The sequence below is a fragment of the Berghia stephanieae genome, chromosome 3 (genome assembly GCF_034508935.2).
Source record: "Berghia stephanieae isolate SIO BIC M18660-M18661 chromosome 3, UCSD_Bste_1.3, whole genome shotgun sequence".
NCBI lineage: Eukaryota > Metazoa > Mollusca > Gastropoda > Nudibranchia > Aeolidiidae > Berghia > Berghia stephanieae.
In genome coordinates this window covers 13,253,775-13,319,586 of record NC_088362.1, presented here as the reverse complement: position 1 = coordinate 13,319,586, position 65,812 = coordinate 13,253,775, and the positions used below count along the sequence as shown (strand labels likewise).

Below are 65,812 nucleotides of genomic sequence, written 5' to 3'. Positions count from 1 at the left end.
CTGACAACCCTGTCCACCCAGCAGTGATTGGGTAGCTGGGTCTGTTTGATCTGGCGGTTATGTGGTCTTGTGTTATGACACTCGCTTTCGGATCGGAAAAGGCTCTTTACTCACATTCTCTCACCGTACTCGGGTGTAAAATGAGTACCTGGTCATCAACAGCGTTGTCTCTCTCCGAAAAAATTATAATATCGCCTTACAGGCGTCATGTCTTGTCCTAAATTTTAAATGTTGCTGTTGGCCAGGGACCCCTTGTAAAGCGCTTTGATATTGGATATTGCGCTATATAAAAAAGCTCAATTTAAGAAAAGCTCAATTTAAAGTACTTTTTCGATAGACTAGCGTCCTATCCAAAGGGTAGCAATCAATTGCAATTGTCTATTTCACGCTATAGAAACCGGGATAAACATCAGCCCCATGGGTCTACTGGCTCTGAAGGACTAAAAACAATAAAAAAAAAAAAAAAAAGATCCAGCCCCAAACTACTAAAGAACCACATCCCTCGTTTTTCATTTGAATGGTATTTTCTTGCTGAAACCTTCCATTGTTTTCCTGTGCTTTTATATTAATACGATTCAATAGTATGATGTCACGCCGCCCGGCAACGGCGGCCATCTTGGTTCTAAACAAAGAAAGTCATTACTTTTTATTTTTCATATTGGCTAGAACTTTTCATATGCCTTGTGATCAGAATGTGTAAAAGTCAAAACATGATCAAATTTATGTTTATTTCCTCTAGATACCCTTTATGCTCGCCGGAGAACTATTTCATACGGGCGTCCGCCATTAGTTTAGAACCAGTGTTACTAAGTTACCATGCGTCATTAGGAAGGAAGTGACGTTACGACTGTTGAAGAGTATTTGTAAATAGCCTTTCGGATATACCAAAACTGTGTGAACATTCTGCAACAGACAGTCCAGCCAGCATAATATGCCCAATCAAACGGGCTCTGTTTTTAACAAGTCTAGGTATGATTTTTCTTTGCGACAGTATACTTACAGTTAAAGAGAGAACAAAAAACTGATATTGTTGGTAATTTGTTCATCAAATCGTGTGATTAGTAGGGGGAATAAGGCTAAAATCGTGTAAATTCAGGTTGAAAGTTGAAAGCATGACAATTTGCATATAAATTACCAAGACCCATAAAAAAACCATCTGATACAGAACCACCCTGGCAATCAATCATAACGTTTCGGTAAAGGCCGTAGATTTCCCCTGTTACAGCTATATTAAACAAGGGAATTAACTGCATAAATACAGACATTTTCTTCATATTCATTGTAGTAGGGGGGGAATTTGGCTAAAACCGAGCACATTGGGATTGAAAGCATGAAAATTGGCATATGTTAAGCTTAGACCCATTTAAATGACACCTGCTATAGAACCACTCTCGCATTTTATCAAAACAGTGCGTTTTTAGCACTTTTACTTTTCCCTATAATATAGTAATACTTATCCATGGAAATAACCACGAGAATACAATATGCGTTCAATAATTAAATGCATTGTTGACCATTTACAGTGGCTAACAAATGGCTTCGGGTGGGAACAGTACAGACAATGAACGTTTCGGGTACAAACCTTCGTCAGCAAAAGGAACGTTGAAAGCATAAAACAAAATGTAGTAAGCATTGCAGCGTGTGTAGCCTATTCCTGGGTGGCTGAAGCAAGGTGGTTGAAGCAAGAAAGAAACGTTAGCGAGAAGTTTGTTTTGTTTTTTTTTGTTGTTTGTTTTTTGTTGTTGGTTATTAAATTGAATCTGAAAACATGCAAACGCAATCCTTTTTTAGTCATATGTAATATTCTTTCACCTCTCTCTCTCTCTCTCTCTCTCTCTCTCTCTCTCTCTCTCTCTCTCTCTCACACACACACACACATACACACACACACTCTATCTCTCTCTACTTTCTCTCTTTTAGAGACCCATTAACGTTCAAAATTATGAATTATGATACTTTCATATGGAATACCCAAGTAATGCTACAGTTTCATAACGCCACGTAATGGTTCACCAGAAAGACACGCAAGACCTCTTTCATACAAAACAAGCCATCATTACAGAATAATATTTGGGCAATTAACAGGTAGAACAGTCGCGGATGCTTTTATCCGAGCACTCAATTATATATGAACGCGCAGGCAATTTGTTTGCAGTGTCTTACACAAGGACACAATAGGACAGATAGAACATGCTCCCATTGTCACCATGCGGTCAATAACGTAACGTAAATAGCGTAACACAATACTGCATCATAACGATTGAGGATGATGATGATGATGATGATGATGATGATGATGATGATGATGAATGATGATGATGAGATGATGATGATGACGATGATGATGATGATGATGAAGATGAGTATGATGATGATGATGATGATGATGATGATGTGATGATGATGATGATGATGATGATGATGATGATGATGATGATGATGATGATGATGATGATGACGACGACGATGATGATGATGATGATGATGATGATGATGATGATGATGATGATGACGATGATGATGATGACGATGATGATGATGATGATGATGATGACGATGATGATGACGATAATCATAGCGTTCTAATACAATTTTATAAGTATGCCGATTCTATTCTGTCATCAAAAAGTAGTAGTCCTTCAGAGCCATTCGGTCCATGGAGCCGGAGTTTATCTCGTTTTCTTCAGCGTGAAACGGACGATAGCATTTACATGATACCATTTTCACAGGACGCTAGTCTATCTCACTTTCCGCCAGATATAATAGACCCAGCCACCCAACCACTGCTGGGTGGACTGGGGGGTCAGGAAAAAAAAATCGACTGCACCCGGGATCGAACCTTTGCGTGTGAAGCGAGTGCTCTACCAACTGAGCCATCTTAACCCCCGGCTATCATCAAGTCTGACCAAAATAGGCTATAAAACACGTAAAATGATTATCGCAGTATTTAAGGAAAGAACAAATAAATAGGGAGAGATGGAAAAGAGCACTGTTTGTGTCAACACCGGTTGCCGACATTTATTGATCCTGCTGCGTTCTGCGAGTCTCTCCGTCTGTCCGTCTGTCCGTCTTTATTAGTGTAGTTTTTTTTAAAAGTATAAAAAATTGAGTTTTTATATAGCGCAATATCCACTAAATGTGCTCAAAGCGCTTTATACAAGGGGTCAATGACCAACAGCCACAAGTAACATATAGAACGAAACATGACGCCTGATAGGCGATATTACATTTTTTTTTCGGACAGGGACAACGCTGTTAACGGTCAGGTACTCATTTTACACATGAGTACGGTGAGAGAATGTGAGTAAAGAGTCTTTTCCAAGGACTCAACTATGCGCCGAGCGATGCTCGAACCCAGGACCTTCCAATCCGAAAGCGAGTGTCATACCACAAGACCACATAGCCGCATATACTTGATTATACTAACTAAATCAGATACATAAATATCTCTTATTAAAGAATTGTGCATGATAGAAATCCCTCAAAACTAGCAACATTGAATAGGATTGACAATTAAACGATTTGGATAGTTCGAGAATCGAATTATAGTGAAATGAAAACAGTCAACAAACGGACAAACCAAATCCTTTTATTAGCTTGGGCGACCGAAGAGTTTCTGGAATGACAGAAATTATGAAGGACAACAGACGGTAAGACATGGAATGAGATAAAAAAAAAAGTTAGCTCGGGATAGAGAAGGATGGAAACTGTTTGTCTGTGGCCTATACCCTGACCCAGGGTGAAAAAGGCAATGATGATGATGATGAAAACATTCGGTTCGACGCTAAAAATAATCACCAATGGGAATCCAGGATGACGTAAATTAAAAAGTCGCCTTGTTTTGAATGTTTACACAATAGGAAACAAACATTTGTGATCCATTGCCTCAATCGGTGTTATGTCTATGTAAACAAAATGATGAAATGTGAATTTTAAAGTTAAAATCATCAAAGATATGTAGATCTAGTTGCTCCATATGAATTTAGTTTCGTTCTTAATTAAAGATAAATCATAAAACAAAATAACCGTGTCGACATAATACCATTAGGTGATGGATCATTACGTGTATTATTTATATCATATACCTTTTTCTAACATGCGAAATATACTTCTGTAAAATGTAATCAACACTGGTGGGAAATCAATTGATACAAACAATTATGTTTCGTTTACATCAGTCATCAAAAATACATTTCACTTATTATTCAATATTTTTTTGTATACTTAATACATATTTTTTCTTTCGTTATCATTTTTTGTTTGCTGCTGGGTTTCCGGCGACTACAGGCCTGGTTATTGTCTCCATACCAATTCTTTATAAAATTATAAAATAAAATTTTATTTTTAGACTTATATTCGATTTTTATCATTATGTTTTGTGTAGGAACTTAAAATACAATTCTCTTGTTGTCTTTTGGACTATTTCTTATCCCTGTGGTTCAACAAGTGAGTAACCCTCGTCAAAAAATGTGCCATCAGTCGGACAATCGAAAACAACCCCGTGACCAACGCCATTATTATTATTCACTTACCACCCTCCGTGCAAGAATTGATGAAGCCACAGATAACACCCTTCAACAACAAAGCTCAAATCGAGAAGACCTTTCCACTTAACAAAAAATGGTAGACTTCAGGGTGGAAGAGAACTGGAGAGACAAGTGGAACAGGAAAACACCAAAAGGAGGAAACATCATAAAAGATCCCACCAAAGGAATGCCTGCATTCCACAATGCCAGGAAATACTGGGTTTCCTCAAATCGCCTCTTAACAGGACACGGCAGAACTAAATCAAATATGTGCAGACGGAAACTTGGGAGCCGTGATGCCTCCAAGAAATGCCAGGCAGCTCCAGAGACCAGCGATCACCTCGTCCTCCACTGTCCAGTAACTATGCTTGAAGGTGGCTATGAAACAGTTCTTAAGGCGGAGGAAGACTTTCGAAGCTGGGTTGACGAAATGAATTAGGAGGTGTAGCCATACGCTACTACTACTACTGCTACTACTACTACTACAACTACTACTACTACTACTACTACTACTACTACTACTACTACTACTACTACTACTACTACTACTACTACTACTACTACTACTACTACTACTTACTACTACTACTATACAAACTACTACTACTACTACTACTATACTACAACAACTACTACTAATACTACACTACTACGACTACTACTACTACTACTACTACTACTACTACTACTACTACTACTACTACTACTATACTATACTACACTACTACTATCTACTACTACACTACATACCACTACTACTTACTACTACTACTACTACTACTACTACTACTACTACTACTACTACTACTACTACTACTACCACCCTCCGTGCCCTTCGACCACAGACTAGGGAGAGCCTGCAGTGAATATTTTAGAATGTGATACTTAATATACTCTTAAATCGATAATCAAATTTATTTACTCAATAAAGCCTATATTATATTATCTATAGCTATACATCTATATAATTTTCACAATATTGCATGTAATAGATACATTCTTATGCCTTTAATTTATTTCTAGATTATTTAATGCTGATTTCTTTGTATTTTTAATAACAATACTTTAATCTATTTCTTTTCTTTACCACATCTGTTGTACACTTTCCGAAAAGAATGAATGAATAATAATAATAAAAATAATAATAATAATAATAATAATAATAATAATAATAATAATAATAATAATATTAATAATAATAATAATAATAATAATAATAATAATATTATTAATTATTATTATTATTATTATTATTATTATTATTATTATTATTATTATTATTATTATTATTATTATTATTATTATTATTATTATTATTGTTGTTTTATTTATTATTATATATTATTATTATTATTATTATTATTATTATTATTATTATTATTATTATTATTATTATTATTGTTAACATCTCCTTGTATAAATCCATTGTTTTACCTTTAAGATCGCCGTGTACTTATTTATTGTTTTCCTAGATTGTGCCAAAATTGAGGTCTTGGTGTCCTTCAGGGTTGGACCTCTGACCTGTTCTATTTATAATTCATCTGCTACCATTATAATGCCATCCCAAAATTTTCTTTTATTAACTTCCATAGTCTCAAAATTGCAATTTTTGTGAGAAATGCATTAGAAAATTGCTCAAGGGACGTAATGAAAGTAATTCAACCACCTTGTCATTTTCTTGTATTATTTCCCTTCCTTAAGTCAAGGTGATGATATGTGGCTTGAGAATGTCACATTTAGAAAAGACATACTGATGATGATGATAATAATAATAATAATGGTATAGATTTATAGTGCGCCAAACATCCCTTCATCAGGAGGGCTCTGGGCGCATAACATAGATTAACTTAATCATTAAGCCCTAACACAGTACACGAACAACGCTAATTATACACATAATCAAAAGAAAGCCTGTCGGAATAAGAATGTCTTCAATCGACGCTTGAATTCCTCTAGTGAAGACGAAGAACGTATCTCTAGTGGTAGTAAATTCCACAACCTTGGACCAGAATGCTGAAAGGCGCGTTCACCAGCCTTCACTCGACAGCGGGGTGTTTTCAATTTGAGGTATCCATTCACACCTGAGTCGAGTGGGGTAATGGATAAAGTGCCATAGCGAAGGATACAACGTTGGGACCAGAAGTTTCTGCGATCACCTGTCACACACATCCGGCCACTAACCACGCTTTAACATCGCATGACTTTTGTGACAAGACGAGACATCGTGCTGCTGAGCCACCAGCAACAGGAACAAGTTAACGAACGCACGAAGTGCACACATTATTTTCGCACTGTGCACTAAAGCGCAAATATGGGTAAAAAAAACAACACACAAACAAAAACGAAGTGCACATATTATTTGCAGGTCTGGTAATCGAACGAAATTATGCTTTTGATTTAACATTGTAGTAATTGACAACACTTTGTGATGGTTTGAGAATATTCCCATATCATGTCTAACAATAAGACAATAACAATGTGGATCTGTACATAAGTACACGTCGATTTCCACCCTTCAGTGATATTTTTAACATTTTCTCTCTTTCTTTGTTAATCGTCATTTTAAAATTAAAAATGATGTCCAGATGTGCAATGCTACCATTAAAAATATTTGGAAATATAGGTAAAATAATAGAAAAAGCGAGTTCAAAACATAAGAGCTTGTGCACAGGTACTGGAGGAGTTGTTTTTCACATCAAGCCATAACATCGGGGAGACATATCATCTACACGCAATAGTAGCTGATTCGATGACTGAAATTTAACGCTATGAACGCCGTGCAGCTATTTGCAAATGCGCACGTCATCTGTGACACAAAGCTTGTCCTCAATTCAAATTAAAGGATGGCAAGGGGGCGTGGCTCGGGGGCGTGTGCCTGCTAAGTTACGCGATCTGTTAAGACGGTTAACACGTAGCCAACACACTGAAACGATACTGATAACAACACATCTTTGAAACAGTGTCACCAGAGAATCTTATTTCATGAATAGCAATGAGATAACATCTAGTTCGATCAGTATGAATTGGTATGGATAATCTATCCTGATCTGTATGATCGATTAATTCTATTTTTACTTTTCCTTTTATGGACACAAGAAACTGTTCCATGGTAATGCGCAAACGTTCTTTGCCCACTTCCTCTTCCGTGTGTCAGTCAGTCAATGAGAAGTTCCTTTCCACCCCCTTCTCTGTTTGTGTGAAAGTTGTACAAAAGACAGAACAAAAACAAGTTTACTTCCTTCTGTCACAAGTCCAAGGTAAAAAGCTAGTAATCGTTAATAAAATTATCTATTATATTTTATCGATCAACTTCATCGCATTCTTGTGGTAGTGCTGAAATGGTTGACTTTCATTCAGTCTTTGTAAAGTGATTCATCATAACTTTTTTTTTGTTCTGCTGCGGTGTGTGAGTGTGATTCTCATTCTGAGAAACCCAACCGGTATGTTGATAATACCAGGAAGCAGCCAAGAACAAACAATTGTCTAATTGATCCAAGGTCACTTGTCTCGAAAAGTGAAGTTAGATTAATTATTTAGGGCAGTATATGATATGGTTTTCTTCTAAATAAATAGTCACGTCATTTACGATTCGTTTTTATATTAATAAACTTGTGACTTTTTGACATGTTAAAATTAGGATATTCTTATATCTACCTCCTACTACTACTAGCTACTAACTATAGGCTAGGGTGTGAAATAAGTGACCCTCAATTCACTCCCCCCGTCCCCCCAGCTTCTTATTTTTAAGGCATGATTTATTCATTATTATTATATACGTACATACTAATTGATTGTAAAACCGCACAGCACATTCATCATTCACATGACATATGGCAGAGTGTTTCAAATGTCTTCATTGCTAATGGGTTGGTAGACTATTTTCACCGTATGGTGATATCTTGGAAGGTAACTGTCACCGTACAGTGATAATATCTTTGAAGGCTTTTTTAACAAGCTATGTTGCAGATAATCAATGAGCGAAGTGGCAATTGCGGACTCGAGTCTGAATACTGAATAGTCTCCCGTGGCTATTCCCAGAAGAAGAATTCAGAAGAAATTCTGTTTGCTCATATTCATATCAGACTGACTCAGCTTATAACCCCTGCTTCGGACTGAAGAAGGATCCTTGCCTGTCTAACACTATCAGAATATATGTTATTTATTCTTTTTTTTTAATTGTCCTGATTTTGTTTGTAATTGTCAACATTTAAAATATATTTTTAAAAAACAAAACTATACTATACTGCCATGGAAATTATTCAGACTGAGTCCAAATAATCTATTGGAATTTGAGTCCGAATAGCCACAGGAGACTATTCAGACTCGAGTCTGAATAACCGCAGCCATCAATGAGTGTCTTTACTTTAACTTTAAATACAGATATTATTTCATTAGTTATATTACAAGTTTTAACAAGCATCAATACCAGGTTTTAATATAACGACTGAAATTAAAAAGCCGTAATTATTATAAAAGACAAGAATTTTTAATCTGCTTTATCGTATATCACAAGCTTTTTAAAGTTAAAGCTAGAAATTTTAGGTGAAAAATGAAGATAGACATTTTAATGTTGTCACCATTGTTGACATTCATAGCTGCTTTATGAAACAAAAAGAAGAAAAACACCTCCACAAAGTAATACAATCCAGTTTTCATCCCAATGATTAAATAAATAAGGCCAACTAAAGAAAAATTGTGTTTTATCTTTTAAATTTAATGAAAAAAAAATTAAAATTATTAGGCAATCAAAACAAAATTTGATTGCTCAAATTAAGGCGATAACAAATACCTAACTGGAGAAAAAAGTCACGACTGGGAGTCAAAACACAGACTCTTTAATGACGAGCGAGTGTGCAGCCCATTGAGCTAATGGAACCCATGGCAGATGGGCGTAAAATTATATTTATTTTAAAAAATCTCAATGGGTAGTAGTCTGGACTCAATGGATGATAGTGCTTCTGATTAGTTAATACATACGGTGAAAATAGTCTCCTTTACTATTGTCATCGTACGGTGAAAATAACTTGGTAGACTATTTTCACAGTACGGTGAAATAGTCGGTCTGTAAAATAAATAACAAAGCATCCCAAGCATCCATTCAGGATTATTTGGAAGGACTTCCGTAGTTTCACAGTACGAAAGAGGGGATTTTTTTATTGGGGGGAGAGAACCCCTCCCCCACACCCCCAATCCTAACTGAAGATACTCTAACAATTTGAAACAAACTTGCAATACTGAAACTGATGGGAAACACAGTAAGTATTCATGGCGTTGACCGTCTCAGCAAATTTGAGATTAGAAAACTAATGGAAAATTCAAAGTAGCTCAAAGATAAAGTGATATAATAAAAGTGCTGTGAAAGTATGGAAGTTCTCCCAATTATTTTTTTTTGGAAACTGTTTAGCCAAACTGCAACATAAAAAATTAAAAGAGATCCCTAGACTCTGAACAGTAATTAGATATGATAAGCATGTTTTTTTTTCCTTTTCATCGTCCTTAAGACATTAAGAAAAAATTTAGTTTTAAATTGAACATGTGTACGAATAGCATTGGGTTTTTGTAGTAACAAGAGTTTTGCCTAACACTAATATGAATAATTTTAATATGATATAACATTTAATAGCACGCACATTGAAAACAATAAAAAATGCGTGTAAATAAGTATATTTTAGCAAATAGGAACTCATAATAGATCTTCTGTAACCTTTTGTGTCGCCTCAAATTTTTGAAGATAACTCTATTACTTATTATGTTGTTGCATGTTTTGATTGCTTGGAGTTACTTGTCTTTTGAATTATTTTATCCCATATTGTCTTCTTTTCATACTCTTGAAGGAGAACATTGTGGGACGTATTGATTGACTAGGGTACTGATTGTCATTTTTGTTATTGCTTTTGTCTTCTTCTTATTTTCTATATCATGTTAATAGGCTAAACTGCCTTTTTATTAAACAGTCACTATCATGTTATCTTTGATTTTCTTCTTGCTTATCTTCTTCATCTTCATCTTCTCCTTCCACTTTTGTGAATGTTAACCCATTTCATAAACATCAATTTAACGTTTGTCTTAAATTTAAATTTGAATCTCCCCTTTCCCCATTTCTCTGATTTCCAGATGTCTCGTTTTATTCGACAAAGCAAATTTCGTCATGTTTTCGGCAAACCTTTTAAGAAGGACCAGTGTTATGATGCCCTCAGAATATCCCGTTCCTCATGGGATTCAAAATTTTGTGCTGTGAACCCAAAATTTGTCGCTGTCATCACAGAAAGTGGAGGTGGTAGTGCTTTCATCGTGATTCCTTTGTCCAAGGTATCATCTTTTCATTTTATTCAATTGTTTTGAAGAAGAAAGTTAATGTATATTGGTTTACATCCAAGCCTATCAACAGTTGGATAGTGAATTATGAAGATAAGATTATGAAAGATGAAGCAGATTTAATTTCTTATCTGTTGGTTGCATGGGCTGTTTTTTTTTTTTTTAAGTGACTTCTAGCGACACCTTTTTGTCTTGTAATATGACAGATGTCTTTTGACCTGTAGGTTCCTGATGGGCAACCCAAAATCGGGTCTCAAGAAAAGGCTCTTTGTTTACATTATCTTTCTGTACCCATTTGTAAAATGAGTTGTTGTTTGGTAAGAGCTTTGTTTCTGTAGCAAAGAAAAAAAAGAAATGTCAATGGCGCGGCGCCTTACAGGCATTGAGTCTCATAGTTTATGTTATTTTTGGTTTCGGAGACCATATTAAGTGCTTTGAGCATATTATGTGGATATTGTGCTTTGTGTTAATAATAATAATATTAATGATATTCATTTATTATTGTTATTATTCAGTGCTGGTGGTTTTCCGCGGAAATCCACGATTTTGGAGTCCAGAGGAGGAATTTCCTCCTTTTAAAAATTACATTTTCTCGAAACAATGTGCTAGCAATGAGAGAGTTGATGTGTAGTGGAACACACAGGTGCAGTTTCCCACTCTCCAGAAGTTAGCTAGAGTATCAATGATAGTCTATCATCTCAATTGCTCTAAAAGCAGGGTATAGTGCAGTAAAAATGGGGCTTAAAGACAATCGTTCAACAATTTCCTACTTTTTCACTTTTTGTCACCATCAGCACTGATTATTATTATTATTATTATTATTATTATTATTATTATTATTATTATTATTATTTATTCATTTCGTTTAGCTTGGTGTTAAATAGATTCAGCTATGTCTTAGAAAAGGTAATATATGAATTTTAATCATGAAATCCACACAGGTTGGCAGAGTTGACATAAATGCCCCGATGGTGTGTGGCCACAAAGGCCCTCTCTATGATATTGCATGGAGTCCACACAATGACAATCTTATTGCAAGTTGTTCGGATGACTGCTCTGTTAAATTGTGGGACATACCAGATGAAGGATTGACAGAACCGTTAACAGAGCCTCTTCTTGAGCTTCAGCATCATCAGCGGAGAGTGACATCATTGCTGTGGCACCCTACGGCTCAAAATGTTCTTGTGACAACAGGTCTGTTCATATGTAAAGTTAAAATATTAAATATCTGATATTTAAGTAATTATCATTCTCATTTAACTCCCTTGAGTTCACCCTCATTGAAAATTGAACAAATTTGTTCGATTTTCCATGCATATGAACTCAAGAGAGTTAAAGAAGCTGAAACGGTAATAGTTATAAGAAACTGCTATTATCCGTTTTAGCAATTTGGACAGTATTGAACAATAGTCTGGAAAGTAAAGACAGTTGATATTGTTTTTAATTGTACGTATCCCATTCAGGAGGAATGACATCCAGAGATCTTAAATATCAGCATCACATATCACATAAAAAAGTATTTGTCTTGTAGGTTTAGTAAAGTAAAATTAATGCAACTTTTAAAATCTTTTTATTGGCTTTTAAAAAAAAGCAACAAAAATTATTATTGGCTTTTATGATATTTTCCTGGAGCAAGAATATATCTGATACAAGATTGGATGTCACTGGCCAAAAAATCTGCTTTATTTTTTCATGCTACAGATAGATTATTGTCCATATCTGTAAACTGTAATGTTGAAATAATTATTTCCTTGTCACATATACATCCATGTCCAGGCTTATACTATAAAGCAAAAGAAAAAAAGTGCCATTCTGTGACCTAATATATCTGTGCATGCGGACTATATAATAGGCATTGCGTATATAACAGTGATTTACTATTTATTCAGTTTTGAAAAACTTAAGCGCATTTTTGTCATTTGCACTCCTTATTCTCATGTCTTCAGAGCTTAGTCTTACTTTTTTGAAACATTAAATGGAGGATGCACAACAATAAGAATTGGAATAATGATCTCTGTTAATTGCTATCATAACAATTTCTTATTCTATTGTACAACTCCTAAAAATGCCTGAAGTAAAACAGTGTGACTAAAATTGTCATTTTTTGCCATGTATAGCTATGACAGTCATGTTGGATTTTTGTTTGCACCACAAATATTGACAGATTAATTAACTAACGGTTAAGAAGTAGAAAAGCAAAGTTACAATGATAACAGATCTGATATGTTTTGAGTCTGAATTTCTTGGGGTTTCTTTATTTTTAAGTTGACAAAAAGAAAGTTACTTGTATATCAAAATATTTAAAATCTGAAGCGATTACTTTTTCATTGCCTTATAAGAAAACTATCAGTGTTGGAAAAAAATAATGTGCGCACAGATGAAATCAGCTCAATGTACAGGGGACATAAAGTGATGATTATTATAGACAACGTTATGTCGCTTAGGTGAAAAGGGGCATTCAGGCAACAGGCTCAAGTAAATCAATGTGTTGATAAATGTGTCTCCTAAATATTTAGAGTGCTTGAAGAAATACATATGGATGGCCCGTTGATCAAACCTCTGAAGTATAGTATCGCAAAGAGGCTTCTTCATAGGTTTGATCAACAGGCCATTGATATGAAAGGAGATGGGGTTGTTAATTATTGAAGAGGTACAATACTAGCAGCATTTAGATGATTACAATACAATATTTGAGAAGTTGATGAGAGTTGTCATAGTTGAGAAGATCAGTTCATATGTGTTTTGTATTGTGCTTTGATCTGCAAATTTAATGAGTTTATGAGAATTATAGCCACAGTCCAGAAAAGTAAGGGAAAATTTGTGTTAATTGACCTGGCAATTTGTGCCTAAGATTTCAGCACAGTGCTGAAAGTGCTGTTAAAAAAAAAATTAAAAAATCCCATAATCTGATTCTGATTGCATGAAAAAAAATTATTGAAATTCTAATTTGTAACTTTTTATTTTTACTTATGCAATAGGTTCAGATAACCTCATAGTTATATGGAACTTGGACAGTGGTGAAGCTGTCACAGAAATCAGTATGCCAGATCAGATCTTCTCCATGTCATTCAATGAAGATGGCAGCTTGCTTGCCTGTACCTGCAAAGATAAGAAACTTCGAGTTATTGACTCACACACTGGCAAGGTCTTAATGGTTGGTCACCTTACTTTCCATTTTTTTTGGTATTATATTTATGACAATTCTCGATCTATGATTTTCATTTCAGATTGAGGTTACTACAAGAGGGATAAACCCTTTTCGTTTAAGGATTATATTGTTAAAACTTTTCAAGCTTCAAGACATCAAATACTAGATTTGCACATTTTGTGATGTGAAATATATTTGGTATTTCAGTTAATATTTCTTTTAAATTCTGTGATCAATACTTAAGTGTCTTAATTTGTTTTTTAAAAAATGGTTTTACTGTGAAAGGTTGCACAAAGCCGGGAATTATTGCTTTGATATGCAAATTTAGTCAATTCTAAAACTAAAAGAGCAGAAATGGAATAAATGTCAAATGACAATTTAAGTTCATAAGTGTATTCAAAGTCTTGAAGAGATTGACTAAGAGAGAAATGACTTTAGACTACAATGCTAAATAAGCAGCTCGAGCTACACTTCTAGGGCGAATCAACATCATGCAGGTTTTTGAATTTAAATTGGGTGATCAATGAAATATAATTTTTTTATTTAATGAGCATCATATTCCTGGGTGGGGTTCCCGACCTCCCATAGTGGGCAGGGAGGTACATACAGTGTCTTCTATCCAATATCTGTTTTCCAACATGCTCTCTGTCTTTGTCTTGGAATGAAATTATTTGGTTTTGCACTGGCTAGCTGGGAGGGAAACAGTCAAATGCATAGTTATTGTTTTTGGAGATGATATTTTTTTCCTTGTAAATCATCTCTCTGTTATGTATTATTATATTTGTTATTTTGAATTTATAATGTAAGCATGTGAGTGTATTCCTCTTAGTGGGGGCCGTGCTTGTGTCCAGATGAGACTTATTGGTGATCTCAAACTGAGTACATTGATGGTATGCTCTTGGAATCTACATCTAATCCCTATTTGGGGGCAGGTTAGGAATTGTTTATCCTGGTCTGTCATAGTCCTTGTTTTCAAAAAAAGAGTTAGATTTAAACCATATAATGAGGATGGGATACATGCCCTTAAAAATGGTGGACTCTGGCTATCTAGAGAGGTGGAGACTATTGAGAATTAACATTCTACTAGGCTAATGCCAAGCTTTAATTTGAGGTATGATGCATATTATTGGTTGAATTTGTTTTAAAGTACTAAGCAGAATCCCATTACTTTTTAACTCACCCTCTTAGTTTTATTATTGATCTTTTCAGGAGAATTTGTGCCATGAGGGAACGAAGCCACCTCAGTGTGCATTCTTGCGTGATAACAAAGTGTTCACAACTGGCTTTTCAAGGATGAGTGAAAGACAATATGCTTTGTGGGACAGTGTAAGTTCTCTTTCATCTGCATGTGATTTTGTATCTTTAAAAAAAATTATTTCTGTATATTGATCACAAAAGTAATTCATAATGATTTGCGGACAAGTTTATATTATGTTTGCTCTGCTGACATGTGGTTTACATGCTTTTAATAGATTTTTTAATAAAATTGTCCTTTAGTCACCAACAGAGCACCAAGTAATATAAATTGTGCAGCTAGATTAGTCCTTTAAGAATATCATTACAATAATACTAAGTACATGTTTCAACTCCTCTGGCTACCATTCAGGGCTAGATTGAGTACAAAATGCCCTTGCCCCCCCCCCCCCCCCCCCCCATTCACCACTTACTCCCACCGCATATATGACTTAGACTTATAAGCATCTCCTAAAAATGAACTTAGATACTTTGGTGATAGGGCTAAACACCTAAAAACATATATTTTACTAAATATTTTAATATATCTAATTTCACTACATGGTTTAATGTATATTATATTATATTTCGAATTTTTTCTCATTTATTATTGATGACTTGTTCGTGTTACTTTTGTTTTGATATTGGTTGATTTGTCCTCGAAGTGTTTTTGTATTTTTTGCTAAGTGTCTTGTTGGTTTTTAAGTGCTTTGAGGTGTAGACGAAAGATGTGATGAAAGTATGTTTATTATTATGAAATGTCATGTTAAATTATATGTTCTTTTGATAATTTTAGATCAAGTGGGAAATTAAGTTTTGTAACCCCAAAGAACAATTTTTTTTCTTGATATCAATGTATGGACATATGTGATATTTCCCGATTTTTGTTTGTTTGTGCATCTTGAGCTGTGATATAAGGGGAAAAGTGTCACATTGTAATTATTATTATTGTTGTTATTATTATTATTATTAAATAATATATTATTATTATTAATATTATTATTATTTTTTTCTTTTTTTTTTTTCTTTATTTTTTGTTTGTTTTTGTATTACTCAAACCAGTCAAGCGTACAATACTTGGCAATCCAATCACGTAGGTCCCTGTTGAATGTTGATCTTAATTGCTGTTCCATTTGTATTCCAATTAGAATTTTAGATACTAGCTTTGTCATCATCAAAGATAGGAATATGCAATGTACCCTTTATGTTGCAAGAATGTTTTTCTCAATGAAAATATTCTTAGATATAAATTGCCATTTAATATAAGATCTGTAACTATTTCAAAATTTGATATAATATTTCAATGTCATGAAGAATACCCTTTAAGGAATTTTCGTTTTGCAGTCCCATGGCCGTAACTCCATAAGTATGAAAATTATTATTATTATTCCACCATTATTGGAAACCCGGTTGTAGATTAACCTCTAAGAAAATCTTTTAAAACTAAAGGAAGTATGTCAGCAACGTTGTTATAATGGAATGTGCCATTGGACAAGTCTGAGGTATGTGCGGCTATGTGATCTTGTGGTATGACACTAGCCTTCGGCCCTGGGTTGGAGTCCCTTCTGAGCAGCACATGGTTGAGTCCTTGGAAAAAGCTCTCAATTCACATTCTTTAACCGTACTCAGGTGTAAAATGAGTTCCTAGCCATTAACAGCGTCAGCGTTGTATCTGTTGGGTAAAAAAATGTGATATTGTCTGACAGGCGTCATGTCTCGTCCTACATGTTAAGTGTTGCTGTTGACTAGGGCCTCTTTTACTTCTTTGAGCAAGTTTTGTGGATATTAAGCTCAAGTTTGTTTTATAATTTTTTTTTTTTATTAAGTGATGGTCTTCAGATTGAGCAATAAAATCTGTGATGATAAAAAGCAATGGGAGCTCATTCATCTCCAATCTCCCATACACCTGTTTTATGGAGTGTACTCATTATTAGGTGTGTAGTGTTCTTGTTATTTCTTGTGTTGGAGCATGTATTATGATGCCTCATTTCAGAGTAACAATTTGGAATGTCTTGAAAGTCAAGATGTGGATTCCAGCAATGGCGTTATGTTCATTTTCTATGATCCTGATTCCAGCACAATCTATTTGGCAGGAAAAGTAAGACAACTATTTACTTTAAGCTCATGAAATAGTAAAACAGCAAATGACAGTACATACAGTCAGCTTTCTTTGACAACCGTTCAAAATCATGATTCCTTTGAATTGAATGTCTTTAATGTATATAACTTGTTTTTAATAAGCATACACACAATTTTGCTCCAGAGATTGATTTTAAAAGAAGTAAAGAAGGATATTTTCTTTCTTTAGATTGTGTCATTTAAATACATGTATCACGTGTAAGTTCTAAAACAAATGTCTCTTAATGACCCGTTATTTTAATGTTGGATATATAATATGTATATTTAAGAGACCACCCAAAGAATTAATTTTGTATGCCCCACTTTTCCTAAACAAAGTATTTTCTCTCTTTCTCTATCTCCTGATTTTTGGTTTTTATTAGGGTGACAGCCAGATTCGATACTATGAGGTTACATCAGAAGCCCCATATGTCTTTTACTTATCCACTTATTCAACAAATCAACCACAAAAGGGTGTTGGGTTCATGTGTAAGCGTGGAGTGGACCCAAAAGTAAACGAAATTGTCAGGTTGGTTAACATTTATTTGCATGCAAATTCTGTGAATATTTTCTTGTTTGTTTGTTGTTTTTTTTTTAATCATGTAAATCATGATCACAGACTTGCTCTTATTAGAAGGCATGGACTTGATACTTTTTGATGAGGCATGGGGTCATCTTAATAACCTGATATATGAAGTAAAATTTTTAAACAAAAAATGGAAGGAAATTATGTCTTGTTGAACAGCAGTGTTAGGATTGTGTTGAATGGCCTGTAAATACTACTCTATTTCTAATTTGGAATTTGAAAAAGGAAAATAATTTTTTTAATGAATGCCGTTTTGTGGTCTTTTGGTATGACACTTTCCTTTGGACAGGTTTGTTTCAAGTCCCACTCTGGGCACTGCAAAGTTGACTCCATTGGAAAAGGCTCTTTTTTTACTCACATTCTGCCTCCACACTAAGGTGTGAAATGATTACATGGCTAGGATCCACACATTGTGATCACCGCCTTACAAGAGTTGTGTATTGTCATATATTTTTAATGTCACTATTGGCCCGGGCACAGTGCGCTATGCAAAAGCTTTTTTTTTTCATTTTATTTATTTATTTTTTTTCTTTTCTTTTCATGTTTGATTTCGATTTTTACTTGTTTAGGTTGTCCCGCCCCGGCATGAATTAATGGATACCCGAGAGAAAAATTGGACCAATATTGTATTTGACCTTTCTTTATATAAATTTTGATTATGGCAATTTTTGTTGAAGTGATAAGTTGATGTTAATTCGAGTTACATATACTTCTATTCTTTTTGATTTAAGGATCTACAAACTCCACAACAATGGCTTTTGTGAGGTCACGCCCTTCATTGTACCTCGCAAGGTAAAGTAAATTTAGCTGACTTATTTTAGAAATACAAATTTTGGCCTTTTAGTTTGATTGAGTTATAAATAATAACGTGAAGTTGAATGTAAGCTTCAATTTAATTACAAAAACAGATCAAATGAACGTTTCAGGTTTCCCCTTTATCAACAAAACAGTATGATTGAAACACCACAGATGACTGAGATGATGTGGTAGTGGCGTAGTTAAGATGAATAAAGGGGAAACCTGAAACGTTCATTTGATCTGTTTTTGTAATTAAATTGAAGCTTACATTCAACTTCACGTTATTATTTATTTCTCCTAGCTTCGAGCAGCAACATTTACACTAGTTTGATTGAGTTAAATAAAGATGTAAATTCTTAATGACATCCTTTCAGCTTGATGATTTCCAATGTCTTGCAGTAATTTTTTTTTTTTATCACTTATTTACAAGCTCCTAGACTAGTATTAAGAAAGAGAAAAGATGGGAATATATAGGAGTGCCAATGCTTTTAGACCTACATGGGCTCTCTGTTTTTGATTGAATTGTGTATTACAAGCTCCAAGACAGTATTAAGAAAGAGAAAAGATGGGAATATATAGGAGTGCCAATTCTTTTAGACCTACATGGCCTCTCTGTTTTTGATTGAATTGTGTATTACAAGCTCCAAGACTAGTATTAAGAAAGAGAAAAGATGGGAATATTTTGGAGTGCCAGTGCTTTTAGACCTACATGGCCTCTCTGTTTTTGATTGAATTGTGTATTACAAGCTCCAAGACTAGTATTAAGAAAGAGAAAAGATGGGAATATATAGGAGTGCCAATGCTTTTAGACCTACATGGCCTCTCTGTTTTTGATTGAATTGTGTATTACAAGCTCCAAGACTAGTATTAAGAAAGAGAAAAGATGGGAATATATAGGAGTGCCAATGCTTTTAGACCTACATGGTCTCTCTGTTTTTGATTGAATTATGTATTACAAGCTCCAAGACTAGTATTAAGAAAGAGAAAAGATGGGAATATATAGGAGTGCCAATGCTTTTAGACCTACATGGGCTCTCTGTTTTTGATTGAATTGTGTATTACAAGATCCTAGACTAGTATTAAGAAAGAGAAAAGATGGGAATATATAGGAGTGCCAATGCTTTTAGACCTACATGGCCTCTCTGTTTTTGATTGAATTGTGTATTACAAGCTCCTAGACTAGTATTAAGAAAGAGAAAAGATGGGAATATATAGGAGTGCCAATGCTTTTAGACCTACATGGGCTCTCTGTTTTTGATTGAATTGTGTATTACAAGCTCCAAGACTAGTATTAAGAAAGAGAAAAGATGGGAATATATAGGAGTGCCAATGCTTTTAGACTTACATGGGCTCTCTGTTTTTGGTTGAATTGTGTATTAATTTACTCTTATGGTACTTTAATGTGTACTCAATAAGTAGCATGATTGAATTGTATGTTTCATTGAGGGATTCGAGTTCAAGAGGGAAATTATGCCTTGTTTCTCCTAAGAAAGGCTATTAAATATTTAACAATACTGCTCCATATGTATGGTTGACTTTCATTTCATTGAAGGTCAGTATGTTTTGAGATTGCTTTTAAAACAAAATTTGAAAGTAATGCTTACTTTTATTGAAGTGCTTTATATACAATAGAATGTGCATAAATTATATTTTATCTCATCTTCATTTGAATATGCTCTTTAATTACGTAAAAATAAAATTGGGGATGCTTTTATACTGGAACTTGTTATATTAGTATTATTGTTGTTGTTATTATTATTATTATTATTATTATTATTATTATTATTATTATTATTATTATTATTATTACTTATTATTATTATTATTACTTATTATTATTATTTTTATTATTATTATTATTATTATTATTATTATTATTATTATTATTATTATCATTATTATTATCATTTCAGTCTGAACTCTTTCAAGATGATCTCTACCCTGACACAGCATCTTATGAGCCTGCTATGACTGCCTGTGAATTCTTTGCTGGAAAAAATGCTCCTCCTCTTAAAGTATGTGCTTTAGATATTGTATTATTATGAATTATGATATTTATCCTCATTGGCTGAGCAGTATGACTTTTCCTGTAATTAAGTTAGGCAATGTTGAGCTTGTACATTGATCAGATGGGTGATAATGAAATGATGTATATTCAGATTACACATTTAAAACATTAAAAAAACAAAACATTTGAGCTTTTTTAAAGGGCAATACATTTGAGCTTTTTTAAAGGGCAATATCCACTAACCGTGCTCAAATAGCCTTTACAAAGGGTCCCTAGCTAACAGCAATATGTAACATACAGAACGAGACATAACCATTTTTTTTCCCCGACAGAGACACTGCTATTAATGGCAATGAACGGTGAGATAATGCGAGTATTATATTTTCCAAGGACTCAACTATGCGTTGAGCGAATGCTCGAACCCAGGACATTCCAATCCGAAGGCGAGTGTCATACCACAAGACCACATATAGCCACACACAAAATATGACCCCACTCGGCATGGCTATAGATAGGCAGTAATGAGATAGGAAGAGTACCAGATCAAAAAGGGCTCTTGGCAGTCCACTTTTTAATGGATGAAATAGAAATTTGGCTTCCTTTGATCAATTCCCTTTTTTTTTCCTTGTATCCATTGAATCTGCGTAAAAATTCTCACATGCTAAAATTCCTATTTCTTGATTTTAATTTGAAGTTTATCCTGAACTTTTAGAATTATAACCAGTTAAAGGCCTGTAATTTCGCAGGAATTTTCACTTTTCATTTTAATTTTGTAATTTTCGTACAATCAATGAATGAGTCGAGACTACATTGAAACTGAATTTCTAAAACTAAAATGAGTTGAACACCATGGGTCAATTGAGTGACACGTAGATAGTCAGTGGGCTGTCAGAATTTTAATATACCTTTGGATTTATGCAATATTGATCTATCACATCTAAATACAAATGGGGGATAGTATGGATTTAGATGTAGTGCGCTTACATAAAGTTGTCGAATCAAGTACACTGTCAAATCAAGTTTAGTAGACGACAATGGATAAAATGAAATAAGCCATGAACTAAACCATATGTTTTTAGTTGATAAATGAATTCTTCTCATTTGGCAGAAAAAATGAAATAAGTTCACCCAAATTGATTTATTCCCTAAATTATAAAAATCCGTGAGGAAGTGTTTTACAAACCTGAAATTATGCTGCTTAAGCTAAACGAATTCATTATACATGCTACTTTTCCTGGTAAAAGCCAATTTGCCGCCACTTGATCAAAACTGGTAAAAGGCCGATCAAAATGCCTGTGCAGATTTAGTGAATAATCAAAGCAGATTTTCTAAATAATCTTTAGAGTCAACTGTTGATAGAATTTCCCTTAATTTAAAAAATGTATGCAAGTTACTTGTATATCATTCTGTGAGAAATAGTTTTGTAGATTTGCCAGTAGTTCTGCCTTTGGCATAAAAAAAACAAACAACATGGCTGTATTGAACAGTTTGATGCCCAGTCCCTACTTTTCTTTGCAGAATAATCTGGAAAAATCGTGATCTGTTAAAAGGAAAATATGATCCTGCTATACTGGTTTTATAAATTTGAGGATAAACAAAGCATTATGAATTTCAATTAGCATGGTGAGACCGTGGAAATGCACTATGTAAAAGTTATGCAATATTTTGGATCCAGAATGACAATTGAGTAGTATAAAAGTGTTAAAGAAAAGTGCCACTCAACACCAAAGTAAGTGAGCAGAGCTGCCAACCTACCCCAAAAAATGCGGAATTGTACGCATTTTCAGCGATTGTAGGCTTGTACGCATTTCCCTCAAGATTGTACCCATTTTCAGTGTACGGAGTCACTTCAGTTTTCTTTAGTTGTAATAGCCCGGATGCTCGCTAGCCTATTGAGAAACCTTGGTGACCAATTGGATATTCTTATGTTTTTGACCAATTATGATCTTCATGCTGGGAGGTAGAATTCTGAAAGGATTGGATTATACTCTTGGGAACATCATTGTTTCTGCAATTGAGCTTGTGAGGTGTGACTTTATGTAAGTTTACCTTCCTCTTACTTTCACAATGGTTATAGTTTCCGTTGATTTCAGGATTGTACCCATTTTTATGAAATCTCCCCCATTTTGAGGTCCCATTGTACACATTCTCATCAGATGGGGTTGGCAGCTCTGAGTGAGTAACAATCTTGTTTTAAACTTGTTTAGATGTCCCTCAATTATGGCAAATCGCAAGTCGCCCAGAAAGGTCCCAGGAAAGAGACTGCAATCGGTGGTCTCCAGAAAACTCATGTTGCGTCTTCAAGAGACAGCAGAACTCAGAACAATTCAGCAAATGGTGCCGCAGAGGCTGCCCCTGTCGCAGCATCGGCTTTGCCACCTGTAAGTTGTACACTTATAATGATCTATTTATGTATTTATAGAATTGTCAAGAAATTTATTTGCACTAACCCCATATAATTTTTTTATAACCATTTTTCATATTATATTGCTTAATATTGTCTAATTTTTATCCATAACTTTCTCTTTTTCTTTTATCATTATATTGAGAGTGGATTGTGTTAGTTGGATCCCCCTTGGCTGTTTTAAAAGAAATAGGGAGAAGAGGATGGCACTGTCACTAAAACATAATGACTGAAAGTGTTTGGTTCCACTTAATTCCGGGTTTAAGATAACACTTATACATTTTGAACTGGATTTTTTTTATCAAAGCATGACTTAAAAAAAAAGATTCCACCTTAATCCAAAATTATTTTTTTAAAATTTAAATATAATTTGAATATGATAATAGGTAAGTTTTTGTAAAACTGACTTACTTATTATTAGAGTATGTATTGCAGTCTTAAGTGCGCACCATGGAAAGTGATAATAGAGTGTATTTCCCTCATCAACAGTCACCAAGTTTCACTGCAGTTCAATCGTTAATGGATACTTAATAGATTCTAAATTCCATTTGTATAGATTATGTCTTTGTAAATACGAAATGTGAAATCTACAACTCAAAATGCTACTTATATAACTGAAGTCCTCTCAAAGCTATTGGGGGATATTTGAGCTGGGCAATTCTTTTTTTTTATCAAGAAAGGAAACAACCCGATATAGAAAGCGACAGGCAAAAGTACATGTCCTGTAATATGGTTTTCTTATGAATGCCCACTTTGGCTTTTAAATTGTGCTCTTTTTCAGAAAGGCGCCTAACACTTGTTTACATAGCCAATAACAAAATGTTTATATTTTGATGTTCAGTGGTAATGATGTGATTTTCCGATAAGGTCTGATTATGAATTTGACACGACTCAACTGTCAGCAGAAAGAATGATGATAGGGATTTGTAGGATATTAATGCCACAAGGATTAATTTTGTTTGTGGTTTAATTTCTGTGATATAGGTAAAAGCATATTGGCTAACTGTCCTGATAAAATCGGGACATTTGGCAATTAGGAGGAGAAAAAAAAAAAAAAAAAAAAAAGATGTGATATTCATTGATTACTAAATCAAAGATATTCAAAATGAGGGTGTAGACATCAGTGGAGGAAGTAAAATTCTTGACATTCTTGAAATATTAATTAGAGGGACGATCTTCTTCTTGGTTATAAGTGTGTCTGGGATTGTTATGTAAGGATATGTGAGTATACTATTGTTGCAAACTTGTCTCTTCAATGTGATGTTTTAAAACATCCTAAAGTAGGAGATGTGTCAAAGAAGGTCTCTGTTGGATTCAATTTGATTAGATATTTCACCAAAAAATCCACATTCTTCATGTGGTCGAGGATGGAGAAGACCTTCACAAGGCAATGGACATACTTGGGCTTGAATTCAATAGATTGATAGATCTCACTGAGCAAAAGCGTTGACTCTCTTGATATCAAGAACTATGGAAGACTCTTATTTTATGTTAGACCTTCTCAGCTTTCCTCATTCAATTTGTGAAAAAAAAATATGACTGATTTTAGAGGATCTATGAGCACAAATGGGATAGTGGTCTGTTTAGCAGCAAAAGATACAGCATTGAATCATTTTTTGTATGAAAATGACAGTTGCATCTCCCAGGGTTCTAATTGTTTTGACTAACGAATTAAAACAAGGAACAACCAAATAGAAGGTAATTAAAATAGGCTTTAATGTTTAGAAATCTCAATGTAGGTTATATTTCATAGTAGTAGTCCAAGCATACTGTCATTTTGGGTCATGGTGGTAGCAGGCGTTTAATTGACCTGCTTTTTTCTCTTTGAAAAGTTGGCTACAATTTAAAAGCTATTGTCGAATTGAGTGGGTCTGACTTTTCCTTTCAGCGAGAACATTTTTATACGAGTTGCCTTAGCCAGTGTCACCATAATAAATATCAACACTTTATAGTATTTCTATTGCATGTTACCTATGCTATGTCTCACTTTTATGCCATATTCCTTGTTTTGAGTGAAGGTGAAATGATATAATTTTAATGTATTTGGATTTTATGCAGGATGATGTATTTACGAGGTTTTATCAATCTTTTTTCATATAGATTTTTAAGATACATTTATATCAGCTTATTTTCCTTTTTGTATTAACCTTATTCATCACAATTTGCTTAACCAATAAAATATGTAATTGTGCGCATGTGCAACCGTTTGGACATTTTTCAGAATATTGGTTCAGATTCGCAGGAGCCTGCTGATTTCAAACGATTATAGCTCAGCCAAAAACTATGATATATATTAATGAAATATTTATCAAATTAAAGAGAAAAGAATGTTCTATTCATCGGTATCAAACGGTCCAAATGTCAAGAATGTACCCTCTTGACCAAACCATTGCACATTGTCACACATAATTTATTTCTCTCAAAACAGGATTTTTAATCACAAATTATCAATTTCAGTTTAATCAAATGTGATTGCCATTTTATTTATTTTTTTCGTTTGCTGTGTGATTGCAACTCAGGGCTTTGATCCACAAGGCATACTGGAGGATATGCGCAAACTGAAACTCATTGTGAAGGCACATGAACGCAGGATAAAAGCTTTAGAGGAGAAGCTTTCACAATATGAGAGTGATGAGGAGCGTGTGGAAGACGCATAAAAAAAAAATATTCCCCCCCATTCTATGTGAATTGCTCTTCATTCTTTTTCATTTGTGAGGATTTTATTTGAAATCATAACCACTTTTGCTAGTTTTATGTGTGGTTGAGTGTTCTGGGACTTTTGTGCTTTTATTTTTTTGTTTGTTTGTTTGTTTATAACTTTTTGTTTGTTCTTTTGGTCTCACTTTAATTTCTTGTATGCGCATTTAATCTTCAAATGGTTTGTTGTATTCTATTGTTTTATTAACATTTACGTTATAAGTTATTTAAAAAAAATTTTTTTTTATTATTATTAAAGACTGGTTGACATCCTGAATGATTAACTTTAATCTTATCTGAAAGATGGCATTGTCTTTATATTTTTTAAAATCCCAAATAAATGCTTATGCCATGGTTAAGGTATTTAAAAAAAAAAGAAAATAAAAAACAACTAAAAATGAAGACAACCCTGGGTCAAACCCTTTCTTAGAGATATGATTAATTATCAATCATGAATATTTGAAAATTTTGAGTTGATTGTAGGTTGTAAAGTGGATCATATTATATAGTCTTAAAAATAGAGAAAACAAGAGAAATAGAAACCCTACAGAGAAAGAATCAGCCATTATAGGTCAAGGGCACGAATTTCTGATATTTTGTTTTTCTTTTTAATTTTGTCTGCATCACCGGGGCCTCTGATTTGTAACATTACAACAATCTTTTCAATTTTACAGTGCTGATGGATTTCCTCCGATCCGTGGAAATCCGCGATTTTGGAGTCAGATGAGGAATTTTCTCCTTTATAAAAAATTACATTTGCCCCAATCAATGTACTGGCAGTAAGAGACTTGATGTGTGGGCAACAAACAGGTTCAGTTTCTCACTCTCCATAAGTTATCTAGTTTATCATCTGTGATTGTTCGAAAGATGGAGATTAATGCAGTAAAGAATGGGGCAAAAAGACATTCGTTCAATATTTTCCTCCTTGTTAACATTTTGTCACCATTGGCACTGATTTTAGGACAACTGCTGTTGCAGATGATGAGCTTTTATTTTATTGCACAGGATCAAAGGGTTAGAGCCAAGTCAGGAAGTGTTTTGTATGATTAAATAAATGGAGAGTGAATAAAAAATAGGCAGCAACGGGCAAAGTGAGAGTTCCAGATTTTGTTTTTTTTAAAATGACTTTGTGTCATTTTTACATAATAACTGGGTAGATTTTAAATTTTTAAACTCTCAAACATAAAGAAAATATTACACAGGAATACACATGTTTATTGTTTTCATATTGTCACCGTGAGAGGGTTTTGAACTAATGGTCATTGGTTGTCTTACATTTGTATGTATGATCAGATATGAGATATGAAGACCCTGCCTCATTCTAGAAATTAACCTCTGTCCTTTCCATCCATTTACAAAATGACCATGAATTTGATAGTCTATGTAACACACTGCCTCAAAACGATATTATGTAGAGTAATTTAGATGCTAAAAATGACTTTAAACACATAAATATGAGTCTATGTTTTATTATATATATTTAGTACAGATTGGTTGCCTGAAATGATAAAAACTGACATCTGAAATTAATTATCCTTTTAACTTTAAAATCACTTTTCGGCATCTTGTTCACACCAACATAATACCATTTTGAGAAGATTGGTCAGAGATTTTAGATAATATTGTAACCATTAGTTTTTGATAACGTATAATTTAGACTTTTTACCCGCATGCAAGTTTCATAAAACCATCAATATAACTCATTCATAAGTTTTGATTTTGAATATAAACTTCAATTTTTGCCCTTGTGCAAGCATTTTGTTTTTCCTTCCTTACAATCCGGTATTTTTTTTGATTTAAAAAAAAATTATTATTATTATTTTATTTTTTTAAAAATTCTATTTCTTTTTGGTAGTAGGTTCATGTTTATTTTAATGCAGAAGTTCTTGAGACAGGTACAGAACTTTTTTTTTTTTTTTTTTTTTTTTTTTTTTTACAGATTTCAGATATGACAGGCGATTTATATATATATATTGATATTTCAGATTGGCTACTATTGAACCTGGCTACAAACATGTCTGATTTTATTCTTGTCCTTTTGTTATCCATCATTGCTCTCTTGACTGATTCCTATATCATGTTTTTTGTTTCCTGCTTGAACAAGTGTTCATTGGTTTATATCTCTACCGTAATGATAATGATATTGTAAATATACTGTGCAGCTGTGCTGTGTCAATCGAAATGCAAGACTTATTATACCATCTGCTCTTCTGACATTTGACACACTTAATATGTCAAGTGTGTTATGTTGTCTCTTGGCCTGAAACGGAAATATGATTTTTGACGACGCGGCTTTCACTGGTGTGTAGGTGTGTTTATCTTTATTCATTTCCTGTATGCTTTAAGTGGCTAACAATGCCACTTGATGAGATGTAGTTGTGATAAATATACATATTTGTGAATTACACTTTATGTTAGATGTCACTTGTGTATATTTCACGATCACCTGTCATAGCTTCCCCCACTCTCTTTCTTTCTCCCCCCCCCTCTCTCTCTCTCTCTCTCTCTCTCTCTCTCTCTCTCTCTCTCTCTCTCTCTCTCTCTCTCTTTCTCTCTCTCTCTCTCTTAGATTAGATTACAATATTTCCTTATTATTCAGCTATACATCTTTTAGTACCACAAAGTTTGTATTATGAAAACTATTTCCTTCAAGTTTTTTTCTCTTTCTTTCTTTACTGATATCTTCTATATTATCTGTCTTACGTTTTTCATAGTATTGTTATATAAATGTATTTAACTCCAGTCTTCTCCTTGTAAGCCTATTCACATTACATCTTTCATTGCTACCTCCATTTTTCTACTATTTGTCATAATGATCCTCTTCGAGTTTTTCCTGACCTTCCTCTTTAAAGTTTAGAAGATTGACTTGTGTTGAAACAAAGTTTAGAAGATTGTGTTTCAACGCCATTGTTTCTGTATTTAATGTTCAAAGATAGAACTATTCTTTTGCCTGGATCATACTTTTCTATCCAATATTAAGTGCCCATGACTCCTTTCATTAGTTTTGATAGAGGTTGTTTAGGAGGGGAGGGGCTATGATGAATAACCCTAATGTTAATATGCATGAGCCCTGAGGAACTAATATATAACTGATCAGCATGAAGTTTTAGATATCTACTATCGGGCTGTGGAATAAATGAATTGGTGACTTGAGTTTGCTAGTAAGTTTATCAAGGTAGTAACAGATGCTTTTATTGGGATAGATATAACTTAACTAATGTCGTCTTATTCCTTCTGAGCCATTCGGCCATAGAGCCGGAGTTTATCCTGGTTTCTATACAGTGAAACGGACAATAGCAAATTGCTTGCTATCCGCCAAATCTAACAGATTCAGCTACCCATTCACTGCTGGGTGGACAGGGAGTCAGAAAAAAAATCTCGACTGCTCCCTGGATCAATCTTGGTCCCTTCATGTGTGAAGCGAGTGCTCTACCAACTGAACTATGTGGTCATGATTACACTGAAAACATGTGATAACATTGATACATCGTTCACTCCGAGTTTTAAAAAAGAAAATAAATACAGAAAACAAAGCATGAGTGGTTTTTTTATAGTGCAATATTCACTTGATGTTCTCAAAGAGTCTATACGGGGTGTTCAAATAACAGTAAGGTACTCAAAGAGTTTTACAAAGGTAACAGCAACACTTAACATTTAAGACAAATCAAAATGTCTGGTTGTTACAGCCCAAGTACTCATTCTACACCTGAACATGGTGAGAGAATGTGGTTAAAGACGCTTTTCCAAGGAGTTAACAATGCACCACCCGAAGTGAGACTCAAAGATAATACCAGATCTTCATTTCACCAAATGAAACATATAATAAATATTTAGATATTTTCACTTTGGGGCCTCTCGACTTTTATAACTCTTTGACCATTAAATGGTTTTTTTTTTTTTTAATTAATAAAGTCAACTCTGAGAGCTTTAGAAGAAACAGTAGTAGGAAATGGCTACATACTTTGGGATGGCATGACTTGTGACTTGGTTGAAAGTTTTGTCCATGGTTTTGACTAATAGCATCAATGCATTTATAACTCCGTGTAGTTATTAAGAAATTTAATTTTTTAAATTATAATCAGTCACTTAGGATAAGAATACGTTAAAAACCTTCCGAAAACTGTTTAAAGAAGGCCTTAATTTTATATGTTCCATTTCTCTTGAGTTAAAAGTATTCACAATACAGCTGAAGATCCAATGTAATGATTTTACTTATAATTGTCAACTTGTTTTGTAAATGATCCATTTTTTATTATGAATTAAATTAAATCTAGATTGAAAATTTTAGGTTCATTTTCAGAATGGTTTTATTATTCTCCTTCTCTTATTTATTGGGTTTAATGGAGAGTGCAGTAAGACACGTTAATGATTTTTAGTTTTTAATTGATTTTAACTATTGCTCTGTTTCTGTTTTGTTTCTTGATTGGATTTTGTTCGTAGCACCATGATTTTTACTGCTCTTATTAACAGTGTCAACTATTTCAAGTTATCTGATTATTTCTATTTAACCAGCCTAAAAGAGAAAATCTGTTTAAAGTTTATTAATTGTATTATACCTTAAAATGATTTTCAATTTAAAGAGAATCACCTTCTTGTTATACCTTTGATTATTGAATATGACTTAGATTTTATTTAGTACAGGATGTTTTGCCATTTCATGATTTGAATGGTTTATCGTCATATTGTAAGAAAGTATTGGCTCTTTAACTATCTCTGTATGAAATAGTATCATTTAAGGTTTTCATGTGAAGACAAAACGTCAAAATTATATTTACGACACAATTTTTCTCTTTTTCATTCAATAAGTCTGTTTTTCTTACAATCCTTGTTCAATATTTATTTATATATGACTCCGGTCTGGTTTTATGTCGAACAGTCAAACAGATGAACGAAGAGTAAATTAGAAATGAAATACTCAGAAATATGGCATTTTGGTATGAAAGACCATCTCGGTAATAAAACATTTAGTAAAATTATGAATTAAATTTTCACTGTCTCAAAATGATACCGATTTAAAGTGAAAGTTGTGTATTCAATAAATGACACCTAAATTGACAAAACTGTATCAATTTTCATCATAACTTGTTATTGAACTGGAAGGGAACCCTAGTTGTAACTTGCCATTTTTAACTTGTTTTTTTTTTTTAGAAAATAATTTGCATATATCTTTAAATAATCATTAATCAAATGCAGTCAAATTAGACAAAATCATATTTGGGCCACTGAGTATGCTCTTATGTCGCCAGACCATACAATTTCCCCCTCCTTTGATCCACTTTGTTGACAATCTTTCTTATATCTTTCTCTCGTTTTGTTTCATTCAATTCAGAAAAAAGCCCTTGATAATGCCCCTAGCGTGAGCTCGTCTGATATGAGTGAGATGAAGAAAGAATTAGAGGAACTGAAGAAATTGGTCAGTAAGCAAGACAAACGGATAGAGAGTTTGGAAGGACGTTTGTCACAGTTAGAACAGTCCAACCATACAGATGAGGAGGAGGAAGGCGAGGTTGCTTAGACTAGACATCTACATCTGCTAGGATCAATAATATTATGTAGATGCTGATAATGCAGCATGCATAATAGTCAGTGCTTGTTTCACAATTTAAGAAAAAATTACACAGGCACTTTGCATGCAGTGCTTTTAAAGAAGATGTTTTTTTTTCAATGTACAATTGTTTAATTTAGTTTTAGTTTTATTTATTTATTCTTTGGTAACATTTTGACAGGCTTCTTCTTCTTCTTCTTCTTCTTCTTCTTCTTCTTCTTCTTCATCTTCTTCTTCTTCATCTTCTTCTTCATCTTCTTCTTCTTCATCTTCTTCTTCTTCTTCTTCTTCTTCATCTTCTTTTTCTGATATATTATTATTATTATTATTATTATTATTATTATTATTGATACCAGTCATATTGGTTTTCGTCTTGTTATATTTTGTTTAGGTCCACAAAAATCGAAAATGACTTTCAAGACTCTTTCTTTTTCCTTGAGTTAGCAAATAGTGATTTAAAAATTGACATGCAATGATTACATTTATATTTCCATTTATTATAGATTGTTGTTATGATGTGAAGCTAGGACTCCTTTTCTTTCTTCTGATTTTTTTTTTTTTTAAATACCCAACCTTGCTGATATGATTGAGTTGTTTCGGGAAGGTTTTCTTCCCAGTTTTGTTGACACGACTTGAAAGCAATTCCATAATTCTCTGTTACTGATGTAATAATGGTTGATTGGTGCCGCTTCAACAATTGGACAAGCTCTGTACATAATATAATATAACCTTTGGTTTTGGACTGAAACGAGATGGGAAAAACGTGTGGTGATTAGAAGATATCTTTATTTTATTTAATTAAATTTTTTTTTTTTTTTTTGAGAATTGAAATAAGAGATTTTAGAACTTAACATTCAAGAACCATCACTGTGTTATAATCACACTGAAGAAGTAGATGGAAGCTGTGGAAAAGGCAGCGTGTAGTGTGTTTCATGAACAATTTTTGTTTTTGTTTTTCTTTTTGATTAGTTCTTTTCCTTTGTGTGACTGTGACAGATATGAGCAGTTGGTCATTTACTTTACTCATTTTATACTCAAAATATGCCTTGAAAACAAAATGTCTGCATGATACATCATTTCACATATTTTCATTCTTCTTTCATTCTTCTTTCGTTTTTTGATTGTTCATTTTATCTCTTTTAACTTTGTTTTTACTTTCTCTTTTTAAAAATCTAAATTTCACTGTTATAATCACTGTCATCTATAAAACCTGAAAGTCTTTCTTTAATGGAGTCCAATAATGTATATCTTGTCACTTATATAATTAGCTAGATTTTATGAGTGTGACGCACTCCACTTACCTGTATCCCCAAAGTCGTGTCTGCCCTGATTGCGATATATAGGATGAGGAATCTTTAGTTGGAGGTGTGGTTATCTGCATTTGCCACGCAGAGCCAGGTTTAGAATAGGTTATATTATTATACCTGATTATTTTCACCCTCCAAAGCCTTATCCATTAGAAGCCTAATAGTTTTCCTGCTTTATTTTCTTTCCTTATGTGTATTTTTTTAAGATCTAAGCTTTTTGTTCGTTTCAATTTTTGTCTTTAGAAGTGATATTTTTTTTTTAGTCATTGTATTCATCATCTGTATTCACTTTTAAAATCCAGTCATTCGCCTAACATTATTTTCCACACTCTTTATATCAAATAAACCTGCAACAGATAATACAAGGTCCTAATGTTGAAGAAGAATGCATTGAATTCCTTTGTTTTCAAAGTTAGAATCACACGAGAGTTTAGCTCTGGCAGCATTGATAAAGAAATGAAATACAAAAGTAATGATTATCAGCTTCATATAAACAGTTTAAATTATATTATATGCGTCAATTTATTGAAACTCTATTATTACTTTCCTCGATGCTTTTCAGTTTTTATTGTCATGTCTTTTTAATGCCATGTGTAAGAATTTATTTCAGCTTACAGATTTCCTGTATGAATCAGAAATAAGAAAAGTATTGTGCTGGCATTCTGAAGTGTCATTTCTATTAGTTTATGATGTTCACAGTGATTCAAACCAATCCCAATAGGTAATTCTTGACATCAGATTTTCACAACTTCTCTTTCGACTTTGATTTTTCAATTCCCATCTATTTCATGCTTGATAGACATATTCCATTTGCTGTTTCTGATTTGAAGCAAATTCTGGAGTGTGTTTTCCCCCCTATTTTACCTTACCATTGTCAAAACCAGCACGTTGAATGCCCTCTGATATCCGGCTACATATTTTTCTCTTCGTAGCCAACAACAATATTCTGCTTTAAATAAAAATTAAATAATATTCATTCATTATGACACGCTTGTTATTATATAAATGCAACAAAATCTTGTTTGCCATGCATAGTACTCTGCATAATTCCTTATGTTTGCTAAAAGTTTTGTAAATGATAATGGAGTTGATGATAATTTTTATAACATTCAATAATCCTACAATTACTTTTGTCTGGTATTTATGTATAGATATACAATTTTTTTTCTTTTCTGAGGCATGCTTCTCTATCATCATTCATCTATCCAAGCTACTCTCATGCCAATACCAATTTCATGTAGCATATGAAAGAGCAATTCAAATTGTATCGCCTGGAAAGCAGGCGACTGGGTTTTGGTTTAAGTTATTGAGCCTTAAATATTAAATAATATATAAACAAATTCTGTTTATTGATACCATGAGGCAGTTTGTCTTAAGGGCTAGCGTTAAAAATGACTGACTATAGACTAAGATGGCCCAGGCATCAGCTGCAGTGCAGCACCACAAAGTTAATAAGCAATAATGTCTAACTTTCCTGTTCTAGGATACAATGAGATGTCACAACAGAGCTTGTACTCAGCATCCTCCCAGTGTAAGAGCATTGCCTTACCCGTTCGCCTATCCATCTATTCCCATCTCCACCCCTTTATTTAGGTTGAGTTTTTTTTTCTCGAGCCCTACTGGTGATTTAACCAACTGACCATTTGATAATTTGAAAAACAAGCCACAATAAGATAGCACCAACTGTTACTAATTATATTTTTAAGAGGATGACGTGCATATATAAGAAGGTAATTTTGGATGTGTTCGTTTACTATATATATATGCATTTGCTCCGGGGTGTGTTTGTGTGTGTGTGTGAGTGATGTGTTTGTTTGAGAGAGAGAGAGGGAGGGGCATTTTATGGTTGGGGAAAGAGTTAAAACAAATCCGTCTGGATGTTCTAGGTGATTTGTTTGCCTTGGTATTGCCTTTCAACTTCTTACATTTCATTCATTCTTGTACAAAAAAATATACTCTCATATATTACATAATGATGTACACTTCTAGTTTAACTGGCATGTTTTAGTTTGTATTTTCAAGTCGTGTGTGACCGAACATTTGGGATTTTTATATATTTTATTATTATTTTTATTATTATTATTATTATTATTATTATTATTATTATTATTATTATTATTATTATTATTATTATTATTATTATTATTATTATTATTATTATTATTATTATTAATATTATCACCCAAGTCCACTTTGACTTTTCAGATTCAGATAGGGCAAATTACAGCAGTCTGATTCTATTTGTTGATTTAATTTTTTTAAATGTTACAAATTTCATCTGACATTGGTTGCATTTTTCCCCTCCTTTTGTTTTCTCACACTTTAGTCTTCCTGCTTTTTGAGGAACTCTGTGTTTTAGGGAAACAAGATCTTTTTGAAAGGAAAAAGCAAAAAGGAAATTGGAAGTCTATTTTTTTTTAAAAGGGGATTCGGTTGGACTTTTTTAAAACCTAATTTCAATGAAGGATGTCTATCTTGTGAGTGATGTTGAAACTGATTCGTGCTTGGCAAAGTTAGATCTCCAAGCAAAAAATTCTAGATGTTTGATGCAATTAATGCACGAATTTTTGAATGAGTTTCACTGGCTATGTTTTAATAGTTAAGACTATGATTACAAATTTGCTGTTATTTTTTGAAATATAAGATGAAAAGTGGATTGGTTGAAAGGATTTTTGATCTACTATCACAAGAAAAAAGATTTATTATATCATTGAGTCTGATTGCATTCCATGATAATGTTGTATGCAGCAATAATCATCATCATCACCTCTTATTTAATTAAGGACATGGTGAGATTTGTCTCGTGATAATTTTATCTTTATCGTGTGTGTGTATAGGGATTTCTTGTCTGCCTCAATGATGATGATGGCGGTGGTGGTGGTGGTGGCCACCGCCATAGCCAAACTATGAATAATCGATGCCTCTTTTGTCAGATTTGTTGATATCATTGTACATTATGCCACAAGTCACTAGATATAGAAAGCATGTTGTACGTATTAGTTAATGTTATGTAAAACTTGTCTGTTAGATTTGTTGTTTGCTCTACAGAGCCATGTTGTCTTAGTGATGTATCAATACAAAGTGTATTGTTTTGTGTACCTACTAACTTTTATGCAAAGAATTGAGCATGTAGCATTTTATTTTACCTATCCTATCCTTTTGTAGATGCTCCCTCGTCACCGTGATTTAGTTAAGGTTTTTGATGATTTTACAATAGCATCAATCAGTTTGGGAAAATGATTAAGGTATTTACCAGTTAATTGAAACTCCAGAAAGACTTGTCTTTAAGAATTTGACCAGAATACTCGTCCTTCAAATATCGATCGATTTAAATAAGAGTTTTTGGCAAGATGAGATGTCATTTAAATTGATCAATATTTGAAGGACGAGATTTCTGGCCAAAGTTCTAAAGACTCGTGTTTCTGGAGTATGGCAGGTTTAAAGATACACGACTGATTTAGAGATATTAAGGATGCACGGGGTTGAATAGTGCAATGATACTGATTTTCATGACATTGTTCGATTTTCTTTTCATCACCATCTTTAGAATATTGCCCTGCTGAAATAGTTTTGTAATTAAAAATAGATTGCCCAAGCTTTTGTCCGTAAATACAAATTTCAATAACACCACATATTTAAGAGTGTGTCATATATGACATTTATGTAATTAGTGAGTAGACTTTTGCGTCAGTGTCAAGAAATTTGAATCGAGATAATCAAATTTAGCACTTTTAATGTGCACTTGATGGGCATTTACTATGTGCATATATTTGTATATTTTTAAAATTATTATTTTTTACTTGTTTATTTTGGGGGCCCCGGGGGTAGCCTTTTTTTTTTCTTTTTTTTTCAAATAAGATTTTGAATTTTATTTTTGTTTTGTACTACCCCTACCTTTTCCATTTATTTCTGTCACCTGCAATATATATAACCCATTAAGCCATCTTTTTTTTTTCCTTTCCCATCTATAATCCTTTTTTAATCATCTGTAAACGAGCTCTTCTTTGGCTGTGATTGTTGTCTGGACTTCATGATATTGCCGATATTCATCTCACTGACATTAAGAAGCTGTCTTTATTTGGATGTGAAGTTGACACAACCTCAATTCTGAAACAATTGAATTGCTTATAAATTAGACCAAGAATATGCCGAATTACATTATTCTTATTAAGCCAATATATCAACCAAGATATACATATATTATTACTATTAATGGTCGTTTTTTGTTTGTTTTTTTTTGGTTATAGGCCGCATTCTTGGCCAGGGATGAGATTTGTTTAGTACTTATCTTGATGTGGAAATGGAGATGAAACAGCATCAACGATAAACCTCCTACCACTCTTTTTAATCCAGCTCTACCATCATCATGTATCAGGCTTTTTATCCGTGGTAGCTCTATGTCTAAAACCTTGATGAATTCTCAAAATAATGAAAATGAAAGCTTCATTTGATAAAATGAAAAATTATTACAAATATGTTCAAACGGTGGTGTCGGTGTCGTCGTGAGATGATGGTTAATATTTGCAAGTCCTTTATCAAATGACAAGTACAGAAAAGTGTTGTAACAATAATGTGATGATTAAGTTATGTGGTGTAATTTTTAAAAAAGTAATAAATTAACCTTCATTAGTCTTATGTGCTATTCTATTTTACAATTATTAATCACTTTATCACAACTACGACTGCTTTGTAACATTTGTCCAGTTCATCTTTCGTTTTGATCTCTTATATTTTGCATCTTTGTTTTTGCAGATATTTTGGAATCTATGTTATTTTGTGTGTTGTTGTCATTTAATGAAAGTTGTAGTGAATTATTTTTAGATGAATTGAAATTGCTAAATTTGAAATAATTTAATCAGTCAGTGGCTTTTTACGATGGTAAAATGATGATTTTGATTGATGTCTTTGGGAAATAGTTTTTTTTTTCGGTTTTATTTTGATTAATTTAATGCCATCTTTTGCGTGGCAGAAGCTGTATTGTTTAAACGTTGGTCTTGTTTGTAGAATTGTCTTGTTTAAGCAAGTATTGCATTGGGGAAAAATATGAAAATGATCAAAGAATATTTTTTTTTCTATGTTGTTGACTCCGTTGAACTTCCATGGATTCAAATGCTACAGGAGGTGGAGAATGGTGGTTGTACCTTTTATTGTTGTATATATCTGATATTGTGATTGTTTTGTTTGAGGTTGTTTGTTTGTTTTTTTAATTATTTTTTTATTTTTTATTTTTTTTTTTCTTAAATTTTTTCTTGAATAATTATACATATTCTTAAGGCAGAACATCAACAATATTATTATTATACTGCATATTTCTTCTTTCTTTTTCATGTTAATTTCTATGTTCTTGCTGATAATAAACACTATTACATATCCTATATTTATTGTTTTTGTTATTTATTTATTTATTGATTTATTGGTGGTGGATGGAACAAAGACCATGGTCCATTTGTGGGCAGGGGGCCTCTTACTGTGACTTCTATCCCCCTTTATCTGTTATCCAACATGCTTTTTGTCTTTGTCTTGAAATGAGATTACTTTTTTTTTATCCTAGCCCTGGCTGGGTGGGGGGGGGGGGTAGTCAAATGTATATGTAGTTCGAGTTTTGGGATGATTCCCCCCCCCCCCCCCCCCCCCCACACACACACACACAAATAACAACAACCCAAATTAGAATCAAAACAAAAATGAAGATAGTAAAATGTTCAACCTGAGAAACCCATCAAGTTCCGTGAAACGAATACAAGAACCCATGCGAACAAATTAAATAATGAATCTGTGAAAAGAGTACGAAACGAAAAGACCAATAGCCGACTAAATGCCTCGCGTGAACAATAATATTAGTCTTCGCATAACCAAACAGAGAGACAAATACCAGATTACTATAATCGCCATTATTATAATGGAAATTTGGGTTTGCGTTTGCTCACTGTTTTACGAGTATTTGAGCTAAAAGCCGATGAAGCCAGATCAGAAACAACGTAGAATGATTGATTAGCCATTTCCGGTATTTGTGAAAGCCAAGCTTTGATTAGTTCACAACGAATGCTTTTAACCATTTAACTACTGTACTTAGGAAAAACACGTATTTAAAAAAAAATGTCTAGAAAACTCGTCCTTCGTGTTATTTCAATCCATTTAAATGACACTCATCTTGGCAAAAAATCTCTCGCGAGGTACCAGGAGGTCCCAGGTTTGAGAGCCAACGCCAAAACGAGAAGAGTCATTTAAATCGATCAGCATTAAAATTTTGAAGGACGAGTTTCTGGTCAAAATTTTTAAATACGCGTCTTTTCAGAATCCGGCAATTAGCTGGTCAATGCCACCCTGTATCGACTAGAATTAATTAATGGGCATTACTTTTTGACCTTCTGGCTTTGTCATGGCCTGCTCACTTTCTCTTTTTTTTTCTTCTGTCTAGCTCGTTTTTTTTCTTTTTGGTGACCAATCATCTCAAACTGGTGTTCACATTGTTTAAATAACGAAAATTGAATTCATTATAGTCAAGAATTTGAGATATGGATCGAATTTATAGTTTTTATTTAGAAGAATAGCAACTATTAATTAAATTACAAAGGACTGAAGTTTCCTATTTTTGATCATTCAAACATTGGGTTCACTATTCGACATTTGGCTCATATCGATTTGATACCGATTTGAGGCAATGGGTTACATATTAAAGAATTATTAGTACAAATCTTTCTGCAAATGAACCCAACTGGCATTCGTGTACATAGATCGCAACAAGCCATTCCATGGCGTCTATCGTCTACAGAGGCAGGATTTATCATTCTCCTAATGTTCCGTGGTGCAACATTTAGTTGTTTAGATATTACATAAATAATAATAAATAAATAAAGTGTTCTTCTATAGCGCTAAATGCCGAAGCTTCAAAGCAATGTACAATATACTTATCAAACCATAAACACATGCATACCGAGCCAAACACACACACACAACAGTCTCACACATTAACTATCCAAATGAAATTGACATTCAACAAAATGGAATCAAAAAATAAACGAATAATTTACTCATCAAGAAGGAAATTTAAATTTAAATGCCTACGATAAAAATTTCTGAAAAAGATAAGTTTTCAGATTTTTCTAATAATAAGTTGGGCGAAGTGGCCGGTTGTTTAAGGCATTGCACTTTGACCCGGAAGGTCCAGGGTTCGAGCCCTGCTTCAGGCACTTTCGATTTTTTTTCTTGGGCAAGATTATTAACTCCAAATTTGCTCAATGATTGGACAATATGGTTGACATCAGACATCTTGTTTGATAAATTATCTATATTCCTTCGTGGAATGCCTATGTGACAATATCTTATGATGTCGTGGCGGAAGGGCATAATTTTGAATTTTTAAACATAAAGAAGACCATAAAGAAGAACTTATCTAATTTGACACATATATTCTAAAATAACATGCTACCAACCATATCTATTTATCTTGCTGTGTAAATTATAACACGCCTGTACAAAAAAAATATTCCTTTTTGAGATGCAATAATAATAATAATAATAATAATAATAATAATAATAATAATAATGATATAATAAATAATAATAATAATAATAATAATAATAATAATAATAAATAATAATAATAATAATATATAATGATGATGATGATAATAATAATGAATAATAATAATAATAATAATAATAAAAATAATAATAATAATGATGATGATGATGATGATGATGATAATAATGATAATAATAATAATAATAATAATAATAATAATAATAATAATAATAATAATAATAATAATCATAATAATCATAATAATAATCATAATAATCATGTATACCGCGCCTATTCCATAAGCAAACAGCTCTAGGCACATTTTCAACACAATCTCAATGCCACAATATCATGTCCAAAAAAATTACCTTATAAGATTTCGTTTTGTTTACGATGATGAGATACATCTAATTTTTAAGCCGAATATGTGATTCAAAATAATGCTTTTGGAAAATACATTGTCAAATAAGATTCATTGCCATACTATGAAAAAAAGGGAGAAGGGAGGGGGGGGGGAATTAGAATTAAAGACTAACAAAATCAAACAACAAAATAAACAATAACTGCAAAATCACGGAGATAATCATCGTATCCACGATAATTCAATGAAATAGTCTCAGGCTTCATTCAATGTCTTATCTAATAATAATAATAATAATAATAATAATATTAATAATAATGATGATGATGATGAGGATAATAATAATGATAATAATAATAATAATAATAATAATAATAATAATAATAATAATAATAATAATAATAATAATAATAATAATAATAATAATACACATTTATACAGCGCTCATTCTCGTGTGAAACACAAGCTCTGGGCACTTTACAATATAAATTGTCAATTTTGAGTGAATTTTTTTTTTTTTAATGCAATGAATTCATAGCCAAATCAAGGATTCATAGTGTCAATAATAGCAAATACAGTAGAGATGTGTCTTGAGATTCTTTTTAAAGGCAGGTAAAGGAAATCTAAACCCACAAAATACTACAATTTTTGTTGAAAACTCTTGACATAATGGATATAGAATAGATACGTGCATTTAACATTATTTTCCTTATGAACATAGCAAGTTTGACAGAACATATGAGCCCAACCGTTATCGGAAAGGAAAGAAACATTTCCACAACTTCCGGCTCCACGACCGTCTTGACATTAAGCGGGAGTTACCAGTTTCAATTGTACGTACAAATAGACGTTCGTTGGATATCTATTTTCAACATATTATAAATCTATGGTGGTTATGGATCTTCCTTTAGCAGTCACGTTGTGTGTTCTGTTTGGCGCGCAGCTGAGTTTGGGAAATAACTCATCCTATGAAAACATCAACCGACTCATGCATGACCTAGTACTGAATGGGGGTGTGTACAACATGCGTATGCGTCCAGTCAACAACCAATCAAGTGTGCACACTATTTACACGTCGGCCAGCTTGATGGCTTTGGCAAAAGTCAATGACATTGAACAGTCCATCACATTTCACGCCACCTTCACTTTTACATGGATTGATCAGGTAAATTATGTCCCCAAAAGTTTGTATATCGGACGATGTCTGATAACCCAAATAGGATTCAATAGTCTGATGTCACGTCGCCCAGCAACGAGCAGCTTGGTAAGGATGTGACATCACTCAATTGGATTTAATAGTCTGATGTCACGTCGCCCAGCTACGGCGGCCATCGTGGTTCTAAACAAAGAAAATCGGTACTTTTTTATTCTCCATGCTGGCTAGACCGCTTTCACTTGTCATGTGATCAGAATGTATAAAAGTCAAAACATGATCAGATTTATAATGTTTTTCTCCTCTGGACACACTGTTATGCTCGTTGGAGAAATATTTCATAAGGGCATCCGCCATTGTTCCGATAGTTTAGAGCCAGTTGCTAAGGTGCCATGCGTCATTACGAGGGATGTGGAGTCACGACTGTTGAAGGCTATTGTTATGGGCTCATTGTTACAATAGAAGTACTCTCAAACCAACCCATAATTGCGTTCTGTCATGCTAATATGCGTCAGACAGCCTATACCCAAGACCCCATTTGTACCAAGGTCAAGTTAGATAATGCGTGTTATTAGTCATGTCTAAGAACGCAAAGTCTGGACCAGGATTTTTTTCTATCATTGTCACCCATTCGGCCACAACTAACTCTCAACAGTGCTTGGCTCTGTTAAGTGGCAAACCGCAACACAGATGTAAAATATAAAAGTGAAAAATTATGCTCATTTGATTGCATAATCTACTAAAGCCACATGAAGGTAATTTTTGAACTGCTTCTTAAATTTTGAAAATATTTTAATTAATAAATATTCTCTTTATGAAAGGCCATGCTATGTTCTATGTTTGAGTTTTGAAATTTCTATTTTATCCTTGTATAATAGTTGTTACTATCTTTTATAAAGAAAAAAACTAAAAGTTAACAAAAAACAACCCTTCTCCCCTCCCCCCCCCCCTCCCCGACGTTTTGTCATTGGCATTTTTTTTCGTTTATTATTTCCCCATGGGCATTTTAATGCTGCACCTGAAGCTGATCATTTTATTTTTTTTGTTTGCTGTACAACGGATCGTAAATATCAAGTGTATTAACATTAGAGATGTTTAACAGATCACTGGTGTCGCAAATCACCGGTCACGTATCACATATCTATCACATTACGAGCATTCTTATTTTACGTATTCATAGTGCCGCTATACAGTTTTTATATGGGTCACGGAAATGTTTACATTGTGACATCCAATAAAAAATAGCACAGCGGAACTATTTTTACGTATACGGTAATAAGCATGATCACGTGATAGATACGTGATATATGATGCGTGATGCGTGATACGTATGATTTGCTAAACTCTCTATTATTGACCCAAAACGACAATTGAAATTAATATTAAACTAGGATTGATTTGAAATAAATACGATATATTGCTATTGAAACAATCAGTGTCAGTTTACTTTGTAAATTGTCGCCCTTTTCCCATTATCTTACAGAACAATTTTTACGGCGGCTTTTTTTAGTTTAGCAAATCATACGTATCATTTTTGTGCGGCTATATGGTCTAGTGGTATGACACTCGCTTTCGGATCGGAAGGTCCTGGGTTCTAGACTCGCGCTCGGCGCACAGTTGAGTCTTTGGAAAAGGCTATTTACTCACATTCTCTCATCGTACTCAGGTGTAAAATGAGTACCTGGCCGTTAACAGCGTTGTCTTTGTCCTAAAAACTGTAAAATCGCTTAACAGGCGTCATGTCCCGTCCTACATCCCTTGTAAAGCGCTTTGAGCACATTTAGTGTATTTTGCTCTATATAACGCTAAAAAAGCTCAACAATTTTTACATGCAATTTTAGACTTTTTAAGAATCTGCAAGAGAGCAAAAAGGATAAGTGCTAGCACATTCGACAAATTGTTCAAAATTCCTACTATCTAAACTTTTCAGAGATTGGTTTGGGATAGCGATCAATTTGGACAAATGGATTCTCTGATCTTTGACTCAAATAATATCTGGATCCCACAATTTTTGGTGCATATTTCAAAGAAGCAAAGGGCTTTCGGTAGCTTTGAAAGGTAAGTTCTTCTTCTTCGTCTTCTTCTTCTTCTTCTTCTTATTATTATTATTATTATTATTATTATTGTTATTAATATCATCATCATCATCATCATCATCATCATCATCATCATCATCGTTATCATCATCATCGTCATCGTCATCATCATTTTCTTCTTCTTCTTCTTCTTCTTCTTCTTCTTTTCTTCTTCTTCTTCTTCTTCTTCTTCTTCTTTTCTTCTTCTTCTTATTATTATTATTATTATTATTATTATTATTATTATTGTTATTAATATCATCATCATCATCATAATCATCATCATCATCATCATCATCATCATCATCATCATCATCATCATCATCATCATCATCATCATCATCATCAATCTCTTCTTCTTTTTCTTCTTCTTTCTTCTTTCTTCTTCTTCTTCTTCTTCTCTTCTTTCTTCTTCTTCTTCTTCTTCTTTTCTTCTTTTCTTCTCTTCTTCTTCTTCTTCTTCTTCTTCTTCTTCTTCTTCTTCTTCTTCTTCTTCTTCTTCTTCTTCTTCTTCTTCTTCTTCTTCTTCTTCTTCTTCTTCTTCTTCTCTTATTATTATTATTATTATTTTATTATCATTATTATTCTTATTATTATCATTATTATTATTATTATTATTATTATTATTATTATTATTATTATTATTATTATTATTATTATTATTATTATCATCGTTCTTCTTCTTCTTCTTCTTCTTCTTCTTCTTCTTCTTCTTCTTCTTCTTCTTCTTCTTCTTATTATTATTATTATTATTATTATTATTATTGTTATTAATATCATCATCATCATCATCATCATCATCATCATCATCATCATCATCATCATCATCATCATCATCATCATCAATCTTCTTCTTCTTCTTCTTCTTCTTCTTATTATTATTATTATTATTATTATTATTATTATTATTATTATTATTATTAGAGAATGAGGCCAGATAATGGCAGCAATCCACCCCCCCCCCCCCCCCGATGTCCGGAGGGAGACGTTTACGGTAAACTTGCTCAATAAGATCACAGAGAGAGAGGGAATGGGGATACCCCTCTGAAGAGCATAATGGACGCCACGTTTCGAGCCGAAATAAAGTCCAGGCAACCCTTGTACGCAGCTTCCCTGACTACGAACAGAGATGCATATACGAAATGGATGTCATTTTGGACGAATTCAATCCCTCGAGGGGGCGGGGACATACACTCCTCTAAACTAGGTGAGAAGTTGCCAGGCTTCTCCACCAGTAAGAGGAGCAATGGGTGGTAGCGAATCGGCTTCCGTTGGGGACAGGCCTCACGGCAAAATCGCTTCAACAGTAAGGACTTTCCACCTGTGTACCCGATGTGGACAAGAACCCGAAACCGCAGAGCATCTAGTTGAACGGTGTGTTGTGCCTAAACTTCTCTTTGGGTTTGAGACGGTGCACGAGTGCGGTAAAGACTTTGCTGAGTGGGTCGAACGTCATAACATAATAGTGTGAGCCCCAATCAGAAGCTGCTGCCTCAAAACCGGAAAGAAGTTGCCAGGCTTCTCTACCAGCAAGAAGAGACACTGGGTGGCAGCGAATCCACTGCGGTCGAGACCCCTGCCTCACGGCATCCTCTCTTCATCATTGGGGACTTGCCACCTGTCCAACATGTACCCGTTGTGGTCAAGAGCCCGAAACCGCAGAGCATCTAGTTGAACGCTGCGTTGTTACGAAGCTTCCAGGCGGGTTTGCGACCGTACACGATTGCGGCGATGAGTTTGCGGCCTGGATAGATCATCATAACATAGTTGTGTGACAACATTATAGCATTATGCTACCTCAAACCCGTGTAGTATGACTTATAATGATTTATTTTTTGGTTTGATAATAGATTCAATTTTTAACGACCCGACATAATACCGCTTTCAGACGATTGGCCACATCATCATCATCATCATCATCATCATCATCATCATCATCATCATCATCATCATGATCAAGTTCCAGGCCTGTTACAGACATCGGCGATCATGTCCCTCAAACCATATCTGTCCTCAGATCTTCTCAACAATAGCTCGATTCCTGTTCCTCCTCCACCAATCCATCCGTCCGGATTGTCAATGCAATCTCTCTGTCTCCCTCTTCTTTTCTTCCCAACAACTTTACCCGTAAGTACAATCTTTTCAATTCCGTTGTTTTCTGGATAACACAGGAAATATTGGATCTGATGGAAATGAGGAGATGTGTTAAGTGAAATGAGGTAATGTATAAAAGCACATAATATAACTATTTTAAAAAAATATTCTGCCTGCAGCGAGATCAACGTGTACAATGATGGGGCAGTCATCTATAATCCAAGTGGGGATTTCACAACATTTTGTCAAGTCAACATGGAGAAATTTCCCTTTGACAGTCAAATTTGCCGTTTTACAGTAAGATCATAAAGTTCCGTTTATCTTAATCTCATTTATGTCTCATCATCATCATCATCATCATCATCATCATCATCATCATCATCATCATCATCATCATCATCATCATCATCGTCGTCGTCGTCGTCGTCGTCGTTGTCGTCGTCGTAATCACCATCATCATCATCATCGTCGTCGTCGTCTACACCATCATCATCACAATTCTGTTTAGAGGGATGCAGGATGTTACATACATATTTTTTTCTTCATATTTTCTATTCAATTCGTTTGAACTCTTCATTATGTTTTGTATATTCATAATCAATCTTATGACAGACTTTCGCACGATAACTATTGTTACTAAAAAAACGTTCGTCTAGATTGTATGTTCACATTTGGCATCATCTGATTAATTTCTAATACGACGGTCGTCAATAAAGATCATCCATCCTCGCTCTTTTACGTCCCGTGATCTTAGGGGCAGCGTGGCTCAGTGGTACGGTCTTCGCTTCGTACCCGAAAGGTACCGAGTTCGATTACCCGCTGCACTGTGTGGCCTTGAGCACGTCACCTCGCCCTAGCTCAATTTGCGGCGCTGCATTGCGGCTGACGCCTGGGTTATTCCAGTCTTCCCTTGGAATAGACCCTAGAGACAAATTTCCCGTATGGGATGAAAAAAGGGATTTTATTTTTTAAATTTTACTTAGAATCTGCCTATTAATCCTGCTACCCCAAAACAGTTATGCCAGCTTATATTCAATATGTGGTCTATTCATTATTAGTCATTCGAAGAATTGGTTACAAACACACTTCTAATGAGTTTGGAACTGGAAGAGTAGAAGATGTGACGTCACTACTTCTCTGCCTCTCCCTATCTTGTCTCCAGCTTTGTCCAATGTGTTACACGAATGCCTCTATGGTAATACAAGTGGTCAATAGAGATTTCAAGAGTCCAGAGACGATCGACAATGAGGAATGGGAAATACTGGAGGCTGAAATTACATCCTACGACTACCCTCAAGAATATAAAAGCTACACATCATGTGCTCTGGTTAGTACACATCTTTCTAAATTAAATAAGATTAGTCCTTTAGCTTCATTAGGCCCATTGGTCCTGAGTTTATTTTGGTTTCTGTGGTGTGAAATGGACAATAGTGATTGGTTACTACCCTTTGGATAAGTTGCTAGTCTATTTCAAAGTACTTTCCGACAAATCGAATAGACCCAGCTACCCAATCACTGCTAGCTTGACAGAAAGGGGTGAGAGTTTAGAAGAAAAAAAATCTCGACTTCACCAGCGATCGGTCCCCTTTGCGTGTGAAGCCAGTACTCTACCAACTGAGCTAAATTTTTTAAGGTGCACGAAACAACATTTTTATTTCTTGTTTTATTTTACACTAAAAATATGTACATGCTACTTGGAACCCATATAGATAGTTCGAAGATGACGTCACGTTGGTCTTTGTTATTGTTTTTTGCCATCCGCGCTTATGAGTAATGCTCACTGAACTGTATTAACCCGACTATAAACGTTCATGGATACACACAATTTTGTGTGTTGGTCCGTTCTACTTCCGGATGGCAATGTTATGAGCTTCTTAGCCAAGCGCATACTATCTATACTCGACTCGTTACTCTGTCGTAGTTATTGAGATGTTGAAAAGAAACTCCGATTTAAAAATAATCAGAAATTTAACATTCTAGCCCTTTGGAAATTTTATTTTTTTAAAAAGGATCTTTTATATAGCGCAATATTCACTAAATGTGCTCAAAGCGCTTTACAAGGGGTCTCTGGTCAACAGCAACATTTAACATGTAGGACGAGGCATGACGCCTGTTAGGCGATATTACAATTTTTCGGACAAAAAGACAACGCTGTTAACGGCCAGGTACTCATTTTACACCTGAGTACGGTGAGATAATGTGAGTAAAAAGTCTTTTCCAAGGACTCAACTTTGCGCCGAGCGAGACTCGAACCCAGGACCTTCCAATCCGAAAGCGAGTGTCATACCACTAGACCACATAGCCGCACTATTAGGAATTGACGCCATGCGTTTAGGTATAATACTCATAACATCAGTCTGCCGGATATAACGTACCAACACACAAAAGTACGTGTAACCTTGAAAGTTTATAGTCTGATTGATATAGTTTATTGAGAACTAATCATTGAACTGTCTGTCTAAAAACAATAACAAAGAGTTACGTGGCGTCAATTTATGAGTAATTCTCACTAAAGTGTATTAACCAGACTATAAACGTTTAAGGTTACTCATATTTTTGTTTGTTCGTCCGTTATACTTCCTGATGGCAATGTTGTGAGTTTCTTATCCAAGCGCCCAGCATCTATAGTCAAAATGATAAAATCTGATAAATCTAATCACCCAACTCGCGATCTAAAAATAACAAAGAGTTTGTGACGTCATCTTTATAACACCTATAAAGAAATAATGTGAAATTGATTGTAAGCTTCAATTTAATTACAAAACAGATCAAATGAACCCGGTGTGTCTTTTTTACGAAACCCGCCGAAACCCGCCGAAACCCTGCGAAACCCGCCGAAACCCGACGAAACCCGACGAATCCCGACAAAGTTATGGGAAGTAGGTGGCAGTGGGGAGTGAACCTTGAACTCAGGGAGGTGTACACCATTGGGGAGTGAACCTGGGACTGGGTTTCGGCGGCTTTCGGCGGGTTTCGGCGGGTTTCGTAAAAAAGACACACCCAATGAACCTTTCGGGTTTCCCCTTTATCAACAAAACAGAATGAATGAAACACCACAGATGAGTGAAATAATGATTATTTCATTCATCTGTGGTGTTTCATTCATTCTGTTTTGTTGATAAAGGGGAAACCCGAAACATTCATTTGATCTGTTTTTGTAATTAAATTGAAGCTTACAATCAATTTCACATTATTATTTATTTCTTCGAGCTTCGAGCAGCACCATTTACATAACATCTATAAAGGCTGCTACATTGTCTGTGTTTCAGACAACGTTAAAACTAAAGAGAAGACCGACTTTTATGCTGGTGAACATCGTCCTGCCCGTGGTCCTTTTGTCTTTTATCAACATTCTCTCATTCATAATTCCTGTGGATTCGGGGGAGAAAATAAGTTTGGGTAAGTATATATATCGGTTTCTGCTATACTATCCATAATTTATGTTAGCGATGAAAGTTCAAATAATGGAATTTCTTTACAGAATGGAGGTCTGCATACAGGGAAACATAATCAATGAGTGCGGTTATGTGATCTAGTGGTATGACACTCGCTTTCGAATCGGAAGGTCCTGGGTTCGAACCTCGCGCTCGGCGCATAGTTGAGTCCTTGGAAAAGGCTCTTTACTCACATTCTCTCACCGTACTCAGGTGTAAAATGAGTACCTGGCCGTTAACAGCGTTGTCTTTGTCCGAAAAATTATAATATCGCCTAACAGGCGTCATGTCCCGTCTACATGTTAAATGTTGCTGTTGACTAGGGACCACTTGTAAGGCGCTTTGAACACATTTAGTAGATATTGCGCTATATAATGCTCAATTTCAAGTTCAATGAATATTCTATATATAAGTTTACTCTTGGACGGTCCTTATATTTAAAACAGAGCGTTGAAAAGATTGTGAAATTTTGATAACGTTTTTAATTATTTTTCTTTAGATAGCAGAAGGAATATCATTTTTAAAACTGGCAAAATCTAAAATTTCACGTTTCTGGTCATTTTAAGTTTAGAAACCCACCTTTTTTTTGGCATGGGATTTACCCCTATAATAATTTAGGATTCTTTCATCTCTGAAATGAGTTATTTATTTATTTATCTTTTTTTTTATTTGCATGGTCCTAACACCTGAGTGAATGTTAATGCGCGGTAAAAATGACTGGTTTAATAAATTCGTAGCCATGAAAGAATACCACTCCTGAAAGTGAGATCCTTTGATATTTCGTAACCAATAGTTGTAAAATACGTTATTTTGCTATGAATTTAAGTTATTTATAGTGAAAGATGAAGAAAAATAGGTATAAAGTCAAAATTTCGAAGGTTTTTTTTTTTTTTTGGAAGTTAAGTTCACAATACTATCACTTCTGAATGGCAACATTTATTTAAACTCAAACTATGGAAACTTAGCTTAAAGTTGAATTTTAATCATAAAAATAGATAATTATAACAACAGTTGAGTTTTTTATATAGCGCAATATCCGTGCTCAAAGCGCTTTACAAGGGGTACTGATTTAGGTCATATCAGCGCCTGTAAAAAGGACGAAAATTGGATAGTAAAAACATTCTAGATTGCACAATTAAAAGGACTTCAGGAAAAAGTAAGACGAAGGGGAATGGTTCAAATAGGGAACAGATGTAGATTCCAAGAGCACACTATCAGTGTACTTAGTTTGAGATCACCTAAATGTCTCACCCATACACCAGCAGAAGATCCCACTAAGAGGAATACTCAAATGTTTGCATTACACATAATAATATATAACAGAGAGATGATTTACAAGGGAAAAAAATATCATCTCCCAAAACAATAACTATGCATTTGACTGTTTCACTCCCAGCCAAGCACTACGGCCAGGGCCAAACCAAGTAATCTCATTCCAAGACAAAGACAGAAAGCAAGTTGGAAAACAGATGTAATGGGATAGAAGACACAGAAAGTGTTCCATGACCACTATGGGAGGCCAGGAACCCCACCCAGCAATCCGACAAAGCACTGTTTCGAGTCAAAATGACACAAACATATATATTTTTATAATAAACTAAATAACCAAAAATAAACTTCCCTTTATTCATCCCATATGGGAAATTTGTCTCTATGGTCTGTTCCAAGGGAAGGCTGGAATAACCCAGGCGTCAGCCGCAGTGCATCGCCGCAAATTGAGTGAGGGCGAGATGGCTTGCTCCTGCTCAAGGCCACACAGCGCAGCGGGGGGTTATCGAACTCGGTACCTTTCGGGTACGAAGCAAAGACCGTGCCGCTGAGCCACGCTTCCCCTTTTGGGTCCCTGTAAGATGCATCCAATTTATCATTAATTATTATCTAATGACTGAATTGTAATTTTACTAATGACTGACCAGGGGCGTGGCTATATTGGTTGATTTGGTGTCTGGCACCGCTTCTATATTTTAAAAATGGACTACAGCATTTTAAAAACAAATAAAAATGATAAATGGTATATACCGCCTCTTACTTATTTGAGTAAGTCTTTTCTTTAAATAGTTTTCTTTCTTTTGTATTTACAAATATAGCGTGATTTAAGTCATTTTCTTCTGATTCTGGCACCACCCTATATTGTAAGCATGCCACGCCACTGTGACTGACCCTTTTGTTTCACCATTCCAGCCATCACCCTTCTTCTCTCAATGACTGTATACATGAGCCAAGGGGGAGGTATGGTTCCAAGATCCTCCAAAAACGTTCCAGCTCTGACCATCTACCTCTTCATTCTTCTCGTCAACTCCCTCCTCACTGTTCTCGTCACTGTCAACATCGTCCAAATGCACCATTGCAGAGAAAAAGTATGCATTGATTTGGTAGTATTTAATATTAAGTGTATCGTAGAGAGACAGAGAGAGAGAGAGAGAGAGATAGAGAGAGAGATAGAGAGAGATAGAGAGAGAGAGATAGAGAGAGATAGAGAGAGATAGAGAGAGATAGTGAGAGATAGAGAGAGAGATAGATAGAGAGAGAGATAGAGATAGAGAGATAGAGAGAGATAGTGAGATAGAGAGAGATAGAGATAGAGAGAGATAGAGAGAGAGATAGAGAGAGATAGAGAGAGAGGGTTAGAGAGAGATAGAGAGAGAGAGATAGAGAGAGATAGAGAGAGATAGTGAGAGATAGATTGAGATATATATATATATATATATATATATATATATATATATATATATATATATATATATATATATATATATAGAGAGAGAGAGAGAGAGAGAGAGAGAGAGTAATTGCGAGTTTTGGATGTGTGAATTCCTAATTTTTTCATTCTTTCACGGCCTTGAAGTCATCAGATCAGCCAGGTTTCATGTTTAAATTTATTGGCTGGCGGCAGATCGAGATCCTTTGAAAAGGCTCTATACTCACATTTGCTCTCCTCATTAAGGTGAAAAATTAGTACCTGGCTAGTAATAACGTTGTTTCTGTGGAATGAAGTTGTAATGGTGCCTTATAGGCGCCATGTCTTATTCTATATGTTAGGCTTGTATGATGGTTCGGTCTTACAGCTTATAGTAGAACGCAACAGTTATGCCAGCGTTGCATTTGGCCTTCATCAAACAAATACTGCCACCTGTACAATTGCCTATTACTCACAATACCATCACTTTGAAACAGCTTTCAAGCTAATTGTAAATGCCTGTGGGAATCTATCCTCGTGCATCGAGAAAACGAATGATTCCAAGCTATCAGTTTTTGACCAATTCTGTAACATGATGCCGATTTTTGTTTTGATTTTTAGATACAATGCTGTGATCAAGAGGTCATGCTTATACGTTGAGAAAAATAACGATAATAATTGAAATGTGAGCCCCAATTGGACGTTTCGGGTTTCCTCTTTATCGACAAAACGCGACGAATGAAACGCTAAGGACAAATGAGAGATGTGTGATCTGTCTTCGTTTAATAAACTGGAGCTTACATTTCAATATTTATAGTTGTTTTTTTCTTCATTACACATTGAGATGAGCCTGAATATTATTATACTTTGGTTATGACGACAATCTGATTTTACTCTAGAGCGTCCTATAGCGTTATAGAAAATATATTACAGGGCGTCCTTATTATCATTTGTAAAAAAAAAAAGCAACAACTACCCCCCCCCCCCAAATACCCAAACCAAACCAAACCAAACCAAACAAACAACCAAACAAAAACAAAAAACATAACAAAAAACTAAACATCGTTAAATATATTTTTACATTATCTTGTCCATCAAAATGATGATTGTTAAAATCATTTCGTTAAATTTGAGAACCAATTGGATTCAGTAGTCTGATGTCACGCCGCCCGGCAACGGCGGCCATCTTGGTTCTAAACATTAATAAAAACGTTCTTGAACTCTTACGTTGGAATTTCGAACTCGTTCCCAATGCGCGCTGCCAAAGCTGAGCCCCGGAATCGGAAAATTATTCGTAATTAATAACGCAGGATTTCAACCATCTCATATTCCAACACTTTTTTCAATGTTGAAATATTATATTATATATGGTTCATGAGTTGCAGATTCTATGACACTGTTTCTGAGACATTCCTCATCTATATATGATATTCATACTTTAAATAATAAGCAGAATGTAACTAAATCTTTGGCATTTTTCTTTGGCTCCATTTCAGGCACACCCAGAAGCTTCTGACAACAACACACGTCGTAAAGAAAATAACGATCTAAAGAAAAATATCACAGTTTTCCCGAATAACAAAATCCACCATTTTGATTCCATGATATCTGCATCAATTTTTACCCCTGCAGACGACATGAAGACACCTTATGAGGATGAAGGAGACCTCACAAAACATGACTTTGGGATTGACAGCGAGAGACGAGTAATTGGCTCCATTTTTCTCGAATTCCTGGCAGACAATATCAATACTGTTGCATTTATTTTGTTTAGCGCACTCTGGACCTGCTCTACAATTTGGTATTTCAGTTTTGTCCTGTCTTAACTCATTCAGTCCTAGAGAATTTTGCTACTTTTCAAAATTGGAAAAATAAAAGTATTAAAAATGAGCGTGTACATAGATAGTGTTATTCAACTATCAGTAACATGCAAAAACTAAAAACATTAGCTTTGATACTACGCCTATAATTTGTCTCAGAAACGTATAATAAATAGGCATGGGGTAAAAGTAACCTGGGTAAAACACGGATATGGTCGGTGCTAGGGTTGAGTGAGTTAAAGTCTTAATATTTTCAGCTCCACGGGGTTTCAAAATATATTTTAAAAAGGTGTCGGCAACGACGATGGCGTTGAAGGGATTCGATTACTATTTTAAAATTATAAATATTTAAAGTCATTGTCATTGAATTATATATGTATTTCTTTATCTCTATTCTTTTGGTTCTATATTCCCACTATTGACTGTTCCTTTCGTCCCTGAATCGTTGTTTCTATCTCATTTCTGCTAGAATAAAAAAAACCATCTTTTCTAATAGAAGCAGACAATTAAAAATTAATTTACTCTTATGATTATGTACTGGATTAAACCATGAGTGGAATCCCAAATGAGATAATATTGTGAGTTGATTTTTACTCATTATATATTATATATTTTATACAAACATAATATCATCATCTATCGTGACTTGTACCCTTGAGTACGTTGCCGGCCAGCTGTCTCCACGAATCACGAACCTCTGCAATGCGCATGAAGTCTGCTTTGATTTTAAAATCACACCTAACCATTCTTAGGTTATAATTTAAAAATGTCATTCTCTGTCTTCCTATAGCTCTCTTTTCTTCGATCATCCCAGATGTTACCAACTTTTCTATTCCGTCTCTTCTCCACACCATGTCCTAAGATACCAAGGATGTTAATTTGGAACTTTTCGAATTTGCCTAAATCTAAACCATTTAGCCATGTAATATATATTATACAAAACATACAGTTTATATATATATATATATATATATATAATATATATATATATATATATATATATATATATATATATATAGAATACAAATTGTCACTCACATTTTTTGTGGCCGAAACGTTTCGGCCACAAAAAAAAAATGTGAGTGACAATTTGTATTCTATATTCGCTCTAACCATCATTATCGAGCACTTTCGTACCTACGAGTACCCACCAACACTCATATATATATATATATATATATATATATATATATATATATATATATATGAATTTGAGGAGAGATGGGATAGTGTATACAGCATTGCACTGTGAGCCGGAATGTCCTAAATTCAAGCCCTGCTTTAGGCACTTTTGTTTTATTTCTCTGAGGTAAGATTAATAATGCCCCTCCCCCTTCATGTGATGAAGATTGACGAAACATGTGGGTGGGGTGGCATTGGTGTATTATCTATTTATTTATTGGCTTTAAACTAATCTACTATTTCATGCAAAAAACCCGAAGATTTCATCAAACTATCGAAATCTCGTAAATTTGAAAAAAAAATCGTCAAATTTAACCCCCAAAAAACATGAAAAAAAAAATCGAAAATTACGAAATTCCAAAATTTTATTATTTTGAACATTGTAAAACTCAAAAACTATAGAATATGTTCGGGTTATTGGTTGCTCGGACATTTTCAGTGATGCTGTTGCATGCGAGAATATAGAACTGGGGAAGAACGATTGTTTGTGCGCATTTATTCTGAAATAAGGCAGTGTATATGTATTTTCTTTTCTTCCGTGGTTTTTCAATGTGTTAATAGGGATGGTGGTAGTTCCCCCTCGGCCCTTGAACAACATACCTAAAACGTCAGCTTCTGCATCTTTCAATAAGTGGGCCCAGTGTAATTGCTCCATCGTGTCCTTTACACTGAAAAGTGAACTCAAAATCAAATAATACTGGATTTGAATATATGTGGAGGTAACGTTTAAAACATGCTAAGTCGCATTTTTATTATGCAGAGTAAAATGCATTTGTTTTCAGCGCTACGGTCTTTGCTTTGTACCCAAAAGGTACCGAGTTCAATCACCCGCCGCGCTGTGTGGCCTTGAGCAAGTCACATCACCCTAGCTCACTTTGCGGCACTGCACTGCGGCTGATGCCTGGGTTATTCCAGTCTTCACTTGGAATAGACCCTAAAGACAATTCTTCATGGGGATAAATAAAGGGAATTACTTATATTATAATTACTTAGTGACTTAAAGAGGAAAATATTTGTTATGTTTGTCTCATAGAACAATAACCCAACTGTTCAGGAAACTTCCCATTTTCTCGAGTAATTGTAAAGTGTCTAAAGGATTGCTTGAAAATGGTAACTCTTTCTCTATCTGGATGTAACTTAGCGGATTTTGAATCTCACTTTCATGAATATACGTTATCAAGAGGAGTGTATAGTATTTTTTATACTGAATAAAATTAAATCCATCTGATTTCAAAATTCTATCCATTTTGACCTTTGATCTCTCTTATTTTAGCTTTATGATCTTTTGGTATGATATTCGTCTTCGGACCTGTAGGTCTTGGGTTCGAGCCCCGCTCTAAGCGGCGTAACGTTGAGTCCATTGGAAAAGGTTATGAACTTTCATTTTCTGAAAGCACGTAGGTGTAACATCAGTACCTAGCCATTAATAGTGGTGTCTCAGTCGAAAAAAAATGTAATATTGCCTTTATATGCCTTCATCTTAATTGTTACTGTTGGCTGGGGTCCCCATGTAAAGCGCTTTGAGCCCTTTTAGTTGCTATGTCACTATACAAATGATCAAGTTAAAAAACAATTAGATTGGTGTAATGAATGGGTCACATATATTATTTTAAGCTGAGACATTCAGAATTTGTTAAAAGTTTGGCGCCGGTGGCTCAGAGGTACGGTGTCTCGTCTTGTCATAATAGACGGAGTTGGAGGTGTGGGTCCAGGAGAAAGAAGAACCTTGTCTGGACGCCGGTTTGGATCATTCTTGGTCTGGCTACTCATCTTCAGCTTTTTTCAGCAGGATTGGACCTAGGATGGTATCACCTTCAGGGTCATGTTTGTGCGCAAGCTCCTGTACGACGGATTTCCTCAAATCGCTTTTTAACAGAACTGTATCAAATCATATGTGCAGATGGAAACTTGGGAACAGTGATGCCTGTCGGAAATGCCAGGCAGTTCCAGAGACCAGCAATCACGTCGTCCTCCACGGTCCAGTAACTAAACTTGAAGGTGGCTTTCGAAACTGGGTTGACGAAATGAATTTGGAGGTACTACTATTACCATTACAACCACTACTACTACTACTACTACTACTACTACTACTACTACTACTACTACTACTTCTACTACTACTTCTACTTCTACTACTACTACTACTACTACTACTACTACTACTACTACTACTACTACTACTACTACTACCACCACTACTACTACTGCTGTTACTACTACAATAGCCGGATGGATGACAGTGACCGTTGAAAATTATGGTGTCAATGTTGTGTCCTTGGGTGAGACACTTAACAGAGATTAACCCACCTCGGCACAGTGGGGAATGAGTACCTGTCTACAGACAGTGACGAATATTGAAAGAGTATTAGTATAAAAAGCAACGCCTAACAGGCGACCGTATAGTTGAAAATATGGTTCCTTATGGCCTTTGGGTATAATAAATGACACATTTTTAGTGCATTTGAGTAAGGTAAATCAATGGCTATGCGTTGCATAGATGTTCATATTATCTTTTACAAATTAGTTTTAATTCCAAAATAATTGAAGTAAGTATAATGTGGGTAAAATAAAAGACATTCCATTTTATTATCATCTCTCCTACAAAAGCAACATATCAGGGTTATAAAACTCATCATGATTTTCATTTAACTCTATTATGCAATTGATTTACATCACATTTAAATATATAAATAAGATTTCTAAAAAATCAAATAATTACAGCAGCACATTTCATAAATGTTATAACACACAATATACAAATTTAACTTCTTCATACAAAACGTCATTGTGTATGTCATTCGTTTAGCTTTGAAAACATGGGGCGTGTGTTGTAAAGACTGGTTAGTTTCTTTGATATAAACCAATTAACTTGCCTCACTTTGGAAAGTCATGTACAATTTTAAAAATTTAGCAACAAAACTCGTCCTTAAAATACCGATCAATGTAATCGATTCCCATCTTGGCAAAAAGTCTAAAACTTGGGACATTGCAAAGTCCCAGGTTTGAGAGATTTTGCCAAGATGGGGGTCATTAAAATCGATCGATATTTAAAAGACGAGTTTTGTGGGCACATTTTTAATTACAGGTTTTTTCTAGAGTACGGCAGTTAACTGGTGATTCGCTACACGGCTTTTGCAACTATTTGTGACCCATCGTCTCAAAACGGTATTATGTCGGAACGAACCAGATGCTTAGAAGCCGAATTTAATGTTAAACTGGTCAAAAATATAAATTGTTGGCATTATCACCCTAAAACATTGGTATCTATTCTCCTTAATAAACCATACAAACTCAACACAAGTTTTATATTTCTGGCTATAAATTCAATTTTCAACATCTTAACCAACCCGACTTAATACCGTTTTTAGGCGAAGGGTCACGTTTTTTAACCCAAACTAACGCTGAATAGTAATAATTATATTAAAAACACAAGAGGCTGATTAAGTAGAGTAGAAAGCGATGTATGGAAGGCATTGCAGATGATACCTTTAACTTCTCCCTCGTTTCAACCGTCTTCAGAAGAACACTGTCATCTAAGTACGCTTCTTTGTATCCATTGTTTTAAATCTTGCGAGAAAGAATATTTTAACTAATTGTTGGTATTTCAAGCTCCAAAAAAATGAAGAGTATGTTATTATGGTAAGAAAAATCAAAGGATCTCAAATATTTTAGCAAGGTGACTGAAAAGTATTTTATTTACTGTTACAGCTGATAAAAGACAGATTTCAATGATGTTCGTTTGCCAAACATATTCCCTTTTGTTTTGGAATTAAGGTTGAGAGTGAGATAGATAGACGGATGGATATATGGATGGATGGATAGATAGATGGATAGATAGATATTTAGATAGATAGATAGATAAATATATAGATGGATATATGGATAGACAGATAGATAGATAGATGGATAGATAAAAAAAAAAAAAAAAGAGAGAGAGAGAGAGAGAGAGAGAGAGAGAGAGAGAGAGAGAGAGAGAGAGAGAGAGAGAGAGAGATCAGTATAAGTTATTTTTAAAAAATCATAATGGATCGCGGATAGAAAGTTGAGAAATTCCTTGCGTAAATCATAATATTATAGGAGAGACAGCGGCGCTCATGAAGAGAAACAATTGCACAATATATTTCACCAAAGTTGACTTTTATTTATTTGCAGGTCTGAAAACAGAAAATATTATGGTCTCATTCTGCCGTTCTTTAAAAAAAAAAAAACACAGTAATTGCAATGGTTACCAAATAGCACTTAGGGGATGAGATTAGCGGAAGAGTAGCGTCCCTTGATTGGACGTCACCGGATAAAAGTTATTAGAGAGAGAACGTCATGTTGGTTGTGCGCATGCGTCTCTCGTCCTCGCTTCCGGTGACGGCTTGAGACACTTCACCGAAAGCGAGGACGAGAGAGACGCATGGGCAAAACCAAATTGACGTTCTCTTTGTAAGGTGACGTCCAATCAAGGGGCGCTACTCTTCCGTATATCTCATTCCCTATACTGTGTTCTTAAATAAAACGACAGCATTGTTGTTATGGAAAAAATCATCTTAAACCAACACAACATATTTTCCATTACAGCAATGTTAAATCAAGCCCATAATTGAGTTTAGTGATCAAAACTGCTATATTGATATGTGTCCTTAACCAATATCCTGTAATACACACGCCTTATGGATGGCATTGTTACAGTAAAAATAAATTATATATAATATAATATGATATAATATTTACAAAATAGAAACAAATATTGCACTTCTTTTGAGACATTTTTATAGCAATAGTGATAATAATGTAGAAAATTGTATTTACAGGGGTGCGTGTTTTAAGGGAGTTGTATGGCTTTGAATAGATATTATGTATTTTAAACATTTTGGTAACATGTTAATTTGTGATGTAGTACAGTACAGTGACACAACCATTGGAATAGAGAACACAGATCGTTTTTAAAAACAATACACAAGAATAAACATGGTTTAAATCGAATAGATACAATATTTTGCAATTCTTCCCCTCAAATGGAGCGAATGAACAAGTGGCTGAAAATTAAACTTACCACCAAATAATATTACGAGTTGGATTAAGTTTATAAAAGAGGTCTGGGGTTCAATCCCTCTAATCGAGGCAGGCTGATTTTATGGGATGTTATTTTTTCTTGGGAGACCATCAACATCAATAGTAACTACCCTGAACCAGGATCGTTCTACATATTATTCTACATTATTTCTGGATTCATATGAGGCCGAATTAATCCCTGAAGAATTTTTTAAAAACTACAGTGTCTTCCGTACTTAAGTCAAAACAAGATTTTGACATCCTCAAAACTCTGGCCCAGGATCGTGACCGATGGAAACAATTAACAACATGGATGGAGAGAGCAGCTGCTATACTCATCGAAGCTTGGGAAACTCTGGCTGAATCACAAGGCTTACTCCTTACTGCACTTACTTTTTTTCTCGTGTTTTTATTAAATTTTGACCAGAAAACCACTCCTTAAAATATTGATCTATTACAATGACCTTCATCGTGTCAAAAACTCTCAAACCTGGGACTCCCAGGAGACTATCTCCGACGACCAGGGAGTTGCAGGTTTGTCAAGAATTTTGTCAAGATAGGGGTCATTTGAATCGATCGATCTTTGAAAGACAGATTTTGTGGCCAAAATTTTAAAACGTGTTTTAGTTTGGTGGGACTTAGTAGCTAATGTTGATAGGGAATCTAGAGGCAATGTCGGAAAATCTGGTTATCAACGACACAATTTTGGATTGAGTCGGTGGATTATATTTAGTTATCACACATAAACTGCCATCGATATTATAACAGTAACAAGAACTATTACTTGTGAATGGTGGTTATTATGGTAGGCTTAGGCTAAGGCCACACTGCGAGCGAAGCGAAGCGGGCGGGACGGAGCGGAGCGAGAGATTTGACAATTTTTCTTCGCTCGCATCGCTTGATGCACACATTGTCTCCAGTCTACACAGATGAAAGAAATGATTACACATTATTTAAACATGGGTCACTTTGAATCGCTCGCTTTCCATCACTCTCAGTGAAGCCACATAAGTAAATCGCTTCGCTTTGCCCCGTCCTCTTCTCTCGCAGTGTGGCCTTAGTCTAAACTATGATGATGATGATGATGATGATGATGATGATGATGATGATGATGATGATGATGATGATTGTTGTTGTGGTGGTGGTTCTGGTGGTGGTGAAGGTGATGATGAGGATGGTGACGATGTTATTTAAGTGATGATCATGATATTGAGGATGGCGATTGTTTGTTATGATAATGATGATGATGTTGATGATGATGAGGAGGATGATGAAAATGATCATGTCATCTAAATGATAATGTTAATAATAAAGTGGATAATCAGGACAATGATGATCAAGAAAAATTCTCATAACATCATAAATATTACAGGTGACAACATACACGCTTATGATCATCAAAAAGTAACGCTTGGTTAACCCACACATCTGGCCCAGCAGTTAAGTGTCTTTTAGGTCGTAAATTTTAAAAAATGTTTTGAAAAACGTAGTGGGCTACTGTATCACATAATTCTATCTAGCTACCATCTTTTTTGGTACGTTCTTCTTCTTCTTTAAGGCGGATCCCCGTTGGATACAACAAGAGATGAAGTGAGTAGGAAAGTGCCAGAAGACAATAGAGAATAAAAATTCTTCGCGGCTGTGATGGGGGCTTGAACCCGCGACCTTACTGGTACGACAACTCCGCCTGACTCTACCGTATGAGCTATCCACGATCCCCGTTGGATGTAACCTCCCAAACAGTCCGATAGGACTCCTTTCTGACTCATCGGTGCCATACATTTTGCCTCTGTGGCTGTTCTCCTAATCCATTCAAGTTTTTCTATTGTATCGTTTCCTTTGATGTGGCCAAAATATATTAACTTCAATTTCTTAATGGTTGACATAATATGGCAATCTTTGAGGTCTATTCTCTCCAAGACCCAAATGTTTGATGGTTTGGCTGTCCATGGGATTCTTAGAACCTTTCTGTAGCACTTCATCTCAATATAATTTATTCTCTTTTCAGTTGCCTTTGATATTGTTTAAGTTTCACAGCCATATTATGTTGCTATGGACAAAATGCAGGTTTCAATGACTTTTCTCTTTTGGAACTTTTTTTTGGCACTTTGGAATGGTACACATAAATAAAAAGTTACAAAAACAAAGAAGATTTTTTAAAAAAACGAATGAGTTGCTACATTTTGCGACACTCAGCACACTAAATAATGGACACACGTGTGGGGTCAACCAAATATTACTTTTACTATTATTTCTTGGTTAAGGGTAGGTGTATGATGTGTGTGCCATATCTTAAATAAAATGGCACATTAAGGAGGGATTTACAATGGGAGAAATGAAAACAAGTAACACTTCAAAATAAAATATTTACAGTTTTTCTTTAAACCAGTCTGCAATATTCAGTTCAGCAATAAGTTGTAAAATATCGAAAAAGCTGAAATGATAGGCACGTTGTTGTAAATTACCCTTGGAGTTCTAATTTGGCTGATAATATCAATTTATTATCTTGATAATCACTAAGGTAGACTTTAACAATACAGATAAGTAACGTAACGTACAGAAAACTATCCTTTTGCTTGGAAATGTTTTTAATCTATCAACATAAATAATCATAATTATACCCGTCAATCTGACACCAGATGTAGACTGTGTTTTGAATTATTATATCTCGATGGGTTGTGTATAACATGGTGATAAGAACCCTAGTTATGTGTGATTGATGTCAATGTATGTTGTTTTGTAACAAGAACAGATGGTAAATCTTTGACGTGTAGTATCTATATTATTCCCCAACTAACTGCCTTCAGAAATCAGGTATAACAAACAGCACTGTTCTTTATATTATATTATGCTTCTACAGACTTCATATCTCTCTATACATTTATTATAGTTTAAAGATACGCTGTTCTGGCCCTCAGGTGTTTATGTATTGCAATAAAAATGAGGATTGGCAAAGGAATAAACTGATGTGTACTTATTTGCAAGTGCACGGCCAATGAATCATTTATTACCGGGGAGACTATTCTGCTTAAAATTCAATATATTACACTGTTACCTCCCTTTTCAGTAAATATGAAGGGAATTTTTCTTTTTTTAAAGTCACACATGCCTTTCATTTCGTCTAAGGATATACCAAGTTGAAAATACCGGTTCTCGTCCGATCACCCGAGTCAAGCAACGTCGGGCGTGGTCAGTATTTTAAATGATGACCGCCTGGGATGTAGGCATTTCTTTTTCTTTTCTTTTATTTCATTTCAAATTGCAAAAACAAAAAAAAAAAAAAAAAAAAACAAAAAACAAAAAACAAAACAAAAACAATTAAAAACAATTAAAAACAATCAAAAAATGAATAATGTAGCTCAGATTTTGCCGCGATCAACAGCATTATTTAAAGAATATCAAATTCTAAGTGATAAAACGAAACAATTTAAACCTACGCACAAGAAAAAGACCTCAAAAATGTTTTAAAAAAAGGAAAAATGATCACTAGCTAAATATAAAACTATACTATCTATATACTAAAACGTATAATTTCACTGTCAGATCTTTAAAATTTTGAAGATTTTGAAAAATTTACAGATTTGAAGACATTGATTAGATATTAGATAATATTTGTTAAATTGTGAACGAAAAACCTATACGTTATGATGTGCACACGTCGATGGAGGGCAATGTTGACTTTATTCATAATGTAAAATAAGATTCGAAACATGAATTATTCTCTAGTATAATTTATTGCTGCCAGCAGTGCCTGCCTTTCTCTCACAACTTTCTGTCTACTATCTGCCTTATTTAACACAAAATTAAATGTTTTACAGTATTCTATTTATGAAAATTCCATGCTTTGGAACAATCAATACTGAAGAGACCTTTGATATATTACATCTCAGTGAAGAAACACTTAGCTGTTCCTGTTTAAGAAAAATTTGCATTGTGGTATAAGTAAATGCCACTTTCCTGTGTATTATACTATTTGAATACAAACAGCAAGAATTAAGAAGAAAAAAAAACAACTGTTGATTAACAATGCAATAAGATGTAAGTTCGTGATAGTTAAAATTTTTCTTCAAAATTATTTGTTATATTTTATATCATTGCACAATTCACATTCCTTGCAAATCAGTTAAAGTAATTACAACCTCAATGGTGTTTTTTAAAATAACAGTGTTGGTATTTCCGAAAACATAAAGATTAAATAAAATATGTTCATTCATTAATCGTTTTTAATCAATTATTAATGGTTAATTATTAATTTTAAGTAATGTATTTATTATCTATTAATGTCATGTGGATTCGAAATTTTTAACACTCGATCGCCAAATATTCAATTAGTCTCAATGCTATAGCTATCAATTTTTAAAAATGACCAAAATTGAATTTTGAGTTCGCAAGTGAAAGATTAGAACTATTGTGATTCAAATCATACAATGAATTTGAATCATCCTTCGTGTTTATGTCATTTTTTCCTATAATCTATAAATTGGGTATATATATATATATATATATATATATATATATATATATATATATATATATATATATATATAATATATATATATATATATATATTTATATGCACTGCAAGCGTTTTTTATATTTTTTCTGTGTTCAAAGGATGTTTTTTTTTTTACTAAATCATGTTCAATGCTATCTGGACGGCTTTATGTCATAATGAATGGTAAAAGGGAACCCATCGCATCAGTGTGGTATTCTATCGGAATGGGCTCGATAAATGAAAGCAAGTTTAACGTGAAAATGATAAGAATTAGACTCTACACAATATATTTTATTTCAGTCTAAAAAGTAAAATTGAATATTCTCAATACGGTAATATATATCAACCTCTATTTCTATAACTTAAGCGTAGTACTCTTATTTAATTTCAAGCATCAGGTTCACACTACCCGACATAATACCGTTTTGAGAAGATAGGTTAATTATCATCTTTGTTTCGTCACTCTCTGTCAACTATCTGAAATTCTAAAAAGGGAGAAAATCTTGCAGTTTCTCTGTTCAACCTGGCATATAACTTAGCAGGACAAGGAGAAGGGCTGGTCACAAGACAAGCCTCCCAAATGTGGTCAGGATGTTGCCGAAAGTGATACCACGCGTCTCCCATGAGCAGTGCCATATCACAGACAAGTGGCGCCCTCACTCGGAATGTCACTCGTGTACTAGTTTCTAAATCTCCGTGGATTGGTTCTAACAACTGACTGTGACACCATCGGTGACATGCTCTGGGCAGAGGTGATTTGTTTGTTGCACTCTGTTTACAGTCTATCAAATATCGAAAAAGACACTCATATTGACCATCAGGGTCTTCGGGATTGCACGACTTTGCGCCGTAGATAGAGAAGACATATTTTCCAATATGTGGACATCTCACTTGGAGCGCCATTGAAGTATCATCTCGATGTCGTAGAAAAGCATAACGTTGAAGATCTGCGTCAACCGCATCGGCTCTTTGACAATGAAATGTAAGAGAATATGAAAGCCGAACCGTTCTACTAGCAGCAAATTGAAAATTGATGTCGTCATGATTGTATGAAACCAGAGGGTCAATGTGAGTTTGTGGAAGAAGACCGTATCCTGACATGCATTGGGTTGGTCCAAAAAACGATACTTTGGGATAAGGGGATTTGATGGCTTCTCTCCCTTCACGAAAAGTAACCTGAAATGCGCATGCGCTTTGTAGAAGCTCCGATCCTTTTTCGTCTTTGACGTACATGGTGAAATAATACCGACCTCTTTTAGGAGGTGCTACTG

General features: G+C 34.3%; 3 protein-coding genes across 5 annotated transcripts in view; 2 read left to right on the top strand and 1 right to left on the bottom strand.

Annotated features, from left to right (window-relative positions):
- The first annotated feature begins 7,675 nt into the window (after positions 1 to 7,675).
- On the top strand, positions 7,676 to 31,956 carry LOC144967166 (coronin-1A-like). 2 transcript variants are annotated; one of them, XR_013644335.1, is made up of 12 exons: positions 7,676 to 7,783; positions 10,641 to 10,835; positions 11,783 to 12,035; positions 13,820 to 13,995; positions 15,199 to 15,315; positions 17,216 to 17,320; positions 17,724 to 17,869; positions 18,658 to 18,718; positions 20,638 to 20,739; positions 22,940 to 23,113; positions 25,656 to 25,847; positions 31,163 to 31,266. XR_013644335.1 is itself a non-coding variant. In XM_078904067.1 (11 exons), exons 2-11 carry the CDS (start codon positions 10,641 to 10,643, stop codon positions 31,346 to 31,348), a joined length of 1,515 nt encoding a protein of 504 aa, XP_078760193.1. In that variant the 5' UTR covers positions 7,676 to 7,783; the 3' UTR covers positions 31,349 to 31,956. The 2 variants fall into 2 exon arrangements, 1 of the variants encoding a protein (XP_078760193.1); XM_078904067.1 differs by lacking the exon at positions 25,656 to 25,847 and having other exon boundaries at positions 31,163 to 31,956.
- A 7,446-nt stretch (positions 31,957 to 39,402) lies between these two features.
- LOC144969471 (neuronal acetylcholine receptor subunit alpha-10-like) lies at positions 39,403 to 54,398 on the top strand. The gene is made up of 8 exons (XM_078908595.1): positions 39,403 to 39,490; positions 41,180 to 41,736; positions 43,655 to 43,782; positions 46,073 to 46,190; positions 47,056 to 47,220; positions 49,163 to 49,292; positions 51,509 to 51,684; positions 53,501 to 54,398. Exons 2-8 carry the CDS (start codon positions 41,458 to 41,460, stop codon positions 53,828 to 53,830), a joined length of 1,326 nt encoding a protein of 441 aa, XP_078764721.1. The 5' UTR covers positions 39,403 to 39,490; positions 41,180 to 41,457; the 3' UTR covers positions 53,831 to 54,398.
- A 10,266-nt stretch (positions 54,399 to 64,664) lies between these two features.
- The window catches only part of LOC144969470 (uncharacterized), a 187,990-nt gene continuing 186,842 nt past the window's right edge, over positions 64,665 to 65,812 (bottom strand). For both annotated transcript variants that reach the window (XM_078908593.1, XM_078908594.1), the window contains one exon: positions 64,665 to 65,812. This exon is cut by the window's right edge and continues 1,760 nt beyond it. In XM_078908593.1, coding sequence (XP_078764719.1) covers positions 65,001 to 65,812 — 812 coding nt within the window. In that variant the 3' untranslated portion in view covers positions 64,665 to 65,000.

Coding starts and splice junctions, on each gene's coding strand:
- LOC144967166 (XM_078904067.1), top strand. CDS start 10,641: ATGTCTCGTTTTATTCGACAAAGCAAATTTCGTCATGTTTTCGGCAAA. Junction 18,719..20,637: donor CCTTCATTGTACCTCGCAAG/GTAAAGTAAATT, acceptor TTATCATTTCAG/TCTGAACTCTTTCAAGATGA. Junction 23,114..31,162: donor CAGCATCGGCTTTGCCACCT/GTAAGTTGTACA, acceptor CATTCAATTCAG/AAAAAAGCCCTTGATAATGC.
- LOC144969471 (XM_078908595.1), top strand. CDS start 41,458: ATGGTGGTTATGGATCTTCCTTTAGCAGTCACGTTGTGTGTTCTGTTT. Junction 47,221..49,162: donor GCTACACATCATGTGCTCTG/GTTAGTACACAT, acceptor TCTGTGTTTCAG/ACAACGTTAAAACTAAAGAG. Junction 49,293..51,508: donor GGGGGAGAAAATAAGTTTGG/GTAAGTATATAT, acceptor TCACCATTCCAG/CCATCACCCTTCTTCTCTCA.